The 72089-nt window shown below is 35.1% G+C and overlaps 3 protein-coding genes across 4 annotated transcripts; 2 read left to right on the forward strand and 1 right to left on the reverse strand.

Moving 5' to 3' along the window:
- The first annotated feature begins 7055 nt into the window (after nt 1-7055).
- On the forward strand, nt 7056-24422 carry LOC113093844 (complexin-2). 2 transcript variants are annotated; one of them, XM_026259423.1, is made up of 4 exons: nt 7056-7158; nt 7425-7583; nt 18583-18758; nt 20744-24422. In XM_026259423.1, exons 2-4 carry the CDS (start codon nt 7553-7555, stop codon nt 20939-20941), a joined length of 405 nt encoding a protein of 134 aa, XP_026115208.1. In that variant the 5' UTR covers nt 7056-7158; nt 7425-7552; the 3' UTR covers nt 20942-24422. The 2 variants fall into 2 exon arrangements, with proteins under 2 accessions (XP_026115208.1, XP_026115209.1); XM_026259424.1 differs by having other exon boundaries at nt 7094-7158; nt 7428-7583.
- A 6458-nt stretch (nt 24423-30880) lies between these two features.
- LOC113093845 (shootin-1-like) lies at nt 30881-49352 on the reverse strand. The gene is made up of 18 exons (XM_026259425.1): nt 49322-49352; nt 49128-49186; nt 47649-47709; nt 42785-42879; nt 42102-42264; nt 41873-41970; nt 41661-41742; nt 40444-40538; nt 40061-40207; nt 37874-38027; nt 37611-37770; nt 37457-37527; nt 37275-37378; nt 36081-36095; nt 34756-34842; nt 34461-34581; nt 33712-33988; nt 30881-33096 (listed from the first exon to the last, which is right to left on the reverse strand). The coding sequence occupies exons 1-18, from the start codon at nt 49350-49352 to the stop codon at nt 32952-32954; spliced, it is 1965 nt and encodes a 654-aa protein (XP_026115210.1). The 3' UTR covers nt 30881-32951.
- A 12270-nt stretch (nt 49353-61622) lies between these two features.
- LOC113093843 (sulfate transporter-like) lies at nt 61623-70591 on the forward strand. Its single transcript, XM_026259422.1, has 4 exons — nt 61623-61938; nt 65198-65803; nt 65880-66619; nt 66708-70591. The coding sequence occupies exons 2-4, from the start codon at nt 65216-65218 to the stop codon at nt 67480-67482; spliced, it is 2103 nt and encodes a 700-aa protein (XP_026115207.1). The 5' UTR covers nt 61623-61938; nt 65198-65215; the 3' UTR covers nt 67483-70591.
- Nucleotides 70592-72089: the final 1498 nt, after the last annotated feature.

Genomic DNA, 72089 nt, shown 5'->3' on the forward strand with positions numbered 1-72089 from the left:
AAATCCTAACAATTACAATAGGGTTTCAGCACTTGCGTGCTTGAACCCCTAATTAAAGCTGCAAGCAGCATTTACCGGGGTTCAAGCACATTAAGGCCTCTGAGGTGGTCTGAGCCAACCTGGATGCATGGATGACATTTAAACACATCCAAAATGGAGAACAGGTTAACAGACAGACACACACACTGAAAGTAAATGATTAGACTAATATATGTATACTCTATAAGCATATGCACACACACACACACAGAAAGACACACATATACATGCACAAACATTTTGTTGCAGATATAGGTATTTGAAATAAGTGATAGGTGACAATAAACTTATTGCAAGTCTTCTCTTTTTAAGAGTTTAGATGTCATTTTCAGGTTAAACTGTAATCACAATGTGGCAAACTAGTAAAAACTGATATATCTGTAAGAACAAAATGGAAAACATTGACTCAATGAGATTTAAAATGTTATAACAGTTACATTTTTAATGTTTTGGGATGAATTCATGAATCCTTTCAACAGTACTGTTCAACTTAACTGAATGAGCCCATTAGTGGTCTTCCACTGCCATCTAGAGGTTATAAATTGCATTTACTCAAGCAACACTGTTTTTAAACATAACTGTTATAGTGTTTTTTTTTTTTTTTTGCCCAATCTCTCTTAAATTTTGCATGCTTGTTTAGAATGAAATTATGCATTGTTTTACACAGTTTTGATAATGTGTTGGCTTTCTGTTTGTATTAATAGGCCTTTGTGTACACTATGAAAAGAACATACTATAAAATTACTGCTTTATAGTTGTCCAAATGCAATTGTTCAACATGTTTTTGATAATTATTGACCTTCAGAGTCTAGAGAATTGTACTTCAGTGGTTTTATTGATTTTCATCTTAAACCGTATCACAAGTATGCCAAAGTAACTTTTTAAAAATAATCTTGAATATTTAATTAACAGCTTTATTGACAACATTCGTCCAGAGGCAAAGTTGTTCAGAATGAGGAGATCTATCATATGATATGAAGATTTAGTGTTTTTGAGTGAATATATGAGCATTTTCAAACAATTTGGGGCCATTTACCATATAAATCTTGTGTTTTGAGACCTTTTCTACTGTTATAGCGCCACCTATGGTCTGATCTCCATGAAACTTTGCATGCTTGTTAAGAGCCACCTGTTACATGATTTCACTGAGTTTCATAAAGTTTTGAGTTTTCGTTTAGGTTTTATAGACTTTGGGGTATGTTTGGCCACACCCCTTTTCCTAAATTATCCCCTTACAGCTAACCAAAGGACAAAATTCAACATTTTTTTAATAATTATTGATCTAGAGAGTCCACAGAATATTACTGCCGTGGTTTGGTTCCGATCGGACAAAAAACCTAGGACTAGTTCGCAAAAGTAGGTTTTTAACATATTTGTAAATAACAATTGAACGATTTGATTGACAGCAATTGTTCTTGAGGCAAAGTTGTGCATTACGAGGAGATCTATCAAATGATATGCATATTGTGTTGATATGTGAAACACCACGTGATTACAGAGCCATAAAACTCGTTAGCGCCAACTAGTGGCCGATTTCTTTCAAAATTCTTACAGACCTTAAGGTTCATGAGTCGAACGTACCCAGCGAGTTTCGTTCCGATCAACATCCGTTAACCCTTTCAAATAGGTGCTTAAATTTGTTTGACCAATGGCGGCCATGTTTTTTGAGATATGCAAATGTCCTCATAGGTACTTGTGCCCCTTCAGACCAAGACACTGCATACCGATTTTCAAGTCGATCGAGCCAACGGTTGCCTAGTTATAGCAATTTATGTGTTTTTTCTATCTTATAGCGCCGCCAAGTGGCAGAGATGCGCAATTTTTTTGATTTGACCAAAGATTGAGCTCATACATATGTGTACCGAGTTTGGTGAAGATATCTCATTCCGTTCAAGAGTTATAGTCAAAATAGCATTTGGCTAACGTTAGCATAGACGCTTTTTGGCGTACTGTTTCGCGTAAGAATTGAAATTTCAACTTTTTTTTGATAATTATTGATATTGAGTGTCCAGGGAATATTTATGAAGTGGTTTGGTTCTGATTGGTTGAAAATCCTAGGACTAGTTCGCAAAAGTAGGTTTCGGATATAGCTCGATTTTGCGAGAAAACGGTGCGTCGTAGACCCCAAAAAGGCGCCGTGCACTTTTGTTCGGGTTAACCCAAGGATTGCAACAATGCCATATTTTTGAGTCTATGGCTAACGGTTTACACTTTACGGCCAAAAATGTCCAAAATTTTTGTTTTTTGCGCTGTAGCGCCCCCGTTAGGCCGATTGGGCCGGTTCTTTGTATCTGAGTAGCGAGCAAGACTACTACGATCTGACCAAGTTTCAGCTCTCTAGGCCTTACGGTTTGGGCTGCACGTTCAGTTTTAAGGCGGAAGAATAATAATAATAATTAAAGCTGCAAGCAGCATTTACGGGGTTCAAGCATTTAAGGCATCTTAGGTGGTCAGAGCCAACCTGGACGTATGGATGACCGTTAAACACATCCAAAATGGAGAATAGGCTAACAGACAGACACACACACTGAAATTAAATGATTAAACTCGTTTTTAAGATTTTAGATGTCATTTTCAAGTTTCACTGTAATCATAATGTGGCAAAATTTTAAAAACTGATATGTCTGAATGAACAAAATGGAAAACTTTAACTCAATGAGATTTGAAATGTTGTAAGAGTGTTTTTTTATTGTTTAGGCATTAATTCATACATCCTTTCAACTGTACAGTTTAAGTTAGCTGAATGAGCCCATTAGTGGTTTTCCGCTGCCATCTAGTGGTTATAAATGGCAATTTCTCATACATCAATGTGTTAATCCTTTATAACTCTTAGTGTTTTTTTGCCCAATCTCTCTTAAATTTTGCATGCTTGTTTAGAATGAAATTATGCATTATTTTACACAGTTTTGATAACTTGTGGACTTTCTGTTTGTATTAATAGGCCTTTGTGTACACTATGCAAATAACATATTATAAAATTACAGGTTTATAGTTGTCCAAATGCAATTGTTCAACATGTTTTTGATAATTATTGACCTTCAGAGTCTAGAGAATTGTACTTCAGTGGTTTTATTGATTTTCATCTTAAATCCTATCAGTAGTATGCCAAAGTAACTTTTTAAAATAATCTTGAATATTTAATTAACAGCTTTATTGACAACATTGGTCCCAGAGGCAAAGTTGTTCAGAATGAGGAGATTTATCAAATGATATGAAGATTTAGTGTTTTTGAGTGAATATATGAGCATTTTCAAACAATTTGTGGCCATTTAACATATAAATCTTGTGTTTTGAGACCTTTTCTACTGTTATAGCGCCACCTATGGTCTGATCTCCATAAAACTTTGCATGCTTGTTAAGAGTCACCTGTTACATGATTTACCCGAGTTTCATAAAGTTTTGAGTTTTCGTTTAGGTTTTATAGGCTTTGGGGTATGTTTGGCCACACCCCTTTTTCTAAATTACCCCTTTACAGCTAACCAAAGGACAAAATTCAACATTTTTTTGATAATTATTGATCTAGAGAGTCCACAGAATATTACTGCAGTGGTTTGATTCCGATCGGGCAAAAAACCTAGGACTAGTTCGCAAAAGTAGGTTTTTAACGTATTTGTGAATAACAATTGAACGATTTGATTGACAGCAATGGTTCTTGAGGCAAAGTTGTGCATTATGAGGAGATCTATCAAATGATATGCATATTGTGTTGATATGTGAAACACCACGTGATAACAGAGCCATAAAACTCGTTAGCGCCAACTAGTGGCCGATTTCTTTCAAAATTCTTACAGACCTTAAGGTTCATGAGTCGAACGTACCCAGCGAGTTTCGTTCCGATCAACATCCGTTAACCCTTTCAAATAGGAGCTTAAAATTGTTTGGCCAATGGCGGCCATGTTTTTTGAGATATGCAAATGTCCTCAGAGGTACTTGTGCCCCTTCAGACCAAGACACTGCATACCAATTTTCAAGTCGATCGAGCCAACGGTTGCCTAGTTATAGCCATTTATGTGTTTTTTCTATCTTATTGCGCCCCCAAGTGGCAGAGATGCGCAATTTTTTTATTTGACCAAAGATTGAGCTCATACATATGTGTACCAAGTTTGGTGAAGATATCTCATTCCGTTCAAGAGTTATAGTTAAAATAGCATTTGACTAACGTTAGCATAGATGCTTTTTGGCGTATAGTTTTGCGTAAAAATTGAAATTTCAACTTTTTTTTGATAATTATTGATATTGAGTGTCGAGGGAATATTTCTGCAGTGGTTTGGTTTCGAATGGTTGAAAATCCTAGGACTAGTTCGCAAAAGTAGGTTTCGGATATAGCTCGATTTTGCGAGAAAACGGTGCGTCGTAGAGCAAAAAATGCAGCTGTGCACTTTTGTTCGGACTAACCCAAGGGTTGCAATGATGCCATGTTTTTGAGTCTACGGCTAACGGTTTACGTACTGCGGCAACAAATGTCAAAAATTTTAGTTTTTTGCGCTGTAGCGCCCCCGTTAGGCCGATTGGGCCGGTTTTTTGTATCTGAGTAGCGAGCAGGACTACTACCATCTGACCAAGTTTCAGCTCTCTAGGCCTTACGGTTTGGGCTGCACGTTCAGTTTTAAGGCGGAAGAATAATAATAATAATAAAAATCTTAACAATTACAATAGGGTTTCAGCACTGCGTGCTTGAACCCCTAATAATAATAATAATAATAAAAATCCTAACAATTACAATAGGGTTTCAGCACTGCGTGCTTGAACCCCTAATAATAATAATAATAATAAAAATCCTAACAATTACAATAGGGTTTCAGCACTGCGTGCTTGAACCCCTAATAATAAAAATCCTAACAATTACAATAGGGTTTCAGCACTGCGTGCTTGAACCCCTAATAAAAATCCTAACAATTACAAGAGGGTTTCAGCACTGCGTGCTTGAACCCCTAATAATAATAATAAAAATCCTAACAAATACAATAGGGTTTCAGCACTGCGTGCTTGAACCCCTAATAAAAATCCTAACAGATACAATAGGGTTTCAGCACTGCGTGCTTGAACCCCTAATAATAATAATAATAATAATAATAATAAAAATCCTAACAAATACAATAGGGTTTCAGCACTGCGTGCTTGAACCCCTAAAAATCCTAACAATTACAATAGGGTTTCAGCACTGCGTGCTTGAACCCCTAATAATAATAAAAATCCTAACAAAAACAATAGGGTTTCAGCACTGCGTGCTTGAACCCCTAAAAATCCTAACAATTACAATAGGGTTTCAGCACTGCGTGCTTGAACCCCTAATAATAGGGCTGCAAACGGTGTGCGGAATAATTAAAATAATGGCTTGCAGACAAGCTTTCTGGAATGAACAAACACAAAAGTGGAGTGATGCAATCTGTGTGGTGTATTCAGGTAACATTATCAAGGAACAAGAAAGGCTGCTGAAAATGACTGAACATGCTGATATTTCCTTGATGATATTTTCTCTCCTTTTTGCTTTCAGTGCTTCTTTGTTTCAGAGTTTTAGTGCATTTTAAATGTGTGTATTTGCCTTTAAGCTGAAGCTCCAGTGCTGTGGGGACAGAAAAAAATATGTTTCTACAGTATTTAGTAGTAGCTTATCAGTGGTGACTGTCAGTTTATGTGCACATGACAGACATTTTCAGGAAAATGTGTACAAGACGAAGTCTTTTCTTTGTCCATATCTATTGAGTTGAACTGGCCCCGAGCGTCTTTTACCTGACTCATTAAACTGTGGCTGAAGATAGCTTCAAAAAGGCTTAATGGAAGTAATCAGAGACTATGTGTATCACTCCTAAATGGCTGTTCTTGAAAGGATCCCCCAGAAGATAAGAGAGGATATGGAGAGAATCATGGAGAACGAATCTTTACTGAAGTCATTACTGCACTGCCACAGAGATCCATGCCTGAAGTGGATAATCTACCACCGGATACATTCACAGTTACTTACTGTACTTTATGCCACAATCTGTCCATGCAAATCAATTGATTTTTTGGTGCTCAGACAAAAAAAATTGTGGAAAAAATATCTCATGTACCGGTAACTGTAAAGTGTTACTATTTCTTGCTTATGTGGTACTCTAATTTACAATGAATCAGTTGACATGCTTTAATCTCGTTTATACAGCTGATACATGTATTTAAAAAAAAATCTATATATAAAGTATTAAATATAAAGTTATCATGTATGCAGTTATGTTTATATTTAATATATGTCTCACTGAGGCATACTATTGCTGTTTTTGTAAAAAGTACCATTTATTAGGACCCAAAAACCCATGCATTTGTTATTATCTGTTAAGCATCCCATCTCCATCGATACTGTGTGTGTGTTGATGTGGTAGTGGAGGCAGGTTGAATTGAACGGGATAAATGGCTCACAAACCCATCCTCAAGGTCACAGAAGGATGCTTTGTGTTATGCTAATCAGAGATGGCGGTTGTTAGCACAGCCTCATTTTGACTCTAGAATGAAAGATCAGCCGCTGCATGGGTCAGGAACACTAGATTGTCTAGATTTAGAATTTTTGTTTTAGCTTTAATACATTTCTTACCATATTTCTTACAATCTACTGATTTTTTTTTGTGCAAAAAAAAAAAAAAAAGTTTAAGTATTAATAATAAATATTTTTCATGGTGGTGCTTTTAAGGGGATTATTTTGGAGAGATTTTAATCATGTTTTTCTCATTATGTAGGTTTACATAAAGACCTAGATGCCCAAACAGCATGGCAACAATATACATACATACTGTATATGTGTGTGTGTGTGTGTGTGTGTGTTCAGACAGAAGTGTAGTTGTGTATACAATAATATTTCTACAGGGAGAATCCAGAAAAAAATATGTCATAAAAATAAAGCAATGTTTGAAAAGCTGAACCGAAACATGCAGTAATTGGGGTAATACCTCCTTTAAATTGAACAGAATACATTTCTTTTTTGCTAAAGGGAGATGGAAAAACGAGGGGGAGGAGTGTGACCGAGTATGAATGAAGCTACTGGAGCGAGAGAGAGAGAGAGAGAGAGAGTTTGTCATGTTCCTGCTATTCAAGCATGCAGTTTTGTTTAATGTTCAGTTAGGAGTTCTCCAAGAAGAACAGATGAAGCTGGTAAGTGGAGGCAGATTTACGTAAATAATAGGAACTAGTTACAAACAGTTACACACGTATTTCCGGTTTGTTTAATGCTTCTTTGATTCATCTCCTTGCTGTTCTTTAGTCTTGTGTCATGTATCTTTAGGTGTTTTTTAGAAGCATTGTTAAACTCCAGCTCAGATGCTCACAGATGTGATGGATGAGCTTGTATTGAGACTGTAGTGATCATTATTATGTAACTGAGCTGTCAGGATTTCTGATGTACATCCTTCTGTTCCCAGTAGGTGTGAAGGATTCATCAGGACACTGAAGACTGACACACTGTGGTGGATCGGCTGAATCAGGATCACTGCTAGACTAAATGCAACATTCCCTTTAGCTGGAAGCAGACCACGTATCTGAGTGCACCATGGATTTTGTGATGAAGCAAGCGCTGGGTGGTAAGTGTCATCAACTACTGCTGTGGATGACAGACATGATAGACATAACACACGGTTCTGTTTCTACAAAGATGTACTGTGTGTGAATGAGTCTCAGTCCAAGTCTGTTTGGTTAGGACCAATTCTGATTATTTTGTTTCTGTATGTAGTGTTTATTTGGTTAGCATTACTTTACTATTATTATGACACGATAGTTTTTATTAATATTAAGTTTTAGATACGTTTCATTTTATTTCGTTTTATTAACTTATTAATACATTTTTATATATATAATATATAATATATAATCTTCTTTATATATATATATATATATGTGTGTGTGTGTGTGTGTGTGTGTGTGTGTGTGTGTGTGTGTGTGTTTGTGTGTTTAAAGAAATTTAAAATGCATAATGCAAGCCGGAATTGATTTCAGTAGAGATTTTTACTGTTAAATGTGATATGCCAGTAAAATAATTGATTAAATAAAAATATTTGTTGGTAATTTAATATTAAAACATTACATTTGTTTAAAAACGTATTATACCAGTTAATTTAAATTAGATGGATACCAGTTAATTTACCACATTGTAATTGGGCGTAAAACAGTAAGTCAGGGATATTTTTTTGAAAATTCATAATTTTTTTTTAACAATACACTGTAAAAGTTTAACTATTATTTACTCAATTTTTTTGGTGAAACATTTTTACACAAAAAAAATTGAGTAAATTTTAAAGCTGTGAAATCAATGAAATATACTGTTTAAATTGAGTAATTGTAAGTAAAAAAATTAAGTAAATCTGAATAACTGAATTGAGTAATTGTAAGTAAAAAAATTAAGTAAATCTGAATAACTGAATAACTTTATATGAAATAAAATTAATTAGATATAATCATAATTATAAAACACCACAACTGAAATTCTATGTAAAATAAACAAAAAATATTGAGTAGATATAATTGAAATATTGGATGAAATTTAACCAAACAAATGTGCTATGTTTACTACATGTAAAAGTGAATTTAACTTAATATTGGACTATAAATTATCAAAATGTTGCATTCACTTTTTTTTTTTTTTACACTATTTACCCTTTACAATTAATATAATAAAACCAAATAAAGAAAGAAACACATTTTTTATTAAACATTTATTTGTCAATTAAACATTAGACAAAGTCTAAAATCAACCTTTGAAACATTTTATCCATTTTAATATTCCAGTAGATTGCAAAAATTAAAAACTGTAAAGTAGCCATAAGGGAAATGATTAAACCTTATGAAACATTTCATCCATCTTAGTATTCAAGTAGATTACATGTAAAATATGATAGCCGTAAGAGAAATGACATCTTACTTTGTTCCTGGTGCATACCAGCCATTTGCAGTCACACTCATTACCACTCATTAAACCATAAAAAAAAGCAACACTTACATCAATATTAAAGGGATAGTTCACCCAAAAAGATGATGTTGTCATAATGTACTCGCCCTCAAGTTGTCCCAAACCTGTACGAGTTTCTTTCTTCTGTTGAACACAAAAGATATTCTAATGAATGTTGGTTAACAGATAGTTGAAAGTTGCCATTGACCTCCATGGTAGGAAAAAAAGTATACTATGCAAAGTCAATGGCAACCTTTAACTGCGTTAACCAACACTCTTTAATACTTGGCTGAATGTCACGTCACTTCACTTAAAATATCTTTTGTGTTCAACAGAAGAAAGAAACTCGTACAGGTTTGGGACAAATTGAGGGAGAGTAAATTATGACAACATCATCTTTTTGGGTGAACTATCCCTTCAACAGAATTAATCCGATAATAGAAACACTTCCATCAGGAATACCCATTCAGTGGGATGATCATGAACCACTACTGTGCAAGAAGATAATTTTTTAACCTCTGAACATTAACAGAGAGTTTTGGAGGATCCAGCTCAAGAAACAGTTTTTGGAACAACTCAAGTGAGTACAGGTCTTTCTCAAAATATTTGCATATTGTGATAAAAGTTCATTATTTCCATAATGTACTGATAAAAATTTAACTTTTATATATTTTTGATTTATTGCACACCAAGTGAAATATTTCAGGTCTTTTATTGTTTTAATACTGATGATTTTGGCATATAGCTCATGAAAACCCAAAATTCCTATCTCAAAAAATGAGTATATCATGAAAAGGTTCTCTAAACAAGCTATTAACCTAATCATCTGAATCAACTAATTAACTCTAAACACCTGCAAAAGATTCCTGAGGCTTTTAAAAACTCCCAGCCTGGTTCATTACTCAAAATCACAATCATGGGTAAGACTGCCGACCTGACTGCTGTCCAGAAGGCCATCATTGACACCCTCAAGCGAGAGGGTAAGACACAGAAAGACATTTCTGAATGAACAGGCTGTTCCCAGAGTGCTGTATCAAGCCACCTCAGTGGGAAGTCTGTGGGAAGGAAAAAGTGTGGCAAAAAACGCTGCACAACGAGAAGAGGTGACCGGGCCCTGAGGAAGATTGTGGAGAAGGACCGATTCCAGACCTTGGGGGAAGAAGTGGACTGAGTCTGGAGTAGAAACACCCAGAGCCACCGTGCACAGGCGTGTGCAGGAAATGGGCTACAGAGAAGCAGCACTGGATTGTTGCTCAGTGGTCCAAAGTACTTTTTTCGGATGAAAGCAAATTTTGCATGTCATTTGGAAATCAAGGTGCTAGAGTCTGGAGGAAGACTGGGGAGAAGGAAATGTCAAAATGCCTGAAGTCCAGTGTCAAGTACCCACAGTCAGTGATGGTCTGGGGTGCCATGTCAGCTGCTGGTGTTGGTCCACTGTGTTTTATCAAGGGCAGGGTCAATGCAGCTAGCTATCAGGAGATTTTGGAGCACTTCATGCTTCCATCTGCTGAAAAGCTTTATGGAGATGAAGATTTTGTTTTTCAGCACGACCTGGCACCTGCTCACAGTGCCAAAACCACTGGTAAATGGTTTACTGACCATGGTATTACTGTACTGGTACAACAGTCCTCAGCAGTGCCACAGGCTGATTGCCTCCGTGCCACGCCGCATTGAAGCAGTCATTTCTGCAAAAGTATTGAGTGCATAACTGAACATAATTATTTGAAGGTTGACTTTTTTTTGTATTAAAACACTTTTCTTTTATTGGTTGGATGAAATATGCTATTTTTTGAGATAGGATTTTTGGGTTTTCATGAGCTGTATGCCAAAATCATCAGTATTAAAACAATAAAAGACCTGAAATATTTCAGTTGGTGTGCAATGAATCTAAAATATATGACATTATGGAAAATAATGAACTTTATCACAATATGCTAATTTTTTGAGAAGGACCTGTATTTGTGGGTCTTGGGATATCTCAAATCCAATGCATACGTGACTCCCAAAAGATAGCAGCAGGCTCTGCTGAGATTCCCAAGATTGCGGAGGACAGTGATGCCCTCAATCACAACTCCTACATCGCGGACTACTCCATCATTGTCCCGAAGGATGTAGATTTTTATGACCTCCTCTGCCAACTCTGCTTGTACGAAGATGGGTAGATCAGCTGAACCCTACAGGCAAATTTTAAAGATAACGGGTTAGAGCTTACATTCAAACCTGAATGTTACAGGAAAGCGACAAATACACAAAACAAATAGCACCTGAAGAAGCAAACATTCTGTTGGACCATATGATAGGTAAAATCTCAAACAAAGTTTACTAGGGGGAGGAGTTGCAAAAATTAACAGCATTCTTCTTAACAAGAGGACAGGTTAATTTTCTACATAGGGACATTTATTTTTAACAATAAACCTAAAAGAAAAATGAAAAGAGACCAACTGCGAGCTTCTATGCTGTAAATCAATGCTATAGGCTTTTATTGAGGTCCGCATTATTTCAACCAATTTCTTTATAAACATGTTTAATATTTAAGTAAAATGACTAATGGTTTTGAAACAAAAAAGCTTGTTTAATTGCACTACTTGAAATCAAACTATTTAAGTTTGCAAAATTAAACTGATCTGTTTCAGGGAACAAAAATATTACTTTAATTAAAATTAAAACAATGTACCCCTCCCCCAGCCTCCGCTGTCCTTCAATACCCACCAGGTCTGGATTTGTTGTGAAACAGCTGCGGTGACTGGAGTAATGGAATGAAAATTCAGCTTTAATGTATGTATGTATATATATATATATATATATATATATATATATATATATAAAATTACTAGCCAAATGGATATAGGGTGGGGGGGATAGACGGTTGTTTTTTCTGCATTCTTTTTTTTTATATAAATGCAAGCTTAATGAGCTTAAGAAACTTATTTTAGAAACATTAAAAAGCTTACTGTTTTCAAACTTTTGACCGATATTGTATCTGATCTAGGTTTCAGTGCACTAGAATGATTTTACAACGGAGCAGGCCTTAAACTGGCTGACTCCCTATAGTGGGAGCTGATTAAAACGCACCAGTCTATGTTATGTCCAAGCCATTTTAAATACTTTTGCATGGCGTATTTGTAGTGGTGATTTAAGAGCTCATACTTGAGTTCATGTAGTAATTATGATGTTTTACAAAAACGTGACGGCTAGAATAATAATAATAAATAATAATACAAGACAGAATGTTGTCATTTGAAAGTTCATAAATGATGTGTTCCCTTTTGACAAGCCACTGACCCCAAAGGGGAACCTGTACAAAATCGTTTTCCATTGGGCATGTATAGTTATAGTTGCTTGACCACGGTACACTTATCGTTAGACTTTCAAATGGCGGTTGAAATAAACGGTGATCCAAATAGTACGAACGTTAACCCACTCAAAAAAACATACATATCGCTGCCCCACTAACTAACTTAGAAAACTACACTGTTATGTACACGTACACAAGGTCAATGTTTAATCAACTTTTGAATAAAGTATTGCAAATATACATCGTTATAAAATGACTAACGTTACTTACAGGAAATTCGAGTAATGCTGTTCACGTCGTTGCTGAGAAAAGCAGTCCTTCAGTGACAGGTGCCTCTTGCTTGAGCCGCGAAACTCGTTAAACTTCTTAAGATGACGCAAAATACAAACACAATTGTTAGGAAATCCTTAATAATTAACTTCTGAATTAAACATCACAAACATATTTAGTTTTAGCTGGCTAAATTACATAACGTACCACGATATGAGAGGAGTGCGGGTCTTGCCGTTGCTGAGGAAACTCAGGAAAGCCGTCCTTCAGGTGACTTCGATTAAGCTACGAAACTTGTTGAAGATGACGTAAAATACAAAGACAATTGTTAGGAAATGCTTAATAATTATTAACTTTATAATAAAGTGTTACAAACGTAAGTAGGATTAGCTGACTAACGTTACTTACCAGGAGTTGTGAGGAGTATGGCTAGTCGACGTCTCTGCTGAGGAAAGCAGATTTTTTTTTTCCTGCGGAGCTGCACACGTGATCACTTTAGCCGCGAAATTTACTCAATTTATTTAAACCGTCATTTATTAAGCTGGAACTTTAGGAAAATTGGTATATAATACTTAATAATTTTAGTTTCTAAAACAGATCAGTACAAGTAAATAATTATCAAATATTTCTATTAGAATTCACCAGAAATATTGAGGGTATATTAAAAATATAATTAGTTAGTTAAATACTTATTTATTTTCATTACCTTAACTTAAATAATATATGTATATTTTAGAGAAATTATTTGTTGGATTTTTAATTATTATTTTTAACCTGACCCACTCAAAATATCACTTAAATGATTTCAAAAGATTTTATTAAGTAAATATAGCTCTTTATTTTTGTGAAATTTACTAAGCCACTGAATTATTTTTTACAGTGTAGCAAAGCAAAGTGCTTATTGATCTGCTTATAGTTTTACTTTATTTGACATGCAGTGTGTATATGTTAGTCTAAAGGTCACTGGGCCCTTCAATCAATTTGAAGATTTGGCTTCATCAGCTGAGTGACTATAAGCAATAAAACGATATGTATTTCTCCCGTCAATTCACTTGAGTGGGCCAGATGTAGCAGATTGCATTGTGACCACACAATAACCTTCTGCACGAGGTGTTTTTACGAAACACAGATTGTCTTTTCACCTCACGTCATATTTTACACCGTTCCTTTGCTGTTCTGCATGGATGAGGCCTAAACTCTAAAACGTCAAATGAAATATGAAAGAAATGTGTCATGTGGCACTTTTAAAATATAATATAATATATGATGTATAATGTATTTATGGATGTATGTGTTTGTGTGTGTGCATATATATATATATATATATATATATATATATATATATATATATATATATATATATATATATATATATATATATATATATATGTATGTTGATATGCAAATGCTCTGAATTTGATCCCTACATCTAGAAATCGTATCAAATGTGTGTGTTTTTGTTTTTTAATGTGTTTTTAAACATTGATCTTATAAAGAGACACGGCTTAAATTCTGCTTCGTAGCTCTGGATAATGGAGCATGATTTACTCATGAAAATCATCCATTATTAAACAGACTTTCCCTAGGCTGATTTCCTCAACCCTTGCAAATTATTCAGAAGCATATAGAATTTCTTCAAGAGTCGACGGTGAAAAACAACCTTTATGTTTGTTGTCTGTTAGTGTGAAGGACTTTTATTAAAGAAAGATGGAAAACAGAATACGGGCATGAAATGTAATAGAAAATGTTGAGCTTCAGAACAGCCCTTAGATTTTTTTATCATTTTCACAAAATTGTCATGTCCCCAGAATATTATGTTATATGAATATCTGAACATGCAAAATTTCAAAAGAAAAGAACAGAGCTCTGCTTTTAAACAACAAAAAAAGTTTTATTCTAGCTTTATGCATTTTTTTTTTTTGTCAACACTTGAACGGGGGTAAATTTCATACAAATGCAACATATTGAACAGAAAGCTGAGAAAATAATATCAAATTCTACATCTGGATAGGATTCATAGATGGAGAATCAAAACATAGATGGAGTAGAGCGAGTCCATCAAAAGCCAAAGCTTCACAGTCCTAAACCACTTCCTGCGTTGACATTTTATTCAGTAACGTTATTAATTTTTTATTTATATGCTGTTTAATATTTGATGATCATGTTATTTTGCATATGCATTTGCTCACATACGCGATCCCTAGTATCTGTCTTCTTCGCTGGGTTTTTATCCAGAGATTCAGTACTCTTTCAGAGGATGTACAATAGTGCCCTCTACTGTATAACAGTGATAACACGGAAAGCCTGAAAATGGCATGGAAAGAGTTAATGGCTCACATGACATTATTAAAGGATATTATTACACAAAATATCTCCAGATACACTCACCAACCTCTTATTAATCATTCTCAGATTCTCTTCTCTTTGTGTAAGATACTTTATGCAAGTTGTTTGCATTAGAGACTGTATTAAACGCGAGCAGTGTTTCGGTTATAAAATGCAAGTGACCTATTTTACTACTACTGCTCTGCTGTTATAAAAGAACTTAATTAATATGCTAATTTCTTAAGCTCTGATAATTCACGTATCATTAAGAATTAGGCTGTTTCCAGAGATAGCAGTGCCATCGTTATGCAGAGCCCAGATTTGCTCGTCCATCCATAACCATCACTGCTGTTCCTGCCAAGTGCTTTGATGTAAAGCCATGAAGTATCTGATAGAGGGATACAGCTCTTTTGTTACTTTAACCATCCTCTGTGTGGCTTTAAACAGACAACAGGACTACATTTAGTCCCCTATATCGTACTTCAAGCTCTCAGGAACGGTAGTTGCATTGTGTTTTTAGAACAATACATGGGACGAGAAAATCTGAACCATCTGAATAATTTTTTATTAGTTATTAGTTGTCATTAGTATTTTTTAATTCTTGTTTTTAAACATCCTGATTTGCACGGCAACAGCAACAATGGCTTAACCAATGGTGTGACTCCAGGGTGGGGTTATCTGTTGAATCAGCCAATGGCAGAAGAGAGGAGTATTTAGGAAACCTGTTTGACAAAAATTATATTTTTTGCCATGTTTTTTACACATACTGAGCATTTTACCTATCACTGTGCAGTTGTTACTTAAATAGATGACTGTGGCAAAGATTACTGAAGCTCACCTAAGAATACTGCGGAAAAAAAAGATAACATTATTTTCCAATAAAAACATTCTGGAAAAAAGCCATAGTTTATATCAGATTATATCTGAATATTATATTTTAGATTTTATTTTTCTTATTGTGATTTATTTATACAAAATTTTTTTTCCAGTAGATAAAAAAAAAAATCTTAATCTGTATTTTCCTATAAAAGTCTATCAACATCTTGAAAAAACAGGTACATATACTGAAAGATAATATTAAAATACTTAAATTAGTTTTTTTTTCTTATTGAAAGTTTCTTTAAAAAAAATCATAAATCTTAATTTAATTTTTAAGAAAGAAACTCAGTGGGTAAAAAATAAAAATCTGTATTTTCCAATAAAACATTAATATCCTGTAAAAATAAATAAATAAATACAAAGTTCTGTCATTTTTGGTGCAGGCTGATAGGCTCTAACTCAGTCTGACTTAATGACATCATTATTCAAATACTCGGCTAGTGGTTGCTGTAGCATATGCAGTGCACTTCAGAAACCCCCCACCTTCCCCAGCTCCACCTGTACAGATTTGCTACAGGGTGATTTCATGTATGTTTATAAAGGGTTGTCTCATTTATGTTATATGTGCAGTAGCAGTATGTCTTGCAATCTCACAACTGCATGTCATGGACGTACTGGAAGTAGCAGGTCTCTGTACTTGCTCTGCAGGAGCAGCAGATCTATTCCACCAAGACCAAACACATTGACATTGCCATGTATATTACCATGCAAACCTCTCCAAGAGTTGTCATGGCAAAAATACACGTCCTTAGAAGCAAAAGATAATACTAGATTACTTAAATTAGACAAATTGTGTATTTTTTTATTTAGTTTGTTAGTAAAAAAAAAATAATAATATAAAAAGCAGTGTTAAAATGTAATACTTTAATATCATGGAATGTTAGAATTGGGATATTTACAGTTATTTATTTTATTAATTGTTTTGACAGTTTTTACAGACCTTTCATATGCATCTTTTAGCCATGATATTGCTAACGTTCAAATGTAAAAGCTTAGATTAACACTAAGTGTCCCAGTAACTGAGCAGGTTGTTAATTATAACTCGGGAAGCTTTGGTTTGGTGGAGGGTTTGGTTTGGCTGAGGCTTTGAATGACCTGAGGGTACAGTAACTGAATGACTTCATGCGATCCTTGTGGACCATGGGCATCCTGCAGCTTGACATGATATGAACTACGTTATGTCAGCTCAGGCTGTTCTCGGCATACACATGCAGAGAGTTAAAGACCACTCAAAGCGTACACTGCCACTCCTTTCCTCTTCAGTGTCCTCAGTGTTATACTGAAGCAATTAAACTCATGTGAAGGTAATGTATAGATTTCAAATGCACAATCATGCATTATAAATGAATGCCATTAATAATGAATAAGTGTACAGATAATGACTGTACACAGACTTGACTTAAAGCAATATTACAGCGTTTGCAACCAAATCGTGCTTAGACCGTTCACATTAGTGTGTATGATTCTCAAACACAGCTGTGCTTTGCATTTTAAAACATATGATTAAAGTGAACATAAAGGTATATGCAAACACAGCCATTGCTTAAGAGCATTTGTTGCACTATCCAAAACGACCTGTGGGTGTTGTATGCTCAAACCAAAACATGATGTACAGTACAATACACAGCTTGTGTATTAGAGCTGCACCAATGAAACAGATGGCAGAGAGAGGAGTGGCACATGCATCATTCTGCCGTCTCTGTTTGATTTCATCATTTTGGCTTCAGTGGATCATCATATTAGGAGATTTCACAGTGCAAAACTTGATCAGTCTCTCTTTAGAAACTTGTGAACACCTAATATATAATTATGTTGCCGTTCAAGAGTTTGTGGCATTGAAAAGAAGTATTTTATGTTCACCAAGGCTGTATTAGTTTGATAAAAAAATCCAGTAAAAATAGTAAAATTGCAAATTCCTCTGTTTGACTATATTTTTTTAAATTTAATTTCTGTGCAGGCAAAGTTTTCAGTGTTGTTAAGACTTTTTCACATTTTCTTCTGGATTCTTGAATGAAGTAAAAAAAAAATAATAAGAACAGACTTACTGAAGGTGTGTGTGTGTGTGTGTGTGTGTTTTATTGGAATTGAAGACATTCATTTTTATATATGCTGTGGAAAAGTATATATTTTCCAATTTAAATGGGTTGTTTTCTGTATTTTTTCAGGATTCTTTGGTGAATAAAAAGTTTTACAAATAAAGAGAAATAAATAGGAATCTTCTTAAACATTTAAATATGTACAGACTTACTGAAGCTCACCTACGCCTAAAAACTTTTAAACAAGAGAAATATATTTGATAAACAAAATATTAAATATAGTACAAATAAATAGCATGGTAAAAGGTAATGTTTCTAAATATATGCATATGTGTCTTAGCTGAGTTGCAAATTGTTGTTGCTTTTTTTATTCTATTTAATTAAATTAACTTTATATATATATATATATATATATATATATATATATATATATATATATTATATGTACATTCATTTTCAAAAAATAAAATTTTAATATCTTACAGACATTTTTGAAATGGAAATTTTAGACATTAATGTTTTACTGTAAAACAGGACGAAAAAATTATTGAAAAAAACATTTTACTGTTTAAAAAAAAAATCCACATTTTCAGGATTCTTTGATAAATAGAAAGGTACAAAAAGAAAGTAATATAAACCTTAAGTAGAATTATAAATGTATTTTACTGTCACTTTTAATCTATTTAAAGCAGCCTTGCTGAACAAATGTATAAAGAAATGAAGAAAAGTAAAGTCAATTAAAATTGAATGAATAAAATTGAATGGTAGTGACTAATATTTCAGTATCAGCCGTTGAAAACTCCTTATGATATCTTTGCTCTTTATTTGCACAGGGGCAACCAAAGACATGGGGAAGATGTTAGGAGGAGAGGAAGAGAAGGACCCTGATGCCCAGAAGAAAGAAGAAGAGAGACAGGAGGCGCTCAGACAACAAGAAGAGGAGCGAAAGGCCAAACATGCTCGTATGGAGGCCGACAGGGAAAAGGTCAGACAGGCCATTCGAGATAAGGTACGCTTTCCACATGTCCCGTTCACTTCAGCTCCTTGTGACCGCTGATTAGACTCAGACCAGGACGCGTGAATCAATTGATAAACATGGAACCCAAAAATGAAATTCCGTCTTCATTTATTCACCCTCATCTCATTCATAACACAGCAGAAGAGGTTTGGAAGATCGTTGGTAACCAAACAGATTCAGTTCCCATCGACTTCCATTGTGTGGACAAAAAATACAGTGGAAGTCAATGGGAACTGATTACTCAAAATATCTTCTGTTGTCTTCCACATTAGAAAGAAATCCATTCAGGCGAAGATTTATGATTCTGTCAACACTTGATTTGCATATAAAACGCCTTAAATTGCCTAAATATGAAAAAAATAAATAAATACATTACCTAATATTTACAATCCAACAGAAGTTACTAACTCAATTTAGTAAGAGTTTTTACTGTAAAGAGGCATTTGTGTATATTATGACCCGAAGGGATCCTATGTGAGATCCACCAATCAGAAAAGTTCTAGAATCTCAGTTGATTTATCTCGTGTTTTTGGGTGCTCTGGGGGATCGAGCATACATGGGATGGGAGCCTATGAACATGAGGTTAAATAAATGATGACAGAATTTTTACTTTTGAAAAAACTATCCCTTTAAGTCCAATATGATAAATAAGGACAACAGTTAAATGCTAAAATATTAATGTGTTAATGTTTGGCCTTTATGGCCTGAATAAATCATGAATTTAAGATACTAAAAGGCTTTTGTGTATGGAGTTTTAGTCTTGAAACTAAGTCTCAGGTGCATCCAAAATAGGGCAACTATCTTTTTTTTTCTTCTGTTTGTTGCATAATGTAGAATATCAATTTTATTCCAGTGTCGTGTAGTATATAGTACACTATCGTTCAAAAGTTTGGGTTGGTAATTTTATAATGTTTATAATGTAAAAAAAGATTTCTGTTTCAAATTAATGCTGTTCTTTTGAACCTTCCATTCATTGAAAAATCCTGATTTTTTTTTTTTTTTTTTACATGGTTTCCATGTTGAACTGTTTTCAACATTAATAATAATCAGAAATGTTTCTTGAGCAGCAAATCAGTATATCAGAATGATTTCCAAAGAATCATGTGACACTGAAGACTGAAGTAATGATGCTGAAAATACAGCTGTGCATCACAGAAATAAATTACATTTTAGCAGATATTTAAAAAGAAAACAGTTATTTTAAACCACAATAATATTTCATAATATGACTATTTTATGAATCGATCAAATAGTATAGTATATTATATAACACATCATATAGTATATTACATGATGTATATACTATAGTTATTTTGTTTGCATAGTGTTGAATCTTTTTATTTCTTGGTATTTTATTTTATCCATAAGATACAGTAGAGCGATGAGAAATTGTGTTATTGCAATATTTTCAATAGTCCACTCCTCCTGTTCTACTCATGTTTAAAGGTGCTGTAGGGAACTTTTGTAAAAATATATTTTTTTCGTATTTGTTAAACCTGTCATTATGTCCTGACAGTAGAATATGAGACAGATAATATGTGAAAAAAATCAAGCTCCTCTGGCTCCTCCCAGTGTCCTATTGCCATTTGCAGAAAGTCATCCGCTCCCGGTAAAAAACAACCAATCAGAGCTGCGGTCTGTAACTTTGTTTGTGTTCAAAATGTAGAAAAATGTATATAATAAGCGAGTACACCATGAATCCATTTTCCAAATCGTGTTTTTAGCTTGTCCTGAATCACTAGGGTGCACCTATAATAAGTGTTTATATTCGGACTATTTTAGATTGCTTCGGGGGTACCGCGGCAGAGTAACCCAGTACCTTTGTGATTCTTCATAGACATAAACAGAGAGAAGTAGTTCCGGCTACGATGTTCTTCCACAAGACGCAAGCAGTTCTGTTTATTAACCGCTAGAGCGTCAAAAGTTCCCTACCGCAGCTTTAATTACCACTTCATATTTTCTCTATGTTTACATAGTATGGTCTAAAGAAGAAAGAAGAGAAGGAGGCAGAGGAGAAAGCAGCTATGGAGCAAGCATGCGAAGGCTCCTTGACTCGCCCCAAAAAGGCCATCCCAGCAGGCTGTGGGGCGGAAGACGACGAGGACGAGGAGAGCATTCTAGACACCGTTCTCAAATTCCTGCCGGGACCTCTGCAGGACATGTTTAAAAAGTGACAGACATGAAGCTGTTTCTCAAGGAAGGTGGATGAGGGGGGAATTTTGCCAAACAGGTGAAAGGCTTTTCACTGCCTTGACAGAATTTTAATCGCTCCTCTCTTATGGATAGATACACAAATCATAACCCGCCAACGTTCGGTCTTTTCACTGCCATTCAGGTTCAGGTTGTTTACACTTTCTATAAGTCTCTGTGTTTGTTTACTGACCGCCAGGGTCTCTGATGCTGCCTTAGGTACTCCACCATCAGCCCGACAGAAACAGCACATTACAGCTTGAGCTCTGCCACTGGGAATAGATCGGTTTAGTTAAAACCCAAGAGGATTTTAAAACTCTAGCTTGATATAACTGTCCCGTTTTCACCGAAGAATTGTCAGTGCTGAATGCAGCTCTACTGCTTTGACTAGTTGCATGAGGTCAAAATCCTACTACTGTATATGATGAATTATGTTTGCCATCAGTGAGTTTGATGATACGGCGCCATCTGTGACAATGAGAGACGCTGATAAACTGTGTTAGATGTGCCACGTTAGACCGCCTGAACGCTCAGATGGTTTGCAGCCTGGCAGTTCTCACTCGTCTATGATGAATTATTTATTTAGATTTTATATTTTATTCTTGATTTGAAAACAAGTGATATTCACGTTAGCCTTGCCAGCAAAAGATCAGGAAAAGCTCAGTAAGTACTAGATCTGTCTGTGACAACACCACAGTTTATCATTGCACACACCGGACCAAATCATCTTTACAATTAAGAGTTATTCAGGACGATTGGAGATCCCAAACCCTTTTAGTGTGCATTCAGAAGTCAGTCAGTGTTTCACAGCACATTCATCCCGATGATCTGATGCTAGATTACTCACACATGACAATCAGAAATGAACTGGTCTCTTTCAAAAAAACTTTTTTATGTTTGTTATCTGTTAAAAATGTATGTAAAATTAAAGATGAGTCACAAATTATTTGGGATGTTCTGCTATATTAGAATGACTGCTTGCTGAATATTATGAAAAAAAAAACAAGCCTAAGTGTAGTATAATGAATTTAGGATTATTGCATAAAGTGAAGGCTTTGTTTTATATGGAAACCAGTTTCCGCCACTGAATTAAAATTATAAAAGGTAATTGCATCTTTTCATCTCACAATGCTGATTTTTTTTCTTGCAATCACAGTCTGGACTTTGTTTCTCACAGTTCAGATTGGTGAGATATAAACTCAGAATTGCAATATGTAAACTTGGTATTACGAGAAAACAAGACAGAATTCTACGGAAATTCTACGTTTTTTTTCTTCTTAGAATTCTGAGAAATTCTGTGCTTTGTTTTCGGCATAAAAAAAAAAATCAAAATTCCAAATTCTTTTTTCCATGCAGTTGTCCGTTAATAACTTTCAGTTCATCTCAGATATAAATTTGCAATTACATGAAAAACAAAACATGGTTCACTAAATATTTGTGATGTTCCTTAATATCAGAATAACTACCTTAGCTGAATAGTTATGTGAAGATAAAAACTTGCATAATGTATGAAATTATGGAAAAGGGCTTTAGTTTTAAATGATGTTTTTGAAAATAATTATTAATCGATTAAATATATATATATTTATACATGCAAAATTATATACAAAATTACAAAATTAATTATAAGAATGCATGAGCTTCAATCACAACAGTAAAAAATACCAAAGAGAGAATGAACCACACCGTAGTACTGTGCTGACAGTTCTATTATAACAGTATGAAAATATTTCTATAAACTCTTAAATTCACACATCTGATCAACAACAATCATTCCTGCTGTGAAACACAATATATCTGCATGATCATTTTTAAAAATGCTGCTTAAAATATTCATCTTACTGCTGGCAAATCTAATGTGGGGTTGCAAATATGATGACTTAGGGCTTTTTGATTTCTGTTATTAATGTCCTTATGTTTTTAAGCATTGAGTAAACACTGCCATTTGATAAACATGTTTGATGCATATTTCGGGCGAGGGATACATGTTTACATAAATGTTTATGAACACTGGGGTAAAGAGGCAAACATATTTTGTAAAGTAATTCTCAAATGGGTATTGTATTGCATGATGGGAAATACAAACCTACACGTTTTCATTTCAAAAAGTCAGTAGTTATATGTTTTCCAGTCAGTCAGATTAAAAATGTGTCCCTTTATAAACTCTATGAAATAACGACAGGATTATATCCGAACCCATTAGACTGGTTGTTCTGTGATCAAAATGCTTTAAGATTGTAAAGTTTGTAAAAAACAAATATCTTAGTAAAAACAGAATTACATACTTTAGAATAGCACATGCTACACACAAGTAGACTTTAATTTTAAAAGTGCGGAATAATTTTTTTTAAAATTACATTAGAAAGAAAGAATGAGATTGACTTTTTCATTTTTGTAGTGCTGTAAGATTTTCCACTAGTCAAAGCCATATTGTTAGACTGCAATAATTAATGAAAAAATAATCATCTTGTAGTCTTGCATCTGTTTCCTGTATGTTGAAATCTATTTAACTCTTAGTAGTACGTCAGAAAGTGTATTTACTTTCTATAGAGAGAGAGAGAGAGTCTTTAGTACAGTGTGCTGTACTGTATGTGCTGTTTGTTCTCAATGTACGTGTGTATTTATGTGTGTCTGTAACTCTTTGTGCTGTACAATGTTATTTCATGTTGTACCACTGATGTCTCTTTTGTGCGTACAGTCTAAAGCAGGCTGTGTCCGCTGTCATGAAGACGGAGGAACCGGGATATATGAGAGTCCTAATATTCATGTATGCATGCAGATCAACTTTGCATTAAATACCAAATCCGAGCGTCAGGTTGTGCCTGTTTATGTATCACTGTCCCTGCAACAGAAGCTGCACCCTTTATCCAGGGATGTGTTCCCGTCTGTCTAATGAGATACGATGAATTTTCAGGCCTATTATTCAGGTTGACAGAATGGAGAGATCATTTCAAAACCATTGCTAATACTCATCTAGGGTCATTTCTTGTCCTTTATCATACGCAACTTGATCTCAGACAGAAAATGTGATATTATATTAGTTGTACTTCCAGTATTCCTCTTGTCGCAAAGACATTCATGCAGTGTGTTCATCACTTCATGACATTTAAACACCAAGTCAACAAGTATTTGGACACTTTTTGGTCGTACTTAAATGTCATTAGATAGAAAATATCAAGTGTCATCTGAAGACAAACGATTCTAGTCCTTGAACTTCAGTTCATCACAGTTTATCACATCTAATGTCATTCAGTTTGGAGTTTTTTCAAGTTGTTATATAGTGCACCAAAAAAAATGTATGCAGCTCCTCTGTTCAAATACTTTTTGAGGTCACAGTATAGTTGGTTGATTCCCCACAGAAGCAAAACTATTTAGGTCTAATTTCTTTTCATTTGTGTCACAGACGAATTTGGAGTTTCTCATTTTATGTAATTATTCGATTACATGAATAAACTGGGTGAAAGGGCTGACTGTGTCTGTGATTCTGTCATCTTTAAGGTGCTATCGGACAGTAGATGACCAGCAGCAGAAAACTAACCATTTATGGATCTGATGTGATTTTAATTATGATATCAGGAGCATGAGTCTTTGGTTGAACACATCAGCTTCACTACAAAACAAAAAGGTGTTTTTGCAATGATGCCAGACAAGAGCCATATTTGGGCTCCCCAAAGAACCTTTCAGTGAACAGTTCCTAAATGAACCGTTCTGAAGGACATCTTAGAGTCTGTATGGCTACTGAAATTCAGGCTATTCTGAAATCTGGTAGTTCTCATTTTAACAACCAACATATTTGTAAACAGTGCGATCACATTTTTTATATATATATTTTGTAATATGTGGTCTCATATTTTAGTCAAAGCAATAGTTTAAAAGGTATAATTCCTTGATGGATTTGTGTTTACTTCAAACATGCAGCTTTTCACTTTTCACAAGATGATAATCGAAAGACTCGAGTCATGTAGATTACTTGTGATGTTTTTATCAGCTGTTTTGACGGCACCCATTCACTGCAGAGGATCCACTGGTGAGCAAGTGATGTGTTGCTATATTTCAACATTTCTCCAAATCTGTTCTGATGAAGATAAAAACTCATCTATGGCCTTTAATTACACCCAACATAATTAATGAATACAAAATTGTACTGACAATTTTGTGAATAATATGATCCGTTCACAGCTCACAACTAACAACAGCTAAATTCACAGTCTATGAAAACATATTAGGATGTTTTCTATATTTAATCAATATATAAAACATTAATGATGCTCTAAGCTGAGGGCTATGTTTGACATTTATACCCTTCGGATGGGTTGGACCCATCACTTGCATGCTTTCATTTATTTCAGGAATGGAGGGAATGCATTTTGCTTTCATTCATTGGCTGTGAATGCACCATTAAAAATTACTGTTTTTTTTTACTTTAACACTGTCCATCCCAGGTGTTCATAAATGAGAAAGATTTTGGATAAATCACTGCAAACATTGAATTAAATACATTAATTTATCGTGACCTTAAACCTGTCAGCTGGGAAACTGTCAATCTGCAGGCCATGAATGGTGATTTTGTTTCAGCCAAAAAATATTATAACAATTATGAACAAAATATGAATAATTTTATATATAAGGTGTATTGGACTTTAGAAACACCTATTCAGTATAAACATGACGTGCCGTTCATGCAGGCTTTGGACTTGCATGTTTTCACTTCATTTCATTTATTATTTAAGAATTTTGAGAACATTTGTTTGTGCCATTATTTTGTGGCTGTACAGTATGAAATAATGAAAGCAGGGGTCTAAACTATTCAACTGAGCTAGTTTCTGTTGTCAAGGACCTGGATTAATTAATTAATGTATTATAGTTAATTTCAGTTCAAAGTAGTCTCTTAAACATATGTAAGTTACTGGTATATGATGTAGTATAACAGATTTTTATCCTCTTGCTGTGTGTTTGAGGTTTTGGTTTATAAAATTTCTTTAAAAAGCAATTACAAAACATATGGACATGTAACTTTAGTAGAGTGATTTACTCTCTGAATATTTGTCATGAACTCTAGATCAGAATAAACAACTTCTGTCCAAATTAACCTCAGCAACCTTGCCACTTTATCTGGTCAGAAACTAGGGGATCGTGTTGATTAAAACTGCAATGGAAAAAAAGCCCATAGATTTTATGTTATGAGCACATTATGCTGTTATTATTCAAGTTTTTGCACGTTTGAATGCTCAGTCTGTTATTTATAGTTACAAAATTACACTTCCAAGATCAATAGCTTTTCAAACTTTTTTTTTTTCTCAAACTTATATAGTCAAAGAGTGAATAATCCTGCCATCATCACGCAGTGCCATTTCTTTTCATTCCGAAAAATTCCATTTTTTGCTGAAAATGTATTTGAAAGACTTCCATTCCATCACTTGTTCACCAGTGGATGCTCTGCAGTGAATGGGTGCCGTCAGAATGTCCAAACAGCTGATAAAAACATCACAACAATCCACAAGGAAGCAATCACACCACTCCAGTCCATCAGTTAATGTATTGTAAAGTGAAAAGCTGTGTGTTTATAACAAATTCATCAAGCCGTTTTTACTTCAAACTGTTGCTTCCTGTGTCCATAATGTTGGTTTCTCAAGTGGAAAAGTCATCTTGTATGAATCAGAAGATAAATATGAACAGATCAAGCACCTGAGAGTTGTTTCTCTCTTATACTTAATGTTCAAGTATCCAACATTCTTCCCGTAATGTTTCCTGATTTTTTCATATGTCAGGCTTTACAGGGTTAAAGAGCAGATATCCTTCCTAAGTCACTACAACAAACTACTAACCAGTTAAAGTTTGCACATAGGACACAGCCTGATTACAGTAAGAACCAATCTGAATATTTGAACACAAATAGTGCAGGAAAGCGGCCAAGCGTAAACTATTGCTCCTGCATGTGAATTGCAAATTTTCAAAGCTGTTGAGAAGCTGAATTGTTGAATAGCAAAGGTTACCGTGGGCCGCTAATAAATTGCATGTCAAAAATGTTTTGTTTCACATCAAGCCCAATAAATTACTGGAGCATAGACTGAGAGACAAATTGGAAGAGTAACGAAAGCCAATAATATGGCTGGTGGAGAAACTAATCCATTAAGACCCGAGGGACCGAGAGGGTCTCAGAAGGGACCTGGAAGCGCTGTCTATTGAAATGGAAATTAGGGGAGATACGAAAATGTGTCATGCCATTTTAACAGAGAAAAGCAGAAAGCATTTTACTTCTGCCTCTTCATTTGTGTGTTCTTCTGTGGTTTACTAGTGTTTCATCTTAACATATGCAGGACAATTAGAACAGTTTCACTGTTAGATGAAGTCTGAAAAATAAAGCCGTAGAGAAATAAAAATAAAAAATGCTTTTTTGCATCTTGGCTGGTAAAAGCGTACTTTCTATAGAGGGTAAATATATAAAAACTGTATCTTCAACATTGCACACGTTCACATTATCCTCCTCATGTCAGCAGTCCTGATAAAACGCTGTGAATTTAAGCTCTTTTAAGACTCGGTTATTTATTTTATCACCGGTGACTGCTCAGATTATACTTTTACCTTTAATATATCTGAGTTCATTTACACGCAAAACCTCTCATCATCTGATTTTATAACTATGATAAAATTATGTCTCATGCTTATACAATACATTATGTAAATGTCAAACCATTTTAGATCTAGTACATCATCCAGAATTGAAACAACATCTAACAAAATTAGGCAGAAATCTGGATCCACAGCATATAAAATGCAGCACTGATGAAACATATCAATAAAACATTGTTACTTATACAAAAGAGTCAGATATATTATAAAGAGGCTATTCTGAACAACTATTTAAATGTTAAATCCTGGCCGGATAATGATGATATTAAGCCACTCAGCCAATCAAATTTGAACACAGAAACTAAGTGTTATATAATATTATATATTAGTTTATAAAATTGTTCATAGACAAGGATGCATTTAATTAGATCAATGCAAAACTGAAACAAATCCTACTAGTGAGTTCAGACTTCTGCACATGGAAATAACGAACGGCTGCGAGATTGACAGTAATAAATGGATTTAAATCCTCAAACTTAAACAAGAGGATGGAAATAATGGTGATGAGCCAAAGTCTGGAAACTGGACATCACGAGGGAAATGGGCTCTGCTAAATGAAATGTAATTAAGCAGCAATCGAAGGATGCCAGTCACAGCGGGTCATATGTAGGAAGTAACAAAATGAGACATCCTGGAGCCGGCTGGGGTGAATCAGCTGAGAGGGGTGAGGACTGGAGGCCCCTGAGGTGGGCACGGAGGACACGCGTGCTGGGCAAGTCTGTCACAACGGAGAAAGATTAACAATGGAGCTGAACCTAATCTCACTTACCAGCTATTCCTGCTGATCAGAGACTGCTCCAAGTCTACAGACTACCACTGTGTGCTCCACCACACCACCATCCCAGACAAATCACAAGATCCCAGGAACAGAAAAGATCAGAATAACTGCAGAGACACAAATCTATTCACACTTTTTTTTTTACTATGCAATGAAATCAGAGAAAGGCTAAATATTCGCCATCATTTGGCACAGACATAACATATTCTGTTAAATCTGCAACCAGAACTTTATAAGCTTCTGCCAAGTTTAGGATGCTTTTATAATAAATCCCAAACGATAAACAAAGGCAATAGCTAAGATATATTTTCCTTTTACTACAAACAAATAAATAATTAAATAAATAAATAGACTAGCAAAGGTTCAGATTCAACCATTAACTGAAACATTTATGATACATTATATAATGAAAATAAATTATAGCATTAATAAATAAAATAACAAAAACTTGCGAAATGTTGCCTTGGAAATTAAGTGAGATAAAATATGTTTAAAATAATTTTAAGTTACTAAAACTTAAAATAAATGAAAGCTAGAATATAAAACAAATAAATGAATAAAAACACAATACAATTAGTCAAATGTAAATTAAAGTGAAAGCTGATTATGTAAAAAAAAAAGCTAATTCAAAATATTTATAAATGCTATAATAGTTGATAAATAATGCTTAAATAACACTGCTCACGTGAAAATAGGGTGCTTTGTATTCTCAAAAAATAAATAAATTCAGTGTTAATTATGAAATAAATAAAAAAAACAGAAAAATGTTTTATGGATTTTAGGTCAGTCATACTTTATGAAAATGTTTATTAAAAAATATAAATAACAGTAGGTCAAGTTTATAAATAAAAATAAATTAATATTAGAGCAATGCCATGCCTTGTTTCCTCAAAAGCTTGTGATGCCCTCTGCTGGTCATTTCTAAAATTAGAAAAATTATGAAATAAAAATAATGAGGCCAGTAGAAATTGCTAAAACAAAGTATATAAAAAAGGTGACAATTAAAAACCATAAGATAAAAAGTCATATTTATATGAAAAAGTCATATAATATGTCAATTTATGACATATTAATTTATAACGGAGATTAAAAGTCCAATTTATTATTTATCAGAATTATGACAAAAAGTTTTAAAAACTTATTTCAGAAGGTCTACAGTATATGGCATAAAATGTAAAAGCAATGAGATTAAATAGTAAAAATTATGACATACCAAAATTATATTTGTGAGACAAAAGGTCAAAATCTTACATAAAGTCCAAATGATGATAAACTGACCTGGAGAAGCAGCGCACACACACCAGCTCCTCCACATCCCACAGACTGACCAGCGCATCTGCACCTCCTGTGGCAAAATACTTCCCCGTGGGATCAAATTTAATGCAGTTGGACGGATGTATGAGCTTGAGATCAGGGTAACTGAAACAGACAGAAACATGACAACTGATTTCACAAAATCAGCAACAGCTTATAACAACTTAAGGTTGGTGTGATGCCAGCACAGCTGATCCACACTGTCTCCATGCCCTCAGTAGTTGTTCTCATTCACCTGATTCGTGAAATACAAGTTAAAAATGAGCAAGATCCCATCTTATAATGACAAATAACCACATCTAACCTAAAACATAGTAGTTACAGATACCATGCTATTACTTTCCAGACAGCATGGGTACATCTGCAAGATGTCTGTTAAAAGCAAAGCATCCGCTTCGTTCAAACGTTTGCAAGATATTAGCTTTGTATATATTTTTTTTAAATCATAAACATCTTAAAAACATCTATTTGACATCTGATAGGAAATGCCATTTCGATGTATTGCTTTTAGCAGACGTTTCTGTGATGCTATAATACGACCACTTACTATCAGATGTTAAACAGACGTTTAGAAGATGTCTTTAAGATGTTTAAGATTTATTAGAATGAGAAACTGATGCTTGTACACAGCAGATGCTTTCGAGATCTTTGACCGAGTTAAATCTGTGGGTTAAATATGAATGAAATAAGAGTTTTAATGCTCCTTGATTAGTTTTGAAGTTACAGAGGACTTTGTTTGTTTAAAAAAAAAAATTCAAGAACGAACTATAACTATTGCAATGTCGTTTAAATGTATAAATTTTCACCATGTATGAATGGCTTGTATAATTCAGTGTTTATTGCACATGATGAAGCAAAGCTCACCAGTCGGTCTTTCATCTCCTGTCATCCTTCTCTTCACACGTCCAGGATCTGCTTCTCACTGGCAGATCCAGTTTCTAATGCCCTCATGTATATTTCACTGCACTCTTTGTAATGATTTGCACTTGCTTTTAACTGCACAATGTTAATCTGAACTCAGTGTCCCTACTTTACAGAATAGAGTCCAGCTATCTAGAGAAACCAACTACTTAAAAATGTAAAGAAAGATTTGAGCATGTTGTCTTGAAGGTGCATATTCTGTGTCTTATTAAAAAAAGGTGAATGATGAGATACGGAGCTGACATGCACTGGTTTGAAAAATAGAAAAAAGGGACAGAAAACAGTCGTGTAAGTTTATTCAGTTGTTTAAAAGGTATGTTTACACTCAGTTTAAGCTTCAAATCACACTCATCACAAGTCAGATCAATCACCTCTCAGAGTTCTTATACAAAATCAAGATTTTACACTTCGATAAGGCTGGAAAGGAAGAAGTGGTGCATACAGTAAGGCCAAAACACAAAGGTGGTGGAAATCAAGGAGCAATTTAAACATTAAAAAAGAGTGTAAATGAGTCACATCAGTGTGGGTTATCACTTGTGATGACAGAGTGAAAACAAGAAGATATAATAAGATTATTCAGATTTTCGGACAACTACAATTATGTTAATAATATGTTACTGCAGTTGTTTGCCTGATATCAAAGACGTCAGACCACCCAGCTAACAAAATTATAATTTAAGAACATTTAGCAAACATTCCCATTGAGTTATGAAAATTATATTTTTGAATGTCCTCTTAACCCTCTGGGACTATTCATTTTTCACTATCCTTTTTATTTTGTTAAATTATACATAATATATTTTCAATAATATTTTTTTATTATTGTTTTGAATTTTGAGGGGATTTTATTATACGCTGCAATATCTACACACTTCTTCCACTGTTTTTTGACTGTGAAGGTACCAAATGTAACTTTTTTTTATTTTTCGACCCTTTAATATATCCAAATTAATTAAAGTATTTTTCGGGTGTGTATACATAGCTAATGTGTCTACTAAGTCACTAAGTGTCATCCCATTTTGATGAAGCAAAAAAAAATCAAGACATTTTTGGTCAGAACCAACCAAAGAAGCCCAGAGGGTTAGCATTCAAAGTGTAAATATGTTTTAAATGTTTTGGTTATGCACACCATTTTATCATTTTGTAAACATTATGGGAATGTTAGTTTGAATGTTCTCTGAACGTTCCGAAACAAGTAGCAAAACAGGTTAACATCCAACTAAAACCAACAAAACGTTTCATGAACGATGTATGAATAACTTCTTTGTGCAAAAGTTTTGAGAACATTTTGAAAGAGACAACAATGAACGAATGTCCTATTAATGCTACTGAAAGAACAATTATTCATAACCTTGCCAGAACGTCAGCCAAAGTTTTAAGTATGTTCCCTGTGTTAGCTGAGCAATAAGATCAGGACAGCTGAGATGGCCAGAACCTTACAGTCTCATTAATATTCTCCGCATCGTACCATTAACATGATCCACATCGAGTCAAGAGGAGTCACAAGGCAAATATTCGCTTAGTTATGAAAGGCAGCCTGATCCTGCACAGTATTACAATTTGCCGAGATGAAATTGCATTGGAACAGCTCAGAATTAGTGAGCAAATCTAATCAAGATGCAACTGTCACTCAAAGCCAAACTTTTCTACAGTGCATTCATGCAGTGCAAGGTTTTGGAAATGGCTGGAAGACATGGGTTGCGTAGCCCTCCATGATTCGATTGGTATTAATTTTCCTAACATCTATGATGTACGATTTTGATCCCCAAGAGGTGAGTGTGTCTTAAGAGGTAGACGGAACAGACCACAACAGTTCCTCTTTATGGAAAGAATCGCTTGAATGGCTTATAATTGCATCTCTTGATTAATTTTGATAGTCTAGGCCACACTTAGGACCTTTTTTCGTAACAGCAAATGTGCCATGATGTGCAGTGGAGTGATTCTGTCAGCATTGTTTTACTCGTATTACAGCTCGGATTCTGCTGCTAGTTGCACAGAAAGTAATTACACTCTCCATTATTAAAGTTTCCTTGCTTGCATTCTTATGGAAATGTGACTCCGATGTTGAATCTATGAATCCAAGAAGGATCTAACAGTAACTACTGTGCAGAATGAATCTGAAGCATATGACTGATGTCTCTAACATCTAAACACCCCGTGTTTACTGGTAAAGACAGATACAGTACATTTACGCTGAAAGGAAAAAAATTTTTTTTAAAGCTGCAAATGATGAAATAATCTATCTATATTCATTTAAAATATGAATGGATGGTTTTAAATTTGGAACAAACAAATTCAGAAAGCATGGTTTTGTGCAAATAATGCAGCTGTCCTTGCCGAGCCACTTGTTGTTAACACTCGGCGTCTGTGCAACCGTTTGCTGCATTGAGGCTTTGTGCAGAGGAGCTGAGGGCGCTTTGCAGGGCGTCTCTTGCATCTGTATGGCCGATCCCATTAGGCCCCGCCCACTTCTCTGGATCACCATCCTTCATTTCACTGATTGGAAAAGTATACGCAAAAATGTATAACAAAAATAAACAGATCATGCTATTTATTCATAAATATAAAGTGTACATCTGGAAAAATAGGTAGCAGTCTTAAAGGAATAGTAGACAGAAAACTGACACTTTCATGAAAATGCACTCTCCCTCAGGCCATCCAAAAAGAAAGTTTAAGCATCGCATCACTTGTTCACCAATGGATGCTTTGCAGTGAATGGGTGCCGTCAGAATGAGAGTCCAAACAGCTGATAAAAACATCACAATAATCCACACCACTCCAGTCCATCAGTTAACATCTTGTGAATCAAAAAGCTGTGTTTGGCCAGAAGATAATTGACTGAAGTTAACTGAAGGACTGGAGTGGTGTTGATAACTTGTGGATTATTGTGATGTTTTTATCAGCTGTTTGGACTCTTATTCTGACGGCACCCATTCACTGCAGAGCATCCTCTGGTGAGAAAGTGATGTAGCATTTCTCTAAATATGTTCCCCTAACTAAACAAACTCATCTACATCTTGGATTGCCTGGGGGTGAGGACATTTCTAAGCATGTTTTTGGGTGAACTGTTCCTTTAATGGATTTGTTGTGGCTGACTGATGATGACCTTACCCTGAACAGCAGCCGTTGGTGACTGGTTCAGCGGACTCTTTCTCAGAGAGAGATCTGCAGACACACTCTGTCTGAGCGGCTCCTTTGGACTCCATGCCAGAATCTGAGCTGGGTCGAGCCACGGCTGGCTCTCGGCCCGAGTCTGAGCTGGTTCTCGACCCGCGCTCGCTGCCCGACAGAGAGCTGCTGCCCGGCCCTTCTGTGTCTTTGCCCGAGTCTGAACTGTGTCGGCCGTTCAGGCTGTTTGATGAGGAGACTTTACTCAGCTGTCCGTCATCTACAGAGCAACAGATGAGAGATGCAGTATGCTTAGGGTATTTTCAGGTTTTTTTTTTTTTATCCATTTTGCCCAGTCATAAATCTTTGACTTAGAAAGCGATAGAAAGTATCATGATAGTATTCATGGCTCGCAACTAAAACCTACAAGCTATCGTAAAATCCCTTCGATAAAGTATGCCACACTTCCTGTTTAAATAATAAATAGTCAGCTAGTTGATTAAACAGAACTGCTATTGCTAGTCAACTAGTTGAATGTAGTAATTTTAATGCTAAGTCTTACATATAATGCATTATTTTGAAAAGTGGATATCTAGACTGGAAAATTTTCCTTTTACCTCATCTCAGACTCAGCTACAGTGCTTCTTACTTAAAGACTAGTCGACTTATCAGTTCTAACATTTCCCTTTAAACGACTGTGAAATTTGTAAATTGCATGGGTTCTTCTTGATGTTGAGCGTTTTTCTTCTTGCCTTCTGCGTCCGGATCACAGGCCTGTTTGCGTCTCCTCCTCAGAATTACTTCCAGTTCACTGTCCTTTTTAGCATGAACTACTTCCTGGAAACCACGGCTGGGACTCTTTTTCACTGTCTCCTATAGATTCAGAGAGTTTCATGAACAAAGTTTCAGTGCTTAGTTTGCAATTTGGCATTTCTGAGCAATTTGTACAAGCACTACTGGGCAGATTATAATCATCATTGAACTACTTATTTTGAACAAACAGAAAATGGATATGTTTCTGTAATCAGCTGTTAATCAGGTGCCTACCAGAATGCCTTTCAGCTCTTCCATCGCACTTTCCTGGGGCTTTTCCTCCACCGCTGCTGATGCTGCTGCTGGCACTGGGCTCGGCTGCTGTGGATCAAGAACAACGTAATTATATGATCAAATCAATAAAATAAATTTCACAAATAACATTACATGATATATCAGTGTTGCTACTGTTAACTAAAACTATCTAAAAAAATGTTTAGTAATTGAAATAAAGAAATGTTGCCTTGTCAAGGAACTGAAATAAACAGAACCGAATGTTCAGTTCAGTTTCAGAGCTGCAATCATGCAGAAGTGTAAATTGGAAATTAGAATGACTTGAAATTGAATTAATTGCGAAGTATTGCTTTAATTTAACTTTTTAATAATGCTTAATTATATATGATTTCATACACACAGCTTATGAGGTACTCAGTGATAATAATTAATAAAAAGTGACAGTAAAGACATTTATAATGTTACAAAAGATTTCTATTTAAAAAAAAGTTCTGTTCTTTTGAACTTTTCTATTTATCAAAGAATCCTGAAAAAAATTTATCACCATTTCAGCAAAATAAAAAATATCAACATTTTCAACATTGATGTTATTATCATCATAATAACAAATGTTTCTTATTTCCAAAAACATAAACTTGCAAACTGAAATTAGAAATGTTGCCTTGTCAAGTAACTGAAATAAATGTTGTATTCAAGTTGTAGTAAAATAACAATTAAATGATAAATAAACACCAATTAAAAGCTAAATAGAAATATTAAAATAAAATCTAACATAAAAAACTAAAATATTATTGAATAATATATACTTCTGTAAGTAATACTAAAATAACACTGGTGATATAGATCTCCAAAGCATCGCTAACATTAAAAAATTAAATGAATAAAAACAACAGCTTGTATATGACTAACAAACAGGGGGTGTTTTAAAGTTTATGTCCGAAAGACAAAAACAAAAGACAATCTGCCTATGCAGCATAATACGAAGCAGGCAATCTCTAACATCAGGACTATAGTTATTGATCAGAAGTTTTACAGCCCCTCTGAGCCTCAGGATCATCACTAGCTTAAACGAGATGGATCCCTCTCAGCCTATCAACTGTCTCTATGCAAAATGCTTTAATGAGGCGACACTTGCTCAGTGAGGATGATCAAGTGCTATGAACCATTTCTGCAGTCTTTGTATTGATCAAATGTGCTGAGTTGTCAAACACAGGATTTGCTTTGACTGTAGTGAAGCGGTCTGAGCAGTTTAACACTGGTGCACATGGATCTGGTGTGATCATTTTTGTTAATTTATGTAAATGATATGTGTGATTTGAACATACCTTTGTGCCAAATCTCTGCACGATCAGGTCAGCAGATGATGGTATAGGGTAGAGAAAACAGAACAGAACATCAGTCAGTGCACACAATATTTTCATAACCAGTGTGAGTGTGTTACGGGTGCAGCATATAGATTAGATTCTAATTCAGTTACACATGCAAAAAACAAAGAATTACATAGAAAATTAGAATGACCGAAATTCAAATTAACCCTCTCAAGGCAGGCATTGCAGATTTGCAACAGTAAAGTAACTAAAAAAAACCCTTATTACTCCAGATACATATTTTATGAATCTGGAGTACTAAAAACCTTACTATAGGTTACTAAATTTACTAAGTTACTAAAACTTAATTTGAGCCTGAGAGGGTTAATTGAATAGTAGTACTTTATTTTCAACTTTTTAATGATATGATTATTTCTAGAAAATTTATTACGTTTTACCATACAAACTAATATTAATAAAGTCATCAAAAGTGACAGTGAAGACATTTATGATGTAATGAAATATTTTTTATTTCAAAAAATTCTGTTCTTTTGATCTTTCTATTCATCAAAGAATCCTGAAAAAATATATATCATGGTTTGAGCAATAATATTAATCATGACATTTTTTTACAATATTGATAATAATCATGAATGTTTCTTGAGCAGAAAATGATCACATTAAAATTATTTCTGAAGGATTATGTGAAACTAAAGACTGGAGTAATGATGCTGAAAATGCACCTTTTACATACACGTATAGCTATTTGAAATGTTATTTGATATATATATATATATATATATATATATATATATATATATATATATATATATATATATATATATATATATATTCTTTAATTGATATAAAATCTAAATATATATCTTTAAATTATATATTTCATTATACTTAAAAAAAAAAAAACACCTTTGTAACCAAGAAGGAAAAAATTTAAAGAATGTTCAAATATACCTCAAAATAGAACCAATCAACAAAAAGCAGGTTTATCTTCATTTATTTTTTTCTCACTAATTGTGTTGATTGGTTTTTGAGAGACTTATATCAATGTGTTGAATTTCTTTTAATTGCAATACGGTAAATTCCTCTTCCTGTCATTCCAATTCAGCATCCGGTGGGATGTGGCCAATTTAATTCAAACTCATAAAGAGAGTCAATTAGAATCTGAATTTTAATCCGGGTTCATAACCTCACCTTAGTGTCCTGACTCTTCACAGGCCTGAGAACCACGCCGTGTTTGATTCTCTCCATCATTTCATTGACAGCTTTGACTTTGACATCATCCACTGCTTCATTCACTGCACCGAGAGAGAACGTGTTTGTCCAGATAACAGTAATGGGGAAACAGAATAAAAACAGGCTGTAGGGACAATCACCTGGGGCTTGCTCTAGTTTGGGGGTTCCTTTACCTCCCTTGGAGGACTTCCTCATGATGGCAATGAGAGAGCTGCCGTAAACAGAGAGAGGCAATTAGATGCTCAGCAACACTGTTCTTAATGATTGTATATAAGAGTTCGGCTTGAGCGTTACCTGAGGGGGTTGCAGCGGGAGGGAGGAGGGGGGGGAGGTGGAGGGGGCGGGGGTGGAGGAGGGGGAGGTGGATGAGGAGGAGGGGCCGGGGGCGGAGCAGTCCCGGGGGAGGGGCCTGATGCTGAAACACAGCTCCTCCTCTCCTCCTGCAGCTCTTTAACTGTGACAAACGACGAAAGGATGTGGGATGTTACTGTATGTGGGTCACTGCGGGTTCCGCATCAATGATCTGCCATTCAAATTTAAAGTCATCCTTATTTTACCTTTCTTTTCAAAAAGAGTGCTTCTCTTCTCTTCCTCCTGCAGTCGTCCCTCAGTCTCTTTCTTTTCTTCGTCTAATATCTCCAGTTGTCTTTGCAGCTGAACTAGCTGCTTACGCAAAGCACATTCGTCCAGTTCAGCCTCTAGAGCTTTTACCTACAAACAATTGGGACATATGTTGAGTTCAAGTCAGGAAAAAGCATATTTCTGGGTTCGGTGAGAAAACATCTTGGAAGCAATGGATGCATTTTCTGTATTTATAAATGTATCTACAGGTATCTATCTATCTATCTGAGTTGCATGTACCACAGTACTGTACAAATACAATATTACATGATTTAATTTACAACACCTTCATATATTTTATAAAAACACACTAGATGCATGTTATTTATTCATCATTTTGTAGATTACGAGTTAAAAAGTCTTGTTGAATTTTATGCAAATAGGGTAAGTCACCATCTTATGGAAGCCCATTTCCACCAGAAGAAGAGAGATATAAACTTGCGATTGGAAGTTATAAAGTCAGAATTGGGGGTATAAATAATGCAACTTTGTGTAATAAACTCCCTCACAAGTGCAAGTGTATATTTAGCAATGTATATTTTGACAAAATTCTCAAAATTGTGAATTCAGAGAAATAAAAAATTCAGAATTATGAGACGTAAAAATAACAGTTGTCAGATTACCTAACCTTTTTGATTTTTAATTCAACGGAGGAAACAAGCTTCCATACCATATTGCCCCAACCAAAATTTGCACACACCTGACTTTCCCTACTCGCAAATATGAACTTCTCAGGAGGACTTGAACGCACCTATATTCAAAAATAATTTAAATGCCCATAAATGGTTTGATTTGAATGATTTTAGATTATTTTAGATTGGATTGGTGCAATGGAACTGGGGCCAAATGTAAAACGTCCTTGACTTTGGTACAGAATTAGTTCATATTTACAGGCTGACTTGTAAACATGGCTTTGCTAACATGACCTATTGATAACGTGACGTCTGAAGTTAGGATCCATGCTCTTTGGATATGTATTGTGGGTCAGACTGTATATTGACTTAAGACACGTCAGTCCTACTGATTCACAAACACTAAATCCTATCTGACACCAAAAGCAGTACTAGAACTAGTAATGCAGCAATGTTTTCACTCCATAAACCGAATATGGCCTCATCTGAATCCTTGCTCAGCCAGTTTGCGGTATCATGTGTAATAAGTTTAATACATATTTGCTGCAACAGCTTACTGATGACAGTCCAATGCTGAATGAATCCCCAAATTATGACAGCTGTCAAGCATATATGTGTTGCAATACACTTCAATTCAATACTACTTTGTTACTATTGCACATTGCAATCTGCACATTGGGAGTGGAAAGTTCAGCCTAACACAATCTATCACAACTATCACATTCATGTCAGGCACAAAATGGTTTAAAAAATGCAATATTTGGGCATTGATGCCGCAAATACCATAAAACTGTCTACTGCAAACTTTAGTAAATCATTTTTCATTATGTATTTAAATACTCTCCTCCCATAAGTTGTGCTTTTGAAAGGGAAACTCAGACAAATGAAATGCATATGCAATAAAGTCAGCAGCAAAAATACTGTCCATGCATCTCAGTGCTAATTTATCACTAAATCCTGCCAGTAGTTTTTTAATGCCAAAAAATAGTTTGTGCTGGTGCAATCTGTTAGTAAATCTGTCCCTACAATCTAATTCTAGTCATTTGAATGGGTGAAATTTAGCATTACATCATAATTTACAGCATGAAAACGTAGATTTGCTGAAGATTACATTTATTAAAGGTTATAACATTATTAGAACACTTTTAGGTAAGTCAGATGAATGCACAGCACTATTTAACAGCCTGATTAAACTGGATTGTTGTGTGGCTATTGAATAAGACAAAACCGTTTATTGAGCTCTAAAGAAATAACGAATGTTAGAGGATTGATAATTATGAAAGGATTTAAGTCTATGAAAAGCTCTAGCGGACAGTGTTAAGGGGTTTAGTCCATTTAATTCTGTTGTTTAATCCTATCATGCAATCCATGATTAGGCTTATTGTGCTCGTGCAAATATGGCAGAACTTTCACCGATTTATTTCTGAAGTTAGTTAATAAAACAGAAACCTGTACTCCAGGTTTGCACATTTGAAGGTTCACCTACTGTACCTTCTCTCGGTGCTGGATTCGCTCTTCTTCTAATGTTTTAGTCACACTGGCCACATCCTCTAAGGCTTTGACCAGCTGAATGCTGGGATCTCCCTGCTGCAGCAGAATCATGCTCTGTCTGTTTGCTTCTTTCTGCTTCACCATCATCTACAGGAGAAAATCAACATTAGCAAACGACTTCCAATCTCAGATGATTTTGCTTCTTTGGCTACTAGCATGCACTCAATCGTGGACGATTCATACTCATCAGTCAATAAATAAATTCATCTTGTCTTTTGGTTGGATTTTGAGGTCACCAGGTAACAGTTTGTCAGAGCTGGGACTGAAGTTGGTCTGTCAGCTGTGTATTGATGCAGTGAATACAGATGTGTTTTGTCCAGTACCTCGTGTGCATAGGTCTCTGCTTTCTGCCTGAGGCTCTGCTCCAAATCCAGCTGCTCCTTCAAGTTTTCATACTCATGAGTGGCCATCATAGACACTAAAGAGATAAACAATGACACTTCTGATGAAGCGATAGACCTGGTCAATGCCTACACATTTTATGGTATAATAATGAAAGAAAAAGTATAATAAAATAACGTGTTACAGGCATAGATTATTCTATGGACAGCATGTAAGGAATTTACTATTTAATATTAATGATTGTTTTATTCAGCAAAGAATAATTGGATCTAACTCTACACTTAACAATTATACAAAATAAAAGGTAATGCTTTATGCAAAAATAGACTACTGAAAATAAATAAATAAATACTTTTAAATATAAATAAATAATTTTATTTAGCAAGGATTCACTATATTAGTCAAAAGTGACAATAAAGATATTTTTAATGTTACGAGTTTCATATCTTACATAAATGCTGTTCTTTTGAACTTGATTCTTCAAAGAATCCTGAAAACATTTTTATCATATTTTCCCCAAAACAGGAATAAATTACGTTTTAAAATATATAAAGAAAGAAATTGCTATTTTAAAGGAACAGCCATTTTAAATTAACTTACTGCATTTTGTATTAAATAAAGCCTTGGTGAGCATAAAAGACTTCTCTCCATCAAAAATAAATAAAATATTACCAACCCCAAACTTTTGAATGGTTCAAATATTTTAGATATTTTCGTTAAAATGAGCCAGCTCATAATAGAAATTGGTTGTATTGTCATGACATTCCTTGCATATAAAAGAAAAACTCTCAGCTTCAAGCCGTAAATAACAATTTGACTTCACACATTTTATAAATATATAAGCGCCTTTATATGTTCAGAATACGTTCAGCACAAGCCAGTGCAGTATTTGACCTGAGCAATGCAGTTTCCAATACTCCAGTCAGAGTAATAATGCAAATGAGGAAAGAGGGAGCTGGGAGGATGACAAAACAAAGTGCATCACCCCCAGCTGGAGAAGAGGGACTTCCTGTGGTGAATCTTTTACAGATAATTTGATCAGGGACTGTGACGTGCGGCCGGTAGTGAGTGGGCTGCTGGGGAACATTAATCTTTTTGGAAGGCACATGCACAGATGCACTGCAGGCCATCTCTGAGATGATGTCACGCTCATGCATCTGAATACAAGCGAGGAAATGGAGCGGCTCTCCGTACTCACCCCTGTTGAACCTCTTAATGGTCTTGCTTTGCTGCTCAATGGTTTTATAAAGCTCCTTCATCTCGGCCTGCTCTTTTTCAGTCTGTAAATGAACATGAGGCACATGTTTGAGAAACTATCAGCTGAAAAACTCAAATATCCTTTTAGGATCAGATCAGAATTTGACTGAGCGTGATTGGAGTAAAAAGTTCAAAAGTTGCATTGCTACTCACAAGTGCTGTCAATTCCTCAATCTGCCTCTGCTGACTTTGAAGCTGACAAGCCAGCTGCTTTTTCTCCTCCAGCAAAGAGCTCACGGTTTCTTGGAGATCTGTGGAAAACTCAGAAGTTGCAATGGAGGTACCCTTGATATATATGATGACAGAATGCTTGGCCAAGGAAATTGTGCACAGACTTATTATTATTTTTTTTTTCAAACTTGAGATCCACTATGATCTTTACCTTTAACCTGCTGCTTATACTGTGAAAAAGCATCAGAGCCAGGGTCGTGCGGGTCAGTCTCTTCTTCTAGAGAAATGCAGTCAGAAATACTGGGCAACAGCTCGTCCAGACACGGCCGTGACGACAGGCTCAAATACTTCATCTTCCTGTTCTCACAATTCAACTAAAAGTGGTCCAAACTCAATTGTTAACGCCATAAATAAGTGACATTTAAAGTTTGACCATTTTAAGAAGTTTTCCATTGTTTTAACAGTAGAAGACTGTAAACATAATACAATAAAAAGCTGTCAATTGGTTAACATTAAATTCACTTTTAATGGAGAAAAAAACAGACCCAGTGGGACATTACATTTGTTGATTTAATGGATTAGCCATCATTAACTAACAATGAGCAATACATTTGTTACATTAATCTCATATTTATTAATCTTTGTTAATGGTAGTTAATAAAAATACAGCTGCTCATTGTTAGTCCATGTCCAATAAAAAATATTTAATAATGTTAATACATCAACACAGACTAAGATTAAAAATTCTTCATAAGTATTTTTCATTGTTAGTTTATGTTAACTAATGTAATTAACTAATGTAAAAAAAAAAAAAAATGCAACCTCATTGTGAAGTGTTTAAAGTGTTAGCAGGTTTTCTAATGAAACTGTAGTGTAGTATTGTTGGGTAAGCACCTTGGTAGCCAGAGCCTCTGCATTTTCCCGGCACGATTTCTCAATCTCAAGTTGGGTCTGTAGTACGTTCACCTCCTCAATCACCATTTGGGAAACTGTACAGAGAAATCACATGCATTTATGAATAAATTCAAGCACATCAGGTCAAATTTACAGTGAAATCCATCATGCAGGAACTTAATCCAAACGATTAGATCGACTGTAAATCTAGATTCTATACACATTTTAGATTCACACATCATTAAGGAAGATGTATAAGCATGGCAATAAAGGTGTGAGTACAGTCATATTTTCATCTATATTCCTTAAAATGAACATCAAGCTACCTCCAACACTATTTATGAGAGGGCTGTCAACACCAGAATAATGCAGTTTAATGTCTAAGATACATTTTAAAGGCAAAAACAGTGTTGCATGAGCCGTTTAACCAGCAATGAGGCATATGTGAAAAACTATGACATGACTTCGTTCATTAACAGCAAGTACAACAAGCAACTGCAACTGTAAAAAGTGCATTTTTATTTAGATGTGGTTTTATTCTCAGTGAAACATTATCAGAGTCAGTTACATGCTCACAATAGGGACCATTTCCCAACACTTTGGGGTACCATTGATGGACTGTTGCTACAAAGCACCGGCACGGTAACTCTATACACTACACTGGCCTCTCAAATAGAGGATCGGATGATACAGCAACGTCAGAGCAGCTCACATCAAACAGGCTCATAAACTAGTCATCGGTGCAGTGCACTACTTCTAAAACCCATACAAATAGCATCAAAAAACACTAACTTTCAGCAGTTCTTTAAAGTGGTAAAATGTAAAATGAATGATTTTTTAAAATATTATATAGTACAATATATGTGCATGGGACAATATATTGGTAAATGCATCATTTGTGCCTGTGCTTTTCACAGGAAATGAACAAAAGAGGGAATGTATTATACATTATTCCATGAAAGCTGTTGAATTATGCAGGAACGCAGCGTCTCTCTGTATGCAGTCACAGCAAAGTACATCAATGGCCTGCCCTCGAGCCCTTTCCCAGAATAAATATCTCTCATTTTCTTTTCATGCTGTAACATACTGTACATTGTGAGAAAGGAAAGCAGGGCGTAGTGAACGCATGACCTCAATTTGAATCCTTAATTCACCCCTGATATCAAATCATATTAGTACAGGTTTGACAGTATACAGAATAAAGCAAACATGCAAAATTGATGCGCAAAACATGATCATGCTAATCATTGATCAAACTGTTAAAACAGCTTACAGGGTAGCAAATATTATGAATACTATAATACTATTTAAATTCTGCAGGTTTAAGCCCCTTTCCTGTTAAATATGTAGGATGGGCCACAGTGCGCAGATCTACAGAGCCAATGAGAGAATAACCTGACAGTTTAAAGTGAAGTTCACAGCTCTCAACAGCTACCAGAGCTCATGCTTAAAGCTGAAAACCAAAAGAGAATTCAATGATGCAAATGTCCATAAGAAAAATGCATATCAGAAATCATTCAAAAATGCACTCTTATATTTTTTTTAGCTTAATGATCCATCACAGCCACTGACCCAATATAATAAAAAGCCTGCTACTGTCTATAAGCATACTGTGCATCATGCAATCAAATGTATATATAATAGTTGTTGACTTTTCTTTATTAATATGAGGACATGAAGGTCCTCATAGGGGTGTAACAATATATTGTGCCACAATAAATACAAAAATGCAACAATAATATTTTTTGTGGAAATAGAAAACATGTTTGTCTATGTTCACCCAAAATAAAAGTTTAGACAGATTTGTTGTGGCATCAAATATAGTCAACCCAGAAGGTCACACGCTTGGGATTTCTGTTTATTAATTTAATATGAATAGACTTAAAACACATTATTTAATAAACTTAAAAAAAAAACATTATTTTAATTATGTGTAACATAATTCTGTATTTTGAGCTGAACAGAATAATTCATATTTCTATTCAACACCACTGAAAAGTCCTGATTTATGATGGAATACCAAATTATTTTAATAAACAGTACCTTTTGATAGCTCTTTATCATATGTCTTAAAAGCAATAATAATAATCATAAAAAACTATTTTGGCTTTGTTTGAAGTATTGTGAGATCACTATCTTGTATTGAACAGATACGTGACATCAGTGTATTGTTACACCCCAAAAACACTGCTGGAACTGCTTGAAATGTCATGTCTTTTGTCTAAATGCTGTAGAAATCCCTGGCATTTGACTACAATAAAAGCAAAGCAACCTCAATCTAAGCACATCTGCGTCAGTCCCTGATTCTGCATCTGCCAATGATTCAGGGTGTGCGAGTTTGCATGTGCCGCCCCTAAAAATAAAGCAGCACAATAACAGCCGTGTGTGGTTCCGTCTTTCACATGCAGACCAGTCCAAACTCATCTGCTGGACTCATCTGGCGTCTAATGATTGAGCGAGAGAGATCTGCTGCTGGGCTTTCTTCTGTGAGCAGATTCTAGGTCAGCAAGTCCAGCACACTTAATGCTGCACGAGCAAAATATGGCTCTGCGGAGTCGAAAAAGCCTAAAGAAATGCAGCAGCATCCTTTCCAGACTGATTCAAACAAGCATTTGTCTTCCACTTTAACACAACGTTAGGCTGGCATTAGTCTAAAGCGCTTCCGTCCCAATTTTGATCACAGTGATTAAACTCTTTTAATAAATCTCCACTGTTAAGGTTTAATCACCCAGCAATTTTGGTTTCAACTCCAGCACTAATTGTGCCTGTGCTTGCAACCCGTAATCTACTCCAAACCCAGGACGGATGTGTAGACTACATTAAAATGCAAACAGCATTCATTTTTATACAAATATTAAGATTTTGCTGCTTTCACAAACATACCGTGAGATATCAAGCGTAAAGGTAAATAAGCTGAGTAATGGGGATGATGGCTTAACACATGGTCTGTGTTTTAATTTGCATAAGTGCAGAGGGTATTCTTAATGAAGCTTGCTCAGGCGTCCCAAAGAGGAGGTGGGAGACAGCTGCTTTCCCAGACGCAGATCCTGTACCTCCCAGATACTCGACAGCAGTTCCCCTGCAGCAGCCAATCAGTAAACAGAACACAGACCAATCACACGCACCCAGCACAAGACTATTGTCCTGTATTACAGCAACTAGGCCAAACTACTGTGACATTTGCTGTGTCATGTTAGCCACAGCAAGAATTTGTGCTATTAAGTAAGGTCGAGGTTATAAAATAAATGCACTGCTATTTTATTGCTTTATTACAAAAAATTACCAGGTTGTTACAAAAAGTCACCATTACTCACAAGGCAATTGTGAAAATGTCATGCATTTTGCTTTTCGAGCCATTTATGTTGAATATATTTTCACTAAATCATTTTCATGCATTTCAGAAATGATATGAGAGTGCATTAGGGGTTTGGCATGAACTACAATAGAAGGTTGAAAAGCGGGTGCCTATTCATTTTCTACTCATAAATAATTCATAATTGGTGATTTTTAATAATTTAGTGATATAACAAGACAGTAATGAGAGCTGAATTGAGCCTGGTCTATGTTGCCTCCCTAGGGAATGTCTGACAATTCCAGGACAACAATAAAAAGGGCAGCAAGCATATCCAAAAAGCAGAAGCCTATAGTTGAAAATAAAACTGGATTCATCACAATATTCACTTTTGCATAGTAATATTGTGAACTAATATTCATAATATCCAACTAATTTACCAAACGGGTTTCCAGGTACAATAATATCCTGATATCCCCCTGAACATAAAACATATTAATATGAAGAAAATATCCACAATGCTTTTTGTTGTTGTTGTTGTATTCTTTACATACATAACTGGGCACTTAGAGTTAAATCTCCATTTAAAAACATTAACAATACTCCACAATGCCTCACATATTCACTACATAAACATGAGTACAAACATTCAGAATTGCATGTTTTTATGTGAAACCCTGTCAAATGTTTAAACTTGCAGAGAAGAATTTGCATTTTCTCACCTGAGAACAGTTTCCAGATTCTGTTCCTAAAGCTGGCCGCCACTAGAGTGTTGTCAGAGTGCTAACAAATTAGTTAGTAGCTGAGGCTGGGTTTCCTTACATGTCCCAAAATGCAATGGAAGCAGGTAAAGTCACCTCAACACTAACGCATCTCCACGGTTGGCTCGCAGTAGCCATGGAGACTTGAATAGCCGCTAACTCCTACAATAATGGAGCATTGAGAAGAGCCCCCAGGTATGTCATGATGATATGTGTGAGGGTGCAGGGATCGGAAGTGAGATAAGACAACGCCGAGCATCAAGTTAGTGGGAACAGCCAAGTGAGATCATCTTCTCCTGCTACTCTGAGTGAAAAGGTGATGTATGGAGGTCATTGAGGTCAGGTACCAACATAATCACAAATACTACATAATACATTAACTGATCAAACGTTTTCGAATTATGTGGTTAAAGTGTAAACCAAAGACAATGTAAGACTTTTAGGCTGGCTTGGTAGGTTTGCATTTTGTAGATGCAACTTCGTTTTCCACAAATGCATTGTCAGTACAGATTGGGCATCCACTGCATCTGCCATGTAGACTCTGGGCTTCCCACTTGTAATTTCGACTTTGTGGTGACATTAATGCAATCTTTCTGACTTGATTTGAATGCACCAAAAGAGCTTGCTATGGTTAAGTGGGAAGCTATGAAGAAATTGTCTTAATTTATGATTATAGACCACACACATAAATATACTCTGTGTTGCACATTGCAATGTTTTTCTTACCATTTTGAATGACTAACATACCTGACGAATAGAAATAAGAAACAGCAAATGACTTCACATTCGTTTGCAACAGTACTGATCTTACCCCGTTTAATGTGTTTGAGTTGCCTCTCAGCCTCATCTCTCTCTGCAGTGAGTCTCTGGCACTAAAAAAGAGAATAGGTGATGACATATTGAGAAAATGATATAGAAGTAATGACAAATTAAATAAGTGCATAAAATAAGTAAGAATAGCAAGATTTCTTTCAAGGAAATTAATACTTTTTTTCAGCATGGATGCATTAAATGGATCAATTGTGACAGTAAAGACATGATATTACACAAAAGTCTTATTTTAAATAAATGCTTTTCTTTAGAATGTTATATTCAGTAAACAATATTGACAACTGTATCACAGCTTCCACAAAAAAAAAATAAAAAAAAATAATTCAGCACAACCGTTTTCAACACTGATAATAATAAGAAATGTTTCTTGAGCAGCAATCATGTGACACTGAAGACTGGAGTAAGGATGCTGAAAATTCAGCCTTGATCACAGGAATAAATTACAGTTTACAATATATCTCAATAGAAAATTGTTATTTTAATAATATTTATATCAAATAAATGCATTAATTATATCAATAAATGCAGCTTTTGTAAGCATAATTGACCTGAAAAACATGAAGAAAAAATAGAAGAAGAAAAATCTGACCTCAAACATTTGAATGGAAGTGTACATATTTAAAAAATAAAAAATAAATTATATTTGATAACAGTATTCATCCTGCAAATAAACATAGTGATGGCTGACTACTGAACCAGACTGTAGATGTGAGAGTATGTAGGCACATACTGTATGTTCTACTGTATGTTAATCTGTAATCATAGAACTTCTTCTTGCCTTTTATGAATACACTTGTCTTATTTCCAACACTGAAATGAAATGATACTTTCACGTTTTCTCAGATGGTGACAGTGATGCAATCGTCTTGGGAACATCTCAGAAAAGGCCAGTTCTCTGAGGAACCAACAAAACCAATCATTCTTTCTCCTTTCTATAAATTGCAAACATATGCAAATGTGTTGCCCTGCCATTATAAAAAATATATATATATATATATATAATAAAAAAAATTAAAAAAAAGATTGTGATCCAGTGATTCTTATGCCACGGTTATCCTTCCATTACTTTGTAATGAATGCAGTTTTGTTTCTATAGTTTAATCTAATAATTTAAAATATTAATATGAATTAACACAACAGAAATTTTAATAATTGAGAGGTGTGACATACAACCACACATAATGTGTGCCAAAGAAAAATAATAATAATAATAATAATTTAAGATCCTCATCTGTATGATCATCTTAAACTCTTTCGAAGCATACAAAAGATGCTCAGACACTGTCACATGAAAAGGGTGTCAACCCTCGAATGAATAACTCACAGCCAAAGCCTGACCTCCGAGTATCCCTTTTCTCACTCCTCTGAGATTAATTGATGCTCATAAATAGATTATGTTCTGATTATTAGATGTGAAGGCAGTAAAGATGTATTCTTTCATGCATGCATCCTCTCTCACCTCCTTGCTCTCCTCCCGAGCCTCTCCCTCTCCATCTCCACCGGCCTCCATCTCATTCACTGCACAAATCAACAGAAACACTCAAACAAATGCACGAAACATTTAAACAATCATCTCACGTGCTGCTTTCCTCAGTAAACCCGTTGACGTTCAAAACATGTCATCTCTATTGTTGTAATGAAAATATCCAGTACCAAAGCCGGCAGACGGCGGAGTAGCATCCATCTCTCTCCTCAGTGGACCACCCCGCTGTCTACTATGGCGAGGTCTTGGCTCATGAATATTAAGAACTTTGAGTGACGTTAACCAAAATCGACCTATTTGATTTGTTAACGGGCGGAGGCTCCTGAATATTAATTAAGGTCACTTGTACGAGAGGGAGTTCTCCGCGAGAGGGAGCCAAACTCTTTAAATAAACGACTTGTGTGTGGAAACAGATTGTAATATAATAAATCGAGTGCCTTGCTGCTAGTTTTACATGTCTGGTATGACATATTTATTTTAGAAAGAGCTATATAAGTGATCTCAGCTTCATTTTCTTTTCTTTATTTCTCCGGTGAGGAGATACATAACTCAGTCACAATCTTGATAAATGTAATTGGAAATCGCCGCAAGACACTCCCATAAAGACATAATAGCGTCCCTTTACTTAAAGATGTAGGCTATATTTTGCATTGACATTCAAATATGTTGTCGTGTCTTGTTCTTTAATTAAGAACACATAGCAAATAGATGTGTATATATATATATATATATCTGTGTGTGTGTGTGTGTGTATATATATACAGTTTTATTTTGATTTGTCATCAAACTATTACATCACACAATGGCAATGACGTCAAATTACAACAGAATACAACAAACAGAACATAAAGAGCACAACTTTATTTCCATCAAACTTTAAACAAGACAAGCTAGAGCAAAAAGAGAAATAATTAATAAGATTAGACCGAACAAACATCACATTTTATTCATTTAAATAGGCTATGGACTGGAGTATTAGGAATAGGAAAAAGAAAATAAAACTCCCAGAAGCATCTTTTCTCGAAAACCGTCTCAATAGTGCCCTCTACTGTCAACTCAATGAGGACTTTCCTTGGGTTACTCTCTTTGTCCCAATTGAAATCATATTGATCTTTATAGAGAGAGAGAGAGAGAGAGAGAGAGAGAGATAATATATATTTAACATTATTATTCAGAGGAAAATTCTTTGTCCGTGTTCTTTCATCCATGTCAGCTAATCCCGAATCTATCATCGTTGCATCCATTTTCAGTTCTTCCAATTAAATGCAGTATACACAGGGGTGGATCTACCGGGGTGCCATAGGGTGGCAAATGGCACCCTAAAAGAAAGCCTTGCCACCCCAGTTGGCAACAACGAATTAAAGGTTATGGCCAATTTGAAAATTTACCAGCGCGAATCTTTCGTGATTCGTGATCCCGCTCCGAATTCCCGAACTGATTCAAATGATTTGCGATCCCCAAACTGACTCAAATGATTCACGAACCCGCTCCGAACTCCCGAACTGACTCAAATGATTCGCGATCCCGCTACGAACACCCAAACTGATTCAAATGATTCGTGATCCCCAAACTGACTCAAATGATTCGCGAACCCGCTCCGAACTCCCGAACTGACTCAAATGATTCGCGATCCCCATAACTGACTCAAACGATTCGCGATCCCGCTACGAACTCCCGAACTGATTCAAATGATTCGCGATCCCCAAACTGACTCAAATGATTCGCGATCCCGCTCCGAACTACCGAACTGACTCAAATGATTCGCGAACCCGCTCTGAACTCTGACATATATTCAGATATAAATGTAATTAAAAAAAATAAGTTAATAATTTTCGATTTTCAAATATTGCACCTGTCAAACATAGTTAACCACTTTTAATAAGCGTAAGGATACTTAACAACTTCGTATTGTGCCAGAACTTTCACACTTTCATTCATAAATTCACCCCGTTTGTGTTGAAAAGTGACAGGGATTGAATCTGAACTTGCTGTATAAAGCAGAACGTCACTGAATTCAATGAATTCGGCCATTTTTTTTATGAATAAATCAAAAGCATTTAATCAAATCTCGATACGGACTAGTGTCTGCAATATTAAAGGTGTTCAGTAGCTACCGTCAGTTCCTACACGCAGAGTAGGGCACCAACTCCCAGAGGGGGCACCATCCCAGTTGCTCAAAAAAAAAAAAAAATAAATAAATAAATAAAACTTCCTCCATTCTCCTTATAAAAATAAACCATGGTTTTATCATAGTAAAACTGCTTAGTTTCCTTTTGCATGATTTTCTGAATGCTTGAGACTATAAAATAAATTAGAGTCATAATAGAAGTTATAGCCATTGGTATAGCCATAGGTAAATGTCGAGAGCTACAATTGTAATTTGTAAATAATACAATTTATTCATTTAGTTTTTTATTTTAATTAAAGTTCTTTTTTCACCCCTATAGTAGGTGTTTTTTTCATCATCATATTTGAGGAAGGGGGGCACAACAATACAATCCTGCTCAGGGCACACATTTAGCCAGCAGGGGCCCTGAAGGTGTTGTTATACACGTCTCTGGGAATGTGTGCTCTACTACACACACACACACACATACACACACTGAAGCACGCGTGATGTTTTCAGCTCTTCACTATATTGATGCATGATGTAGGCTACACATGTGCACGCCAGCGCGCTATGAGAGGATTTCACCATTTCATTTGATAAAACTATCATCATTCATTCGTATCGTATACACAGACTGACAGAAACGGCAATGTCTTTACGACAACCTGTCAAAATAAAATTGTGGTATAACTTGAAGAAATTCAAACAGAAATATAGTACTATTGCACAGTAGAGTATGCTATACTTCAAGTAGGCCTATTAGCTAATAATAATAGTTAATTAAAAAACACAGAAACTCTGGTTACAACCCACCAAAATAAAAGTTTGGTCTAACTCAAAGAAATTATGTAAGTAAAATATACTTAAAAAAAGATATACTAAAACATTTTTTTAAAGGAATATCACACAAGTTTTAATAGAAGTTTTAATTTAAGCTTGCCAAAACAATAACACCATATTTTTCAAAAACAATTTCTAAAAGTTCATTTGTATTTGTGCCTATAATGCTTATTTATTTATTATTATTGTCAGCTAATAAAACCTATACCAATTCACACTAATAAGTAGTTGCTTATTAGCATGTCTATTATTAACATATTGGCTGTTTATTAGTGCTTATAAAGTACATATAATGCATGACATCCATAATCCTACCCAATACCCTAAACTTAACAACTATAAACTATTAATAAGCAGCAAATAAGCAGTTAATTGAGGCAAAAGTCATAGTTAATGGTTAGTTAATAGTGAGAATTGGACCCTAAAATAAAGTGTGACCCCATATTCATATAACATCTAAATCTAAATGTAGTCTAGACTGGTTGAGTTAGATGGTGATTAACACTAAACAGTAGAAAATCAGTTGAGTCTCCCCATCTGGAAATGTCATTGGCTGTTAAAGTCTTGTGTTTCTTATAATAAATTGACATATTGATAACACTGAACCTTTTATAATGCTCTTAATTACATGTTGAAGCATAATGTATGCATTAGTGAGTGTGGTGGTGCTTATGGGGTATGGTCACTTATTCCTTATATGAACTGTTTCAAATGCAAGAAACTGATTACATGAGATTAAGTTTGTAAATGGCAGCCTGTGTCCTTTTGTAGTGTGCACATATATTTATCATCAAACTGTGATAACTGTGACTAAATTCAGTATATACAGTATACGTCTGCCATATGTTGCCACCCCTCAAAAATTCCTGCCCCCTTCTCGCCACCCCCATCAATATTTTACTAGATCCGCCCCTGAGTGTACATTAAAGTTCTAGATCACTCAAGACTAATTTTTGATTATTACATAGAATTAGAGTGCGCAATTTAACTTTTTCTAACATAGTTTTACTGTAAATTGAAAAAATTATGTTTAAATATGGCAAAGCAGTGCCACAGTGGAATTGCAGTAATGTATTTCGTTATTGGGTTTTTTTATAGATAGTTTGCAGTTATTTATTTATTTATTTATTTATTTATGTTTTATGTTTTAATGTAGTATAGTTGTATTTTTTGCATAAAAAGTTAAGTTAACTTACCCAAATAGGTCGATTGACTTGCAAGATGCTTTATATTTTACATTTTCAAAGCTTCAACCAAAGCTTCATCCAAAATGAATAGTACTTAAAAATGTAAAATACAATTTAAATGTCTTTAGGCCGAGCTTACAGCACTCAGTTTCATACAGTGTGTAACAGCAGCTCAGTCTCTGTCCACCGAGGGGTCCTTGGTCCATGGACTGAAGGCCCCTGCTGGAAACAAACAAACACTTCTAGTGAAACAAGCTCAATTTCATGCATAACTTTTTGCTACAACATGTCATGGCAGATGTCTGAAGGCAGTGGTGGACAGTAACGGAGTAGCTTTACTTCGTTACTGTACTTAAGTACATTTTTCAAGTATCTGTACTTTACTGGAGTAATTTTATTTTGAGTAACTTTTACTTTTACTTCACTACATTCCGAAGCATAAAATCGTACTTTTTACTTCACTACATTTCATAAAACATATCGTTACTTCCAATAATATATCACGTGCTCCGTCACGCAGAAGCGGTGTCTGATTCATCATGAATGAACTGAGTCTTTTCAAAATAAACTTTTAAATCGGATCGCGAATCGCACCAAACGATTCGTTTAGGAATTAGAATGATCCGATTGCAGCTGTTCTGGAGTCGACCACTCACTGATTCAAATGAACCGTTTAGTGCGAGTCTCCAGAAGAACCGGGAGATCTTGTGAGCGCGCGTGCGTCTGATGTTGCTAAAAGTAAGTTATTAATATCGAAATTTTGGATTAATTATTGTAACTGAAAATCATATTTAGGTCAAAATTGTCAGTTGTTTGGGAACTAAATCCGTTGTAAAGAGTGATCTATTTAAGCCCACTGAAATGCTCGAATGCAGACACATCAATTTTAGGTAAAAAAATAAAATAAAAAAATATTTTAAATAACACAGATTAAATACAATAACTCATGCACGTTCAAATTCCCCGCTGCCGTAATGTTAACAGTTTTATTAAAATGTCCTATGTGACGTCTGTTTTTATATTGTTTATCAACAGTAACGTTATACATATGTATATTGTTTGGATTAACTAGACGAGTAGACAGACATGAATGTTTATTCATAACCGTACTGAAAATAAGTAAATATTGTCAGCTGATGCTAACTGTCTAGCTAACAAGCTTGTTGGTGCTAAGTTGAGGTAATTTTTATAAATAATGTCCAAATATTTTTATTCAACCACCTATATATATATATAGAGAGAGAGAGAGAGAGAGAGAGAGAGAGAGAGAGAGAGAGATTACATCTGGATAGAAAAGAAAGGATGTGATGTTCAGAACATGGTAACTACAGTAATTATTAAAGTGGGAAGAGATGCATCCCGTTTGGCCAGGGTAGTTTTTAAACCATAGACAAGGTTTGAGAAGGAAAAAATCATTATGAAAATATAATTATATTTTCCTTAATGTTCTTCCTAACTTCAGGCCTTATTATCATGTCATATATAAAGTTACAGTACAGACCAAAAGTTTGGACACACCTTATCATTCAAAGAGTTTTCTTTATTTTCATGACTATGTAAATTGTAGAGTCACACTGAAGCAGGCATGTACTGGCCATCGGGACTACCGGGAGATTCCCGGTGGGCCGCGGTCTGGTTGGGCCGGTGCGTTATGTATTTTGTTTTTAAATCATTATTTATCGCAAATATATTCGTAAGTATATTTTTGTACAGTCCAATTCCGGCCTTACGTGTCTCTCTCATGAAGCCGCAAGATGCTTTTTTTTTTTTTTACGTTAGTCACAATAATTTATTTAAAACATTACAAAAAGCAGTATAAAGAACAGATAAAACGACGCGTGCGCATGATGCTGATGCGAGCTGCGAGACGTGACGCGTTCACTGCTCATTGGCCAATCATAATCAAGTTCTAGCCTTGAAAAGCAGCTGTTTTACAACTGCGACGAAATTCAATATGTTAAATAATAAAATATCTAAGCGTAATGGAGGGGCCGAACGTTGAGAGAGAGAAAACGACAAGCACTTGAGACAGATGCCACCAAATGTGTACAGATAAATAAATTATTTGCTGGAAGGCAAAAGACTTCAGTGAAGACGTCCTCAGGGCGGGACTTGACTGCTGAGGTGAGACAGAAATGTAATGATACACATAGCATAGGCTACTGCATTGTTTTGTTTCAAAAAGTTAGGATATTCCAGCTGTAATATGCCACCACTCACTGATCTATATAAACTGCATTTAAAATTATCAGCTTTCAAGTTCTGTCTATTTTATTACAAAATTCAGACAATACCGTTTTGGCGTCAGAGAATGTGACGTGACAGATCGCTTTAGCGCCTCAGTTCAAGTAAACCGATTATCTGTTACTTTCTGTTTAAAGATACAGTACAACTTACAGAAATTTATATATGCCTCAGAAATAATATCGATCAGTTATCAGTCAAAACAGCAGGAGAACAATTATTTCACAGAATGTTACATTTACCTCAAGAAAGCCCTTTAAAGACCATAGCAGGTTAGTTGAGATTGAAAAATAGCCATAAGAAAGGAGTATTTTGCTAAATATGTGCACTACAGAACATATTTAATATATTTTCACCTAAAGTATTTTACATTTGATTATGCAATATCTGTACCTGAAAACGGTGCTATTTATGATAATTTTTTAACATTTTTATTACTGACTGTTCACTTGTCTTCATTAATGTTTGAACTTAATAGTTAGTGTTTATTGTGGTATTGAAATTAGAATTGTGAAATGAGATTGCAGCTTATTTACAAAGAGAACAATAGCAATTTTATTTTTATCTTTGTTTATGTATTTATTTTTGGCAGGGCAAGAAAAGTTCTGAACCCTAGCATTGAGCTCTGCATTTGAATAAAGTGACCTGACATTCAGCCAAGTATGGTGACCCACACTCAGAATCCGTGCTCTGCATTTAACCCATCCGCAGTACACACACACAGAGCAGTGAACACACACACACACACACACACACACACTGTGAACACACACCCGGAGAAGTGGGCAGCCATTTATGCTGCGGCTTTTTAAAGGCCTTTGATTATGTTATGAAAAATTTAAAATAAATCACTACACAACGTTCTTTGTCTTAATTACTCTTTTATTTTATTGTAGATCAGTGGTCTTTGTAAATAATTCTTACTATAGTTCAGTGGTCTTAATACTAGCCTACTATAAGCAGCCAACAGGTCAGAGGTAATTTGTGTGAATTAATATAAAAAAAAAAGTGTTATGTTGCAGCACATGAAATATATTTACAGCAGAAATTGTGTACCCTAAGCATTAATATTTCTATTAGAATAATAAGAAGCACATAAATTAAGACCTTTAGATATTTAAAATAAAGCCTGATAAAATAATTTACATTTTCTTTGTTTATTATTTTAATAGTTTTTTCTTGGTTTTGATAGTAATATATTCTAATCAGTAATTTTACATCCAGATTAATGTATGTATAGACATGTAGTGTGCGTGTGTGTGTGTGCGCGCGCATGTTTACATGTATGGTGGGCCGGTCTGGATGAAGTCCAGGGCTGATTTTTTGTCCCAGTCCAGCCCTGCACTGAAGGCATCAAAACTATTAATTAACACATGTGGAATTATGGAATTATATACATAACAAAAAGTGTGAAACAACTGAAAATATGTCATATTGTAGGTTCTTCAAAGTAGCCACCTTTTGCTTTGATTACTGCTTTGCACACTCTTGGCATTTTCTTGATGAGCTTCAAGAGGTAGTCACCTGAAATGGTCTTCCAACAGTCTTGAAGGAGTTCCCCGAGAGATGCTTAGCACTTGTTGGCCCTTTTGCCTTCTGTCTGCGGTCCAGCTCACCCCTAAACCATCTGGATTGGGTTCAGGTCCGGTGACTGTGGAGGCCAGGTCATCTGGAGCAGCACCCCATCACTCTCCTTCTTGGTCAAATAGCCCTTGATGCCTTCAGTGTGACTCTACAATCTTCATAGTCATGAAAATAAAGAAAACTCTTTGAATGAGAAGGTGTGTCCAAACTTTTGGTCTGTACTGTAACTTTGATGTTCTGTAAAACAACAAACTTTAAAATACTTTGGTGAAAAACAGATGGTCAACTCTGTTTTCTCTCAGGTACATCACAGTGTAAGCTTCACAGTGAGCATTACTCGCATCAGCATAGTCCATATCAACAACAAAAATATATCTTGACTCCATATAGTGGTTATTTTGGAAAAAATCCCAGGTATTTTGAGCAGTAGGATTATAAAAAAATATGTATTAATATAACATTAAATTAAGTATAAAATTGCAAACATCTATCTTTCAGTACTTTTTTACTTAAGTACATAAAAAAATGAGTACTTTTGTACTTTCACTTGAGTAAGATTGAAAAAGGAGTACTTTTACTTTTACTGGAGTAATATTTTACTACGTATCTGTACTTTTACTCAAGTACTTGATTTGTGTACTGCGTCCACCACTGTCTGAAGGTAACTTTATCTCTTGAGTACTGCGGTTTGTTACCACCACTTGCAGTGCATTTGGTCAAACATTCATGTTTACATACTTGTGTACAGTATGTTTCTGACCTTAGTCTCCATTCCCTTTCATTTGGTCCACATTTCAACAGCTTTCTCTACACCACACTCTTTCTGATTTCATAACCATCATCTGCAATATGCTTCTATACAGTTACAACATTTAACCACTGCACCCTCTCCACGTCTGCCATAGTCTTGCATTTTCATCTTTGGCTTGCACACTACTGACATTTTCTGACTTTTCTAACATTACAAAAGAATTAGCGCAAATAAAAAAATATATAGTTTTAACCTCTTGAGACCCTGTGGCCTCATATGAGGACATTATATTTTTGTGAATTTCTCTGAGTCTGTTCATGCCACAGTTTTAGATCTGGATGTCCTGTACAGAGCACATTCAGGGCTTTTCAGAGATACCAAATGATTGGATGTTTCACATGACCACTCCCTCTCCTTGGTCATCAAAATGTCTGAAATTAATTTAGTGACACTCTTATAGAAATATGATAATATTTCTATAATATATTGTAGTTATCATTTAAATCTGTCTAATTTTTAAATTCTGTGTCATAAATCAACATCTCAGAAATATGTTATGGGGTTTCAAATCAAAATATGACTTTCCGTTACTAAAAAGGACAATGATTTCATACATGTCCTCAGATGAGGACACCGGGACTAAACGCATGCTTATGACGCATTTTTGGAGACATAACAAATGAATAGAGAAAGAAATTATATTTCAATATTCTATGAAATATTATATTATTATTATGAAAATCTTGACAATTATTACTCACATTATTACACTTCTTTTTTCATTACATGTTGCCCCAAAAACACATTTATATGCAAATTAGATTTAGTTTATAGATACATTGTATATAATTAGAAAACCCATTAATGGTAATTTTACACACATTTTGCAGAAAGAAAAATGTTATACTGAATTATTCTGTTATACCATAGTTGAGAATCATCTTTATACAAAGTTTGGTAAAAAAAAAAAAAAAAAATCTTGAACATTAAAAATTTATTGGTGATTTAAAAAAATCTATTGTTTTTGCCTATGCATTTTCATTCATGTCTTTTCATTTTTTTTTTAGAAATTGAGTCCCGATGTCCTCTGCCGAGGACATAACATAACTTTATAAATGAAATGCATGAATGCAGAGCACAAGGCTGCACTGGGAAATCCTGTGTGCGATGCATGACATGCAATGTGCATCTGTGCTTGCAAAGTGAATGAAACTGCTTTGCAGCATTTCACATCATGATAGACCCACTGTCCTCACATGAGGACATCTTTTTTCTGGGAAAACTACTTCCTGTACAAAAACAAATTTTAGGTATTATACTTATTAGGTCCTACATATCCCAAATAGCAAGAAAAATTATAAAATGCACAACAGGCAATCTCTCGGGTTTCAGGAGGTTAATGTATACAGAGGCTATTCCTTCTACATTCTCCTTCACTCCCTTCATTCACATTTCTTTTTAATTCCTGATGACTTCAATGTTACTTTAAAAATAAAACCGTATATCAATACTAATTCATAATATTTAGATAAAAGTTACCAACTTATGAGATAACAGCAAAAAAAAAAAAAGGTAATAAATTTGAGATAAGAGTTGCAATTATGAGAAACAGACATCATAAAGATATACAAATTTAAATTATGACATCAAGTCAAAATTATGAGATACTAAGTTATAATTATCAGATAAAACGTTGACATAAAAGATTGAAATGATGAGATAAAAAGTAAAAGTATGATTTTCTAAGCCATAATTATTAGATAAAAGTTGCATCATTTTTTATTTTTACATTTGTTACTTTTTATCAAATAATTTTTATCAAATTAATGTTTTTGTTCCATAATTTAGAATTCTTAGTCTCAGGATTTTGACTTTTCATTTAAAAATTATAACTTGGTATCTCATAATTTCAACTTATCTCTTAACTGAGACATTTAATTTATAATTATACTTTATAAAGATTTTTTTGCTTTATAAATGTTGTGGAAATGTAATACAATTTTACAATAATACAATAATATAATACAACATAATAAATTTGAAATGTAATTGTCTAAAAAGGTTTTCATTTTCATCATACAGTGACTCAGTTATGGGCTCATGGGATGACATGCTTTCCATTTATATTAAATGATGATGTAACAATAGTCATTGAAGGGCTGTTGTATGAACTGTGCTCCTGAATCTTTAGCATGTTTGTCATTGGTGAGTCTGCTGTGCTTCTGTCAATAGCAGCTCTTTGGTAACGTCACTGCATATATGATTTATTGACAGGAGTATGTTTTTTTAGTTCCTGTAGCTCAGCTATAGTTCCTGTAGCAGGCAAGACATTAGCAATGCCAAGGTCATGGGTTTAATAACAAGTATCAATGTCTGTATTAAGCATGTTTAAATACTAACTGTGTACCTTTAATTTAATGAAACTGTTAGGAACTTGCTTTTTTTTTATTTCAAGGTAATTTCAAGGCAGTGTTGATTGAGAGGCAGCATGCCCTCTTGCTCTGACTTAATGAATGACACTATTGAAAACACTACGGCAAAACTGCAACGTGTACAGCTGAGTCATCATATCTGCCGAAGGATAAAGCTCCGTTTAAAGCCTGCATACAGATTCACTGTTAAAAACACAACTATAATGTTAGCCATTACTGAAATCCTACATTTCTGTTATACAGACACACTGATGGATGCAGTTTAAGACATTCAAATGAAAACAGTATTAAAAAATACTCTGTATCAAAGCCCTCCCTGTGTACGTTCTTACACACACTGTACTCTTTGTTTCTTCGCAGGGGAGTGTGGTTGAATTTTCTCAAGCCTGTGTAGAATTTGAAGGTCATATGAATTAAGACCTGTGTCCATAGTAAAGAACTTGTTGTTGTTGTTTATTTATTTAGGGTTTTATTTAACCATTTCCAATTTAACACATTTTTACCTACTCAACAAATCTGTCTAGGAAAATATAAAAATGTCCAAATTAAGTAATGAAAATAATCATGTCAATAATGATTTAGTGTTATGTAAATGCAAATTAAAAAAAATAGATGTTTTGATAATTTGTGCATTGTAAGGCTCATTTCAGTGTTTGTGGTTGGCATTTAATCAGATCCTTATGAGAAATCAAATCAGCTTCACAAGAAAGATCTACTGAACTTAATGTAAGCTAATGTCTAAACTTAGTGTTACCCTGACATCAAAGATTGACATATTCTTGCACATTACTGGCACACTGTTTAGTATACAAGTATACAAAGTACATTTTGTTCAATATAATCAATAGTACTTTATTATCCTCATCTGTTGAGTGAATTTATATATTTTTTTTGTAACAGAAACCCAGTCATGCAGCTAAAATTACAGCTGCAGTGTTCTCACACAGATAAAGAAAAAGAAAAAAAAAAAGAAAAGAAAAAATATATATATATGCAACAGATTTATATTAGTTAATATTCAGTTAATATTTATAATGAGTAATAATGTTTGCCTTAATGTTTGCCTTATTCGGGATGAAAATAAATTAAGTTTATGTGAATCCTACTATTGTGAAGGTTTAACTCATGACTATTAATTAGGCAAGGCTGACGTCACTTAGAAGCCTTCCAGTAGCGTCAATCGATCTGATTAATATTCATGAGCCAAGCTTTCAACACAGTAGAATTCGCTGCTTGTCATATGTCTGCGTGTGTGGCCAATCAGATCGTTCCACTGAGCGCACTAGATTAATATTCATAAGTCAAGCCCTCGCCGTAGTATTTTTACAACCCGGAACACGGGGACTGTAACGAAACTTGGGGGTGTCGTCCACCAGAGAAAACTTTTCCGTTGGCTATTCAGAGAAGGCAGTGTTTAAGGTTTTGGAACCAGCCAATAATTAGCAGTCACGTGACCAGCCGAAATGAGTTTTACGCTTGTACACGTGATGTTACAAACTTTAACGTGGCTTCATGTGTCACGGAATACATCCTGAACTTCAAGTATAGGTCTGTGCAAGTACTGTGGTGAAACTTTTGAGTTGTTCAGTGTCCTCCCGGATGATTAAATGAAACGATCTCATTGCGCAGCCGGTCTGAGGTGAGTTTTCAACACTGAATATTTGCTGTTTTTCCGTCAGGGGATACACTGAGTCAGTAGTAGCCTACACGTTGCAGTTTTGTTTTCAATAGTGCCATTCATGAAGTCAGAGCACTGCAAGAAACAGAGCACTGTTACATCACACCGCCCTGTTCTTTCAAAGAGTTTAGTAAGACTAGTTGAAGTTTGCTGAATCTTGTTATCGTGGAATTGATCAACTTAGTTTTCATGCTGTATGAATCTATTCATGTTGAATTATGAATGTTTGGTATAGCTTATATTTTGTAGAAATGTCTAACATTAATATTAGCGACTAAAAAGGCAGCAGCAGTAAACGGTATATAATGTTTGCTCATTATCTTGTTAACAATTCAGGATATTTTGAGTCTTTTCTGTTTACTTAAAACTTCGCTTTGATCATTTAGTTACGTCATTGGAATTCAAGGCATTTTTGCGGATGAGATTAAGGGTGTATAAAGTGCACATGTCATCATTACTAATCCACACCGTTTCATAAGTAAATGTTGTTATTTATTTATTTACGGATTAATAATGTCAAGGTGATGCGGACAACCAACTTCTCCATCTGACTCTGAAGTCTTTTGTTAAGTGAAATTAATGGACTGATCTATGACTCTACATTTTATTGCTTTTATTTAATGCAAGACCATATCCTATGTAGTGATGCAATTGCCGCTCAATTGGACCACAAAGTACCACCCAAAAGGACACTGTAACAAAATAAAGCACAAGGTCCCATTTTGCCACATTTGTATATTGTTAATATGAATAGGTGTAACGACTTTAAAGTTATAAATATCAAGTCACATGATGCTTTCCCCCAATTTCATTAAGAAAGTGTGTCTTAAAGCCTGTTCAAATGAATATTATAGCTCCCTCTCTTTTTAAATGGAGTGCAACAGTCATGTTCTGAAAGTAATAGTCTCCAAAAAAATATAATTTATTTTTAATCTTAACACATAAACTTTTGAAGACAGACCTGTGAGTGCCAAGGTTGGTAATCGATGCTACATGCTTTTACTGAAGCCTTCAGTTCGTATTATTTAAACTTTTTCAAAAAGTCACAACTGTATTTATGGTGAAAAACTACATTACCCATGATGCCTTATAGAAAATCCCACCAATCGGAGAGTCACACTGAGCTAATTGCACCAAAAGAGCTTTGCAGGTACCTCATGTCAGTCTTAACTGATCTGCAATGAGTGCTTCTTGAGTCTTGAAGACACGTTGAGGGTGACCAACTGGAGAAACTTAGAATAAAAGAAAATTACTTCATTCTGAGGCATCAATCATAAGTTTTTAGGCATGCTCTCTATTATTCATAATCACTTTGGTGACCTTTAACAGTATCTGTCTTCAATCCTGTTTTTAAGCCAAGTACAGAACTTTGTTAGCTGTGCTGACAAGACAGGTTTCCTCTGACTGGATTCTCACTGAGTTTATGAAGTGATGAGGTGCCTGTCATTGCAGATCCCACAGCTTACATTCAGTTGGACTGTGTGTCAAGGTGTAAGTGACCAGTTCCAGCATCTCTTGTTATTTATCAGCCAGTTAGTCGAGCCACATTATCAGGTAAGAAACTAAAACTGGCTCAGAGATGTTTGGCTGGCAAGACTCTGCTCTCGGTCACCTCGGGTAGCCTCTTAATGTGGAGATGTGTGTCTCTGTGGGATGAGATGTAGATTGAACTGCTGGGGAAGGTTGATTATAGCGATGGAGGGAGGAAACATCATTTTCCATGCAGGCTGGTGGTTGTACTCCCTGTGTAGGACATCATCAGGCCTTCTCTGGGCAACATTTTCAGCAGCTCCACAGCAATTACTGCTTCTGACCTGAATGAGGAAGTACTTAATCATCAGACTGTTTTTATTTTTATTATTAATTGGAATCACTTTGGCACATCTGGTTATTGTAATGAAGATGATCTTGTTTCTTTCTACATGTTACTTGGGGTGTATGTGATTCTAAAAAATAATTTTAATATACAAATAATTATAATTAACTAATTTTTAAAAGCACAAAATGATACACACAATTTTTAGGAGGGGGGTTATCCTTTTTCCAACTCTGTGATTCTGTTTTTCTATTTTTGTTTTCTGACATGTTGGTGTTATATCTTTCACTTGGATGCTATAAGTTGCGCTGAATATACTGGATACTGCCAAATAAAGAAAAAAAAGGTCTGTCTTCATTTCAGGCTGCAAAACAACAAAATGTGATTATTTTAAATGGGGCTGATTATTTTTATTTATTTACCCACTGTAAATAAAGCATGAAACCTAACTGGAAAATTATTAAGTGCATTAGAAAAAAAGCAGACCCAAGTTAGGGGTTATCTATGTGGTGTTTTTAATTTTTTTTTCTTTATCTTTAACATTTTATTTTTATATCTATACACTACCATTCAGATTTGAGGTCAATGGTTTAGTCTCCCATACTCACTTATGTTTATTTGATAATTTTGCAGTAATTGCAAACAGTACTGTTTAGTAGTTAATGCACTCAGTTTATGCATTATGTTGTGTCATTTATGTACTTCTAAGTAGTTGATCATTAACCTAAAGTACACATTTTACAGCTTTTTTTAAATCATTAATACTTTATGATTCTCATGTGTTACTTCTAAAAGATTTTTTTTTCTGTAATATGAACCAAATCATGCAGCAGATCTCTTTCAATTCCATAGTTGGCAAAGTAGCAGGACTGTGCCAAATGCTTCTTACATTTCTGTCCCTACAGTCATAATGACTGATAATATATTTCATCTGTTTTCTTATGAGGAAGAAGTTGGATTTGGTTAATTAATTGAGGTCTTAGTAAATTCTGTAATAATGATTGTGTAATAAAGTCTGCTGATAGCGACATTGATAGACTGAATTCTTCTAATCTATTTTTTGGAGATAAAGCTAATCGCTTTTCTTGTTTATTGAACTATCATTTTATAAAATATCACATTGCAATCATGCTGATTTTTGGGGAAGCATCTTGGTGTTGTATACTGATCATATATTATAAATATAAATATATTTTTTTTAATTTTTGGTGTACCACAGTATGCATCTATAACTTTCTGCGACTTTGTGTGTTCTGTTGCGCTTATTTCTGTTTCCGTCTTAAATAATCATTCTTAAGATTACCAAAAACCAAGAAACACCCTTTTCCTCTTACTTTATCTGTGTAAACCAAACTCCTTTATTTTAAGCCCAGTTAATCAATGTGCTTTTCTGTCCTGTTCCAGTGAGATATTCTGGACATTATGCCAACTGAAGAAGTCCATGACAGTGTTTCCGCAGAGGATGATGTTAAGAAGGCACCAGATGTTCCTTTTCTTTTAGAAGAGCGTGTAAAAGAGAAAGTGCCCTGGAAGGAAGTGTTGAAAAAGAAGGTGGGCAAAAAGTGTTCCTGCAGTTCTGCTCGAGTCAAAGCCCTGCTCATAGACTCTATCCCAATTGTGAAATGGCTGCCAAAATATCAATTCAAAGACTGGATCATTGGGGATGCCATGTCTGGACTTATCGTGGGCATCCTCTTGGTTCCTCAGTCCATCGCCTATTCTTTACTGGCAGAACAAGACCCTATTTATGGCCTCTATACATCTTTCTTTGCCAGCATTATCTACACACTACTGGGCACCTCTAGGCACATCTCTGTTGGGATATTTGGGGTACTGTGTCTTTTGGTGGGACAGGTTGTGGACCGGGAACTTACTCTGGCAGGATATCCATCGGACGCCAATCAGACCACCTTTGGAAATGTTGACAACAGCACTGGTCCAATCTGTGACCGAAGCTGCTATGCAATCATGGTGGCAGCAACACTAACTTTCACAGCAGGGATCTACCAGGTTGGTCAATCTATCAAGATTAGTCGTCTTCTATCAGAATTTTTGAAATGTACTAATTGCTCTGTTTGGGTTGCAGGTGTTGATGGGTCTCCTACAGGTTGGCTTTGTCTCGGTCTACCTCTCGGACTCTCTTTTGAGTGGTTTCGCAACTGGTGCCTCTCTTACCATCCTCACATCCCAGATAAAGTACTTGCTGGGGCTTCACCTTCCTCGTGTCCAAGGGTGGGGTTCGCTCATAAAAACCTGGATCAGTGTTTTTAAAAATCTGGGTCATATCAATGTCTGTGACCTCATAACCAGCGTGCTCTGCTTGCTTGTGCTTGTACCCACCAAAGAGCTCAACGACCGCTTCAAAGCCAAGCTCAAGGCTCCTATTCCCTTCGAACTCTTTGTGGTCATTGCTGCTACTCTAGCTTCCCACTTTGGCCAGTTCGAAGAAACTTATGGCTCGAATGTAGCTGGCAACATTCCCACAGGCTTCATGCCACCTCAGCTTCCCAACTGGTCTCTCATACCCAATATCGCCGTTGACGCGTTCTCAATCGCCATTGTTGGTTTCGCCATTACTGTTTCTCTGTCGGAGATGTTTGCCAAGAAACATGGTTATACGGTTGATCCTAACCAGGAGATGTATGCTATTGGGTTCTGTAATATCATTCCTTCCTTCTTCCGTTGTTTCACGACCAGTGCTGCTTTGACCAAGACTCTTGTAAAGGAGTCGACTGGTTGCCAGACTCAGATCTCGGGGTTGGTGACTGCTCTTGTGCTGCTGCTCGTCCTTCTTGTTATAGCACCTCTCTTCTACTCATTGCAGAAGTATGAATGACTTATGTCCCATTTTCATATTGAAATTGTGTCTATTTCCTTTAGACTTCATCTAATTGTGTCCTCTTAATCTCCACAGATGTGTTCTGGCCGTTATCATAGTCGTCAACCTCCGTGGGGCACTACGGAAGTTTGGGGACATTCCCCAAATGTGGCGTGTAAACCGTGTGGACGCTATCATCTGGCTGATTACTATGGCTACGTCAGCGCTAGTCAACACTGAGCTAGGTCTACTAGTTGGAGTCCTGGTCTCTGCGTTCTGTGTGCTAGGCCGAACCCAGTCGGCCCAAGTCCATCAGCTGGGCCAAGCAGGGGACCGCGAGCTCTTTGAGGACCTTGCGTCCTACAAAGGTCTCCAGAGCCATGCAGGGGTGGCTGTTTTCCGATACGAAGCTCCCATCTACTATGCCAACCAAGCTCTTTTTAAGAAGTCACTGTACCGCAGTGTGGGCCTTGATCCACTTAAAGAGAAGGCCAGGCGCAAGAAACTAGACAAGCAGAAGAATCAGAAACAAGATGGAGAAGACCAGAAACAAGAGATGCACGTGTCCACCAATGTGTATCTGCTACAGCTCAACAGTTTGCACACGTTGGTCATAGACTGCAGTCCAGTGCTGTTTCTGGACACTGCTGGAGTCAATGCTTTGAAAGAGGTATGCAAGGGCTACAAGGAGTTGGGAGTCAATGTGCTTTTGGCCCGATGCAACACCTCCGTCATTGATTCTTTACGAAGGGGAGGCTATTATGACCCAAAGAAAGGGATCATAGACATACAGTTTCATACTCTTAGTGATGCCATCTCTTATGCCCAAAGCTTGAAGTCACAAAACGGTGATTGTGACACTGTTGTGTAATACCTTGTAATGCATTGATCCAAAATTGCATTTAATATTTGTCTGTTTCAGCAGTTCAGGATTATATGAGCATGTACTTTCCCTCATGTCGTTCTGAATATGTATAACTTTTTTTTAATACAAAAGAAGGTATCTAGAATGTTTCTTTCTGTGAATCTTGTCTATGCTATGAAAGTCAATGGAGCCCAAAATGTGTTGGTTTGGACCCCACTGAATGCATAACTGCATTAAAGAAACTAAATCATTACTAAAAATATAACGTCATAAAGGTTTGGAACCACATGAGGGAGAGTAAATGATGACTTTTCATTTTTGAGAGAACTAAATGTCAAAATGTCTAGACAATCAATGTTTATGTCTGTTACAACATAATTGCCATTGAAAAAACGTCTTGTGTTCTGCAGGACCTTTAAATATAAGTTCAAACTTTAAAGACATTGTGTATCCCAGTCAGGATGATAATCAGAAATATAAAATTATGTATTTTGATATCATTTACATGTATTAATTTAAATAGCTAAAACTCTGTATTTATGGGCTGAATAGAAAATATTTATGCTAGACGAGCTCCAGTTTTTATGTGTTCTCTTTATCTCCTTCCACTGTAGTTTTTGCTCATTCAGTCAGAATTATATGATATATAATCTCATTTGTAATATTTACCCATCTTTATGGGTACTTGTACATGTTTAAATGACCATAAAGCTTGGATCCACTGAGCTCTTGTTGTCCGGGTGAATGTAAGTTGAACTCTTTCACCCAGTCATCAGATGTTTACCTCTATCGCAGAAGCATTGTGTGTGCAGATGTGCCTTGTCACTGTGACTGTGTGCAGCAGAGGTGCAGGACTCCAGTAACATGACTTAAGTTGCACCTTTTAGGACTTGAGACCTGCTTGACAAATATTTAGCAGACCCCTTTACCGACCTTTTATTTTACTTTTTCTCTTAAAAAAAAAAGCACAGTGAAAAATATAGCAACTTCTTGGACAAACCCTATGAAGTTTCTGAGACTCGGCGCAGGAGTAATGTTTAATGTGTATTTGATTTCATTAGATGACATCGTGATTATGAATCAGGATTTTTGTGCAGATTAACATCTAACGGAGAGCTAGTAGTCTTAATGGGCCACGTTTCAGTCTCTGTTTTATATTCATCCCGTTGTTTTACAGCAGAAACAGTGAAAACAGTTGTATTGGGAATTTGGCTGCATTAAAATACAGTTTGTGAGCACTATCAATTATTTTATTTTTTTTAAAGATTTTTTTGGAATTGCAATGTATTGTAAATGGTTATTCATTGTTTTGAAGGAAATGTCAGCTATATATATAAATCTTTTTATTTTTAAGGCAATAGCACTTAGTATATGATCTGTACAGTTTCTAATAATTGGTTTTCAGCATTAGACTCTGAGAGAAAAGCTTATGTATAGCTTATGGGGATTCATAAAAGAAAAACAAATCATACGGCGTTGCGAGCCCACCCATGCATAAACAAAACAAAACAAAAATCCTCAAACTTACAAGCACAACCATGCACATGCAAACAAACTACACTTTCCCTCACGTGCATAAACACATCCACTTACAAATATTAATAAATCTCTCTCGCTCTCACACACATTACATTATATTATATTCAATTAGTAATATAATATATATTTTTTCTTGTTGTTGTTATTCTTTTGTTAAAAAGGAAAGATCTAACTTAAGAATGTGTTCATGTCCCATAAAGGTAAAAATGCCATTTGGTGGCATAGAAACCTTTATAGTTGAATTGTTTAATACTTTTTTCATGGTCTTCTGCCATGTCTGAGGCATATTGAAACAGCTCTACCTAAATACTTTTTTTTCATACTTTTATGATGGACTAATTTGAGTTACATTTACATTTTAGGCTATGAACAGTCATTTTAATCTGTATGTATTTTTAGATTTTTATTGTAATTAACTGTATTTGGACACCTTTTGAGTAGAAATGTATATTATTATTATTATTATTTTTTGTTCCAAATAAAATCCATAGTCCGTAACTACTGTTTTTTTAAATCTATAAATTCAGTTAAATCATCAAACTTTTGTATGCCTAGACTGTGACTTGCTTGATTGACTTGGACTTGTTTAAGACTTGACGGTTAAGACTTGAGACTTGTGGCTTGCACCTCTGCTGTGCAGACACAGAGTAGCTTTTGAAAATGTGCATCCTTTTTTCTTGAAAGGCTTTACTTAAGGAGCTAAATCAAAATGTTGGGTCAGGTCTTTCTTTGACCCCGCTTTAATTTCATGCATTTTAATGCCATCATGTCTGACCTGTTGAACAGGTCTGATGGAACCGGAAATATAGCCGGGTGATCCGACCTTTACCCCAAAACCAAGCTCAGGGAAATTACACAATCTGTCCTCCCATTGGCTGAATCAGAACAAGTTATAAAGACATGATTTTCTAAAAGCCAGATATATCACTGATAGAATGCTAGCACAAATAAAAATAGAAGCATATGCCTTTTAGGGAAATCTAGGAACATTTTATGTAGTTTTTATCACATGTAGTGGTTATGCTATTAAAAACAAAGTTTCCAAAAGTACATTTTAACAGTGATGCCATAGAAGAACCATTTTTTGGTTCCTCAAAGAACATTTCAGCCAGGTCTTAAAATAACCTTTTTTTTTTTTTTTTTTTTTTTGAAGAACATTTTAAAGAACATTTTGTGCAATGGAAAAGTTCTATGAAGGTTCTTCATGACACCATTAATGTCAATAAATCTTTATTATTTCAGAATATATGGTGATGCTTTTAGTAAAAACATTTCCAATGGTTTTTAGTTCATGTTTGTGGATTGTTTCTGTGCATTTTGCTTTGTATTAGAATTACTGCAATCGTATTGCAAGCTTTGCTTAACTGTTAAAGATGTACTTTATTTTCTTAAAACATCTCTGTATATTCAATTGATGGTATTCCCATAAGCAACTAGATATGATATATTGATTATTTGCAATCATTGATATTGAAAGAAAACCTATATCTCTCATGTAAAGTGACATATTGTTTTCTACAGAAGTAATTTGTCCTATAGTTAATACAAAATAAACTAAATGTTTACTGAAAGCTAAGTTTTTCTCATGCAGCAGGTTCTTTCTCTGCCAATCCGCTGAATTTACATCTCAATCTGTGATTTTAGTTTTTTTTTTTTGTTTTTTTTAAATCACTGAAATAATCTAAATCTAAAGATAAATTAAAATGGTAAAATAGAGAAAAAAAATAATAAATTAAGTGCCTTTAGAGAATGTGCTTTAACTGTAAGTAACCACCAGTGGGCAGCATTGTTCTGCAGCAGATCATGTGTCTAGCCTTCAATGGGATAGTTTACCCCCAAATTAGAATTTTGATATTTACTCGCCCTCATTTGCTCCAAAACGGACTCTTTTTTTGTTTGTTTTTTGCAGAACAAAAAGATATTTTGAGGGATTTCGAAAGTATATTATTTACACAAGAAAGTAAGTCATAAAAACAGGTTTGATATGACGTGACCGTGAGTAAATGATAACAAAATGTTCATTTTTGAGTGAATTGCTTTAACGCTAAAAATGCTGGCATATCAGTATTGTAAAAAAAAAAAAATCCAAAATTTATGGAATTATGCAAATTAAAATGTAACAAAATCATGTGTTTTATACATATATATATATTATAGGAAACTGTGTGCTTGAAAGTTTGGTAATGAGAACTGAGCATACCAGAATATTTGCAGTTTATGATGTCTGAAAGACACAGAGCATCTCAATGACATTAGCAGGTGGGTGTTAGGATGGCAGAGGAGACAGCAGCTGTCTGTTCTCTCATCAGGATCCTGACAAGGACGAGGCCTCGGAATAAACACAACCTGTGTTCAGATGCAGAGAAGCATCGCAGACAAGTTTTCATTGTAACTTTAGCAATTACATTACATTGCTTCTGAACACATTTGAATCACTTGCACAGCAATGGATCCTCTGCAGTGAATGGGTGCCGTCAGAATGAGAGTCAGCTGATAAAAACACCACAGTAATCCACACCACTCCAGTCCAGCAGTTAACATCTGGAGAAGTGAAGAGCTGTAACTTCAACTGGATCTTCTGGAATTTTCCTCCGGCTCTGATGCCTCTAGTGGTTAAAAAGGAGATATTGGCCTTGGGTAAATCTAACGGGCAGTCTTTTATTTTTAGGTACATTGTTCTGACATTCGATGGCGACAAGAGACTTTTTTATCAGTGAGTCAGCAAGCAAGGACTTTTATATTGAAAGAGACTGAAACAGGGTTGTTTTATTTTTACTTTAGACCTCTTACTGTTATATGAAGGCACTATCACACCCGTAGCCGTGTGATATTGCTCATTTATGGACTGGCCAAAAGTGATGGTTTAAAGTTAAAACATCTTAATTGATGGATTTGTTTCTTAAACACACAGCTTTTTACTTCACAAGATGTTAACTGACTGGAGTGCTGTGGATTACTTGATTACTTTGATGTTTTTATCAGCTGTTTGGACTCTCATTCTGACGGCACCCATCCAGAGGATCCATTGGTAAGTGATGTAATGCAGATTTTCATATCTGGATGAAATATTCCTT

The sequence above is a fragment of the Carassius auratus genome, unplaced genomic scaffold (assembly GCF_003368295.1).
Source record: "Carassius auratus strain Wakin unplaced genomic scaffold, ASM336829v1 scaf_tig00215172, whole genome shotgun sequence".
Taxonomy (NCBI): Eukaryota; Metazoa; Chordata; class Actinopteri; order Cypriniformes; family Cyprinidae; genus Carassius; species Carassius auratus.

Coding starts and splice junctions, on each gene's coding strand:
- LOC113093844 (XM_026259423.1), top strand. CDS start 7,553: ATGGATTTTGTGATGAAGCAAGCGCTGGGTG. Junction 7,584..18,582: donor GATGAAGCAAGCGCTGGGTG/GTAAGTGTCATC, acceptor TTATTTGCACAG/GGGCAACCAAAGACATGGGG. Junction 18,759..20,743: donor GACAGGCCATTCGAGATAAG/GTACGCTTTCCA, acceptor ATGTTTACATAG/TATGGTCTAAAGAAGAAAGA.
- LOC113093845 (XM_026259425.1), bottom strand. CDS start 49,352: ATGGATGCTACTCCGCCGTCTGCCGGCTTTG. Junction 41,743..41,872: donor TTGAGGAATTGACAGCACTT/GTGAGTAGCAAT, acceptor GTTCATTTACAG/ACTGAAAAAGAGCAGGCCGA. Junction 40,208..40,443: donor CAGAGACCTATGCACACGAG/GTACTGGACAAA, acceptor TTTCTCCTGTAG/ATGATGGTGAAGCAGAAAGA.
- LOC113093843 (XM_026259422.1), top strand. CDS start 65,216: ATGCCAACTGAAGAAGTCCATGACAGTGTTTCCGCAGAGGATGATGTT. Junction 65,804..65,879: donor TCACAGCAGGGATCTACCAG/GTTGGTCAATCT, acceptor TTTGGGTTGCAG/GTGTTGATGGGTCTCCTACA. Junction 66,620..66,707: donor CTCTTCTACTCATTGCAGAA/GTATGAATGACT, acceptor TAATCTCCACAG/ATGTGTTCTGGCCGTTATCA.